Source organism: Dasypus novemcinctus, chromosome 24, assembly GCF_030445035.2.
Source record: "Dasypus novemcinctus isolate mDasNov1 chromosome 24, mDasNov1.1.hap2, whole genome shotgun sequence".
In the NCBI taxonomy this organism is placed as follows: Eukaryota; Metazoa; Chordata; class Mammalia; order Cingulata; family Dasypodidae; genus Dasypus; species Dasypus novemcinctus.
In genome coordinates, this window is record NC_080696.1 from 4,317,355 (window position 1) to 4,388,295 (window position 70,941).

The 70,941-nt window shown below is 53.5% G+C and overlaps 1 long non-coding RNA gene and 1 pseudogene across 1 annotated transcript; both read left to right on the forward strand.

Moving 5' to 3' along the window:
* The first annotated feature begins 30,317 nt into the window (after positions 1 to 30,317).
* On the forward strand, positions 30,318 to 37,168 carry LOC101430730 (large ribosomal subunit protein uL4 pseudogene; annotated as a pseudogene).
* A 3,697-nt stretch (positions 37,169 to 40,865) lies between these two features.
* Positions 40,866 to 42,255, forward strand: LOC139437487 (uncharacterized). The gene is made up of 2 exons (XR_011647272.1): positions 40,866 to 41,662; positions 42,128 to 42,255. It is a non-coding gene; the product is annotated as an uncharacterized lncRNA (long non-coding RNA).
* Positions 42,256 to 70,941: the final 28,686 nt, after the last annotated feature.

Below are 70,941 nucleotides of genomic sequence, written 5' to 3' on the forward strand. Positions count from 1 at the left end.
GCGCCGGAATAGGGGCGAAGGGGGCTCTGAAGGGGAGGGGGGAGACTGTGCTTCAAGGGGAGAGGAGAGGGGAGGGGAGGGGAGGGGAGAGGAGGGGAGGGTGGGGGAGGGTGGAGGCCAGGCCAACCAGGCGGTCAGTCACCCTCAATGCGTAGGGGTTTCCTGCCCTGCCGTCCCTGATCCTCTGGAATGAGGCCCCTCCAAGAGGCTCTCTGGCTTCCCCACCTTCCCTGCCTCTGGATGTGGGTGTTCAGAGAAACACAACGTGAGCCCCCAATTTTATATTCAGCCAAACCTTCAAACATAAAGGCCACAAACAAACTTTTATACATGTGTAGGAACTAGAAAATGTGGTTCCTGTGGACCCTTTCTGAGAAGTCGACTATAGAAGTGGCTTCATACAACCAAAATGATTAGACAAGTGATGAGCGTTAAACATAATTACCTACTTAACTAAGAGGAAATGACACTTATAAGAGACTGAAGTGTATGTAATGGCTGTCTTCTCTGGCAATATAAATACAATTCAACTATGAAAAATGAGGGGAGCTAGGGGGAGTAGAATAAACACACTGATTTCCTTGTAGTTATTTACTGGGGGTAAATGAAACAAAACAAAACAAACAGAAAAAACACCTCAAATCAAATACTGAGCGAGAGAAAGGGGATGAGGAAAAATGATAGTACTAGGTAATTTCAGTATTGCTCATAGTGAAAAACCAATAATGCCTCCAAGGCATATGAATATGTTCAAGTGTTCCTGGGCTTTGTCTTGGTGGGTGGAGACCCACACAATAACCAAAAGAATATTGAATTCCCATCCTGGGGAGTCTTGCTACTTTCTCTGATAGAATGGTAAGAATCCCCCTAGCACATAAGCAGTGCCTAGTGAAGGAAGACAGACCATCATGACAGGCCCTTGATATTGTTGATTGTACTTATGAACCTTTTCTCGTGAAATTGAAACTTAGACTGTATTACATATTGCCTAAGAGTTACCTCCTGAAAGCCTCCTTGTTGCTCAAGTGTGGCCTCTCTCTAAGCCAAACTCAGTATATAAATGTACTATCTTCCCCTTGGCATGGGACATGACTCCCAAGGATGAGCCTCCCTGGCTCTGAGGAATTATTACCAAGTGCCAATAAACAATGCATCTGGAAAAAGACCTTGACCAAAAGGGGGAAATAGTAAATACAAATTAATTTTTATGGCTAAGAGATTTCAAAGTGAGTTGGGAGGTCATTCTAGAGGTTGTGCTAATGTACATCTCAGCAGGATCTCATTGACTGCCACAGTAAACAATGCCTCAAACAATGGAGCTCCTAAGGGCTCTAGAGATATCTAGACACTATAAGCAGGGCAGACAAGCTCAGGCATTTAGCACCCTGTCAGTGGGCCTCACTTTGGAATTTATTGCTTCCCAGCGTAACAGAGTTTGGCTCATTTATAGTTTCCCTACCGATGACTCTTCTGCCCCTTTTATTTGAACCCATGATTAGCATTATACTTGTTAAATATATATCCCAGATACTTAAACCTTTGATCCGTTATGTGCCTGTTGAGCCCTGAATCTCAACAGAATTGTAACACCTACTCTCCAGCTCATTAGACTCACCTAGGATAACTAGCCAGGGGATGATGATGGACAATGCCCATCCCAAGGAACAGATAGTGTCTGCAACTGCAAGCAAGATAGTTCCAGCCATCTTCCCCATGGGATCTAAGCCCTCTCTCAATTAGAAACAAAGTGGGCATCACCATCCCAAGATTGGGGAGTGAACAATGGACTAAAGTTGACATTATTATTCTATTTCAGACTTATTATCATTCTAGCAATGGAAAAACTTGTACCACTGATATAAAGGCAGTGGCTACCAGAGGCCCTGAGCAGAGAGAGAGGGAAGAATAGGTGTAATATGGGGGCATTTTCGGGTCATTGGAATTTTCCTGCAGGACATTGCAATGACAGCTACAGGCCATTACATTTTGTCATAACCTATAAAACTGTGTGGGGCAGAGTGTAAATTAAAATATAAACTATACTCCATGGTTAGTAGCAATGCTTCAACATGTGCTCATCAATTGTAACAAATGTACCACACCAATGAAAGATGCTGTTAATGTGGGAATATGGGAGGAGGAAGAGACAGGACATATGGGAATCCTCTATATTTTTTATGTAACAATTATGTGATCTAAAGCTTCTTTAAAAAGAAAAAAAGAAAAAGAAAACCCTTAGACAATATTCAAAAGAGAAGAAGCTAAGGGTATTCTATAAAGGGACTGGTATAAAAGTAAACATTAGAACAATAATACAAAACTTTCTAAATAGCAAAATTTGCACCCCTCAAAAAAGAGAGAGCAGATAAAATAGGTTATATATAAACAATATTTAAATATATATAACAAAACATTATGTAAAAATTGAGATCAACATATTGATCATATCAATAATTATAATAAAAATATTTTCAGATTGATAACAAAGAATATTAACAATATGTGTAAACAAGGAAGGTGAGAATGTTCAACCACCACACCAGGGAACCGAGAGTCTGCAACTGCAAGCAGGAGAATCCCATCTATAGCAGTTTAATATTATTGATGGGGAACTGGACTTGGCCCAGTGGATAGGGCGTCTGCCTACCACATGGGAGGTCTGCGGTTCAAACCCCGGGCCTCCTTGACCCATGTGGAGCTGGCCTATGTGCAATGCTGATGCACACAAGGAGTGCTGTGCCATACAGGGTTGTCCCCCATGTAGGGGAGCCTCACACGCAAGGAGTGTGCCCCGTAAGGAGAGCCACCCAGCATGAAAGAAAGTGCAGCCTGTCAAAGAATGGCACCGCACACATGGAGAGCTGACACAACATGATGATGCAACAAAAAGAAACACAGATTCCCAGTGCCGCTGATAAGGATAGAAGCAGTCACAGAAGAGTGCAGGGAATGGACACAAAGAGCAGACAACTGGGGGTGGGGGGGAAGGGGAGAGAAGTAAGTAAGTAAATAAATCTTTAAAAATATATATTTGTTATTGATGAATTCCAAAAAGAAATATTGGATTATGCTTGTAATCTGATCTGTACCTGGTCATGATTGAGTTATGATTAGGGTGTTGAGTCTCCACCCCTTGGTGGGTGGGGACTCACAGATAAAAGGCACAGCCAAGGACAGAGTTAAGGGTTTCTGATGTAGGAGTTTTGATGTTGGAGTCTGATGCTGAAGACTTAAGCTGGAGCCCCAGGAAGTAAGCTCACAAAGGAAAGAGAAACCAGTCCCGGGAAGAGAGGAATCTTGGACCCAGAGAACAGCAAGCCCCAGGAACATAGGAACCCAGGAACCCTGAACCCTCCATCCACAAGAGTTGGAGCCATCTTGCTCCAAATAGACTTTGGGAAAGGAAGTAACTTAGGCTTTATGGCCTGATATCTATAAGTGCCTACTCCAAATAAATACCCTTTATAAAAACCAACCAGTTTCTGGTATTTTGCATCAGCATTCGTTTGGTTAATACACCATCCAACAGCCATGTGGGATCTAAGCCCCGTCTCGATTTAGAGGTGGAGTGGACATCGCCATCCCAGGCTCCGCAGGATGGAGGAGTAAAATATGAATTAGAGTGGATTTACTGGTATTCCGCTGTGAAATTACTGTGACTCTAGCAATGGAAGAAACTGTATCATTGATGTGGAGACAATGGCTATGGGAATGACTAAGGGCAGGGAGAAGAAAGAAGAGGTGTGATAAGGGGGCATTTTTGGGACTTGGAGTTGTCCTGAATGATATTGCAGGGACAGATGCAGGACATTATATATCCTGCCATAACCCACTATAGACTGGGAAAGAGTGTAAACTCCAATGTAAACTATAATCCATGCAGTATAGCGGTGCTCAAAATGTATTCTTCAAATGCAATGAATGTACCACACTAATGAAAGAAGTTGTTGATGTGGGAGGAGTGGGGGTGTGGGGAGTGGGATATATGGGAACCTCCTATATTTTTTAATGTAATATTTTGTGTGATTTATGTATCTTTTTAAAAAAAGGTAATAATAATAAGGATGGGCAAAGCCCTATCAGGCTTATGCAAATAAAAAGAAAGCAGAGGTCCCAATCTTTATATTTGCCAAGATAGATTTAAGACCAAAAAGCATTAAAACAGACAAGAAAAGACCCTTTATAAGGCTAAAGTCTATAGTTTCAAAGAAATAACTGTTCTTGATATTTATGCACTCAAAAAACACTTTAACAAGTGCATAAAGCAAAAACTAAAAGAAATATAGGATGAAAGGCAAAAATCCTCTAAGAATAAAATCCGTACACCTTGCTCAATTCTAAGCAGATCATATGGAACAAAATAATCAGTAAGAAGTACAAAGACCTAAGAAGTACAAAGATCTAGGATATAGAATCATCAAGTGGAGCTTCCAAATCCCCAACCCTTAACCCCAGTAGTAGAGAGAATACATTTTCCATTGTCTATGGAACAATCATGAAAATTGATCATGTCTTATTTAGTCCTTAGAGAAAACTTCAATAAACTCTAAAGAATTGCATTCTGACCAAAATGTAATAAATTAATTACAAAATCAGAAAACACAAAGGGCCCTCTATTTGGAATTTTTTTTAAAACCTCACTATTAAAAGAACTTTTGTGTCAAAGGAGAAATGCTAAATAAAATTGTAGAATTTCTTGAAGAAAAAATAATCAGTAAACAGAGGAAAAATTATATCTATACATATAGGTATACCTATAACAATGAAAATGAAAAATAAAATTGAATAACCAGGAAAAGAATGACAAAATAAGCTCAAGAACAGAAGGAAGAAATTTATAAAAGAATACAGGAAGGCAGCTGACTTGCCCCAGTGGTTAGGGCGTCATCTACCACATGGGAGGTCCATGGTTCAAACCCTGGGCCTCCTTGACCCGTGTGGAGCTGGCCCATGCACAGTGCTGATGCACGCAAGGAGTGCCCTGCCACGCAGGGGTGTCCCCCGCATAGGGGAGCCCCACGAGCAAGGAGTGTACCCCGTAAGGAGAGACACTCAGCGCAAAAGAAAGTGCAGCCTGTCCAGGAATGGCACTGCCCACACAGAGAGCTGGCACAACAAGATGCAACAAAAAAGAAAAAACACAGATTCCTGTGCTGCTGACAACAACAGAAGTGGACAAAGACGACGCAGCAAATGGACACAGAGAACAGATAACAGGGGTGGGGAGGAAGGGGAGAGAAATAAATAAATAACTAGATCTTTAAAAAAAAAAAGAATACAGGTAAAGGCATACATTTAATAAGAAAAACTGGTTCTTTGAAAAAATCTCAATAAAATAGACAAACCACTAGCCAAACTAATAAAAAAGGAAGCAAATGAAATTAGAATGACAAGGGGAAAACTATCAAAACAGGAAAATTTTTCTAAAAAGTCATAGGAGACTACTTTGCACAACTCTATGTAAAGGGTTTGAAAACTTGATGAAATGCATACATTTCTAGAAAAACACAGTTAGCAAATTAACCCCATTGGAGAGAGAAAAATCATGCAATCTTCCATGATAGATACGGAGAAAGAGTGATTGCAATAAATTGCAATGCTGTCCCTGTATGCCTTGAGAGAAAAACATCCCTAAGATGATTTCTGCCAGGACTGAGAAATGCTATCACAGCAAATTTAAAAAGAAAAGCTGATGCTATTGTATTTATAATCCAAGAAACAGTTTCGTTGGGACGGGTGAGCTCAGCCTGGAATGCGGACCACCCAAGCAGGTGAGGGTCGTGGCAGCGCGCAGGCAAAGCTCAGAGAATGTGAACAATGACCAGATGAGGCCCGTTGGCGAGCATGTCCGAAACAAACACTGGCCAACCCCCCAGATGGCTCACACCTCCCTTTCCCGGCTACCACAAGTGCTTACGGCTCTTCACCAATGACGGCCCGAGCCCTGCTGGAACCCTCCCATTACCAAGAGGCCCAGTCACTAAATTGCCCCTGCTTCCTCCAGCATCTGATCCGGATGCTGGTTATAATCCCCCAGCACAAATCCCCCAGCACAAATCCCATAAGCTCCTGCCGACCCCCTGCTCCGGAGACGCCCCGGATGCCGGATGTTCTCCCTTGCTGCTCAGCAAAGCTGCCGTCCTCTCCGCCGCCTGGCTGGTGGGCACCGCCTGCTGTATCATAGTCATAATTCCTTACAGCTCAGGACTCCTGTGCTCCCATCTCTGGGCAACCTCCCATTCTAGGAACTAAGGTTCAGGAGCCTAAAAGTCCTTGCAAAGCAGCAGCCTGCCGGGGCGGCACCCCTCCAGCCGTCTTTCTCCTCTCTCTCCTCCTGCCCGTTCCTTTGGAGCATCCCCTGCTGCCCCGGCTCTCACCCGCCCCCCCTCCCTCTCCAGTCTGCTCTTCCCGCCCTTCATTTTGTACATCAGTTCAGCTTCTCTCCCAGCCAGAACGACCCTTCCGGGGAGAAGGAGGGGAGCCCGGTGCTGACTGCTGTGCTAGGGAAGGGGTACTCCTCGGAAACGGCCGCATTAGTAGCTTTGGACCTGCCACTGTTCCCTGATAGCGCTTTACAGCTCGGGAGCAGGTTCCCTCTCATCAGCTCACCTGGCCAGGCAGGTGGCAGGTGTGACTCACCCTCCTGTACTGCTGAGGAGAAAGCACAGAAGGGCTAGGGCCCAGCTAATAAGTTGGGGTGCTGTCCTTCCAGTGCACCTTGAGCTCAGCCTGCCTTAGCGCCTGTCTGTGCCCCAGCCCCCACCCCCCATGAGCTCCACCGTGTGCCACCCGATGCCAGGCCCTCTGTCCCAGCGCTTCTCAGACTGGCGAGCACGCCAGCCACCTGGGGGCTGTTACGATGCAGACTCGTCCAGACAGCCCGGGGGGAGCCCGAGCCCCGCGTTTCTAACGAGTACGGTTCCGGGTCTGCAGACTGTCCGGTCTCGCTCTGATTCGGCCTCACCCAGAGCCCGAGCTCGACGCTGGCTGCTCCGGGGGTCCAGCCTCCCCACAGCCCGTGTCAGTGACGTCAGAATCCCCGGAAGCGAGCGACTACGAAGCTGAGGTTAGGGGCTCCTGCCCCCGGCTAGACAGCAGCACCCCATCTTACAGCTGAAGAGCGGAAGCACCGAGGTGAATTACCTTGCCCCACACTCTGCACGTAGTCAGCAGGGGAGGCAGGTTTATGTTTTTTAACTTTTTATTGTGGTAACATAGAGACACCTCAAAATTTCCCAATTTAACCACTTTCAGACATAAAATGTTGTGGTATTAATTACATTCAGATGTTGTTTTACCATCACCACCACCCATTACCAAAATTTTTCGTCCCCTCGCTCTGGTCCCTGGTTAGCTCTAAGCCGCTCTCTGCCTCTATGAATCAGGCATTTCGCATGAGGAGAACCGGCAGTATCCGTGCGTCTGTGCCCGGCTTATGGCACTCAACGTGACGTCTCCAAGAGTCGCCCATGTCCCTTCCTTTCCACGGCCGAGTGCTATTCCGCCGTGCAGATACACCACACTGGTTTATCCGTCCGTCAGTCCAGGGCTCTTAGGTGCCTGCCACTTCTTGGCTGTTGGGAACACTGAGGCTCGGTGAACAGACACCTGTCCGACTCTTGGGGACCCACACCTAGACGTGGGGTTCCGGTCAGGTGTGGAGCCCCCAGGTGTCTGGCCCAGAGCCTCCGCTCTGTTCTCCAGCAACCCCTGGAGGCAACGGTGCGGACCCCACGTTGTTATTAGACCCGCACCCAGCAGCCCGGGCCGCAGAGGGGCCTCCCGGAGACCTCCAGTGTCATCTGCGGCACTGTGGCTGCCCCTGCGCCCGGTGGGGGGGGCTGCACCCCCAGAACAGCGCCGCTGGCTCCCCGCCCCCAGCAGACTCTGGGCACTTCCCCTCCCCTGGGGGGCCCCCGCGGCGGGGAAGCGCAGGTGCACACACGCCCGTGATGAGCCCGGAAAGCTGGTGATCGAGGACGCAGGCTCCCAGGGGGGACTCACGGCCTCATCAAGCTGGACCGCGGCGCCCTGGGCCGGGTGGTGGCCAGACGTCTGCCGGCTTCCGATGGCAGCGAAGGGTCCCCTGAGGGCCGCGCCTGCTGGCGGCCACTGGCTGATTCTCCCAGCGGGGAGTCCCCTAACGAGGGCTCAGCGCCGGGGCAGCTAACGAGCTGGCTCTAGGGCCGGCGCCGCCGCAGGATGCCCGGTGAGGCCTGCGGGAGCGGGGGGTGCACAGGGCGGGGGTCCAGGAGTCCAGTGCTGGCTGGCCTAGGCTCTCACAGCCCCCCCCCCCACCACCGGCTTCTTTGCCCCCATCACCATCTCCTCATTCTGCAGGCAGGGACCAGGGGCCCTGGGCCAGGCCGGCTGCTGAGCCGCAGGGGACAAGGACCCCACGCCCCGCACAAGACGCAGCAGGAGGGCGGTGCTTGCACTCAAGAGTTAATGCTTGCTTTCTCCTTTAAAAGAGGTGTTGGGGAAACTAGAAAACCGACTTTTGTCCTTTGGGTCGGCTCCTGAGCGCTGTGCTGGGGAGGAAACAACAAACGTTGTGCTTTGGCCCCATGTGAAATCGGGCTGCTCTGCCACCCGGGCGCTGCCGTAGACCGTGACGGTGCAGGACATCTCGAGGCTGATGCCCCCGAGGTCACTCGGGGGTCTTCTCTGCTTGCGCTGGTCCCACGGTGGAGAGTGTGGGATCAATCTGAGAATCCCGTCAAGTTGACCATCCACACGGTCCCCCCAGGAGGCCAGCAGGGAGGGACGCCCTTGTCCCTGGAGAATAATTCCTCTTTACCACCCTTCCCTCTTCCACTCCTTCCCCCAAATTCAAACTCTCCCCTCCCTCCACTAAGTTCCCGTTGTCTTGGGGTCTTGCCAGTTGTGCAACCTCCGATGGCCTTTGAGGTAACTGGAGGCACCTGACCTCTGCCAGGTAGGGGAACTCAGAGTTCCCAGGTGGAGAAAAAGGACGTGGGGGTGGCTCCTCTACTGCGGCTGGAAACCTGTCCCCCTCTCCCAAGGTCCGAACACTCAGATGTAGCTCACGTTGCTAGAGGCAGTTTCTTCCTGGAAACCTTCGGCAGATCTAATGACAAATTTATCTACCCTCCTTTCCGGTTACAGAGTCCTCTCTTGGTCTCCTGAGAAGGAAAAGCTGTGTGCCCAACCACTCCTTCCTAGTGTGGATGTTTTCTCATGGCTGGGGAGGAAAGGGGAAAATGGTTTTCACTTAGTGTGGCCACGGCAATGCCCTCCCACCTCTAAGCCAGTGGCTCCCAACCTGGCCGCAAGATGAAATCACCTGGGAAGACTATGGGACTCCCGTGCCAGGCTGCCCCAGCCCTTTTGCACCTGAGCTTTCGTGATGGGACCTCGGGGTCAGTAGATTTTCAATAGTCTCTCCTCTTCAAATGTGGCTACACGTTTAAAAGCTGCTAATGCCTGGTTCCATCCTCAGAGATTGTGATGAATGGTTCTTGGGTACAGTCTGGGCATTGGAGATTTTAAAACCACTGCGTGAAATTCTAATGCACAGTCAAGTTTGAAAACCAATGCTCCAACCATTCACTTATTCTAAGTCCAGCCTGGGAGCCAGAGAAAACCTTTTGTTGGTTGAAGGAAAACAACACCAGTTATTGGCTGGCGGGTCTGTTCATGATTCTTTACACGATACATGGGGTCTGGGGACATAAAGTCTGCAGTTGTGACCAATTCTCCCAGGCTCCTCGCCTTGAGTTGCAGCGCCCTGCCTGGCCATAACAAAACCCTGAACTTGTCTGAGCAAGGTGGGCTACCTGAGCCACACCTACCAACTTGTAGTTAAGCTCTAATAATTAACTAGGTTGCTAGAGGAGCTCAGCTAATGCAAGCCAGCTGGACTTGTACAGGAGAACGTTGTGACACTTGAAAACACTTATTTAAAATCTGCGTTGTACGTGGGGTCACAGAGGCTGGAGACAGGAAGGTAACCTGAAGAAAAAGAATTAGAGTACAAAAGCTCAGCCTATTGACTCACTTTACCCTTTCTGCATCCAGAGAAAGATGAAAGTGTGTTAAAAACCATAGGGGCTATTAAAAAATCATCTCAGAATTTTTAGAGAACTAGGTGACAATGAAAGTGGAGAGTGAAGCTAGAGGTTGCTTCTAGAACTAGGATTTTCTGATTCCACACAATAGTTTGTCACAGTCAAATCCACGGTGAGAGAAAATATGTTGAAGGAAAACATTAGCTCTGGAAAGGTCATGGACAAAGAAAAATAAACCAGATTCAACGCTATGAGATGCACACGTATGTAATACAGTACAACTCAGGGGTGCGTGTGTCTGCAGGAGGCACAGAAATGGGGACTGGCTTTATCTCATCTCCGACTACAGGTTTTACAGGCCAAGTCAAAAAGCAAAGACCTTTCACCTTTGAAATGCTGGATTAGGTCTCAGACTCTGGATTCCCGAATTCTGCAGTTTGCTCAGCCATGACTGTGGCTTTTCTACCTTTTCATCATTATCAACAGTTACCGTATGAAACAAGACACTGGTGCTGGCTTAGCCGTGAATTACAAGGCGTGCTCCCCGCCTTAACATCATCCTCAACTAAAGATCGTTTCAAGAAACTGCAGCCAACAGGTCTGCCTGTGCGCAGCGAGGGAAGATTAGGGGGTGGGGCTACGGGCTTTGTGGAAAGGGATCTCGGGACTTCCTGCCCTTCCCTTTTCTTGAGCGAGTTTGCTAATTAAGGGGCTGAAAGCAGGTGGTGGGAAATGGGACTGAGGTACAAGGACGTGGAGAATCCTGAGGGGTCAATTATGACTCTGCAGAATCGCCGGTTGACCCTGGCACTAAAAGGAGGACGCAGGAGCCCAGCCTTCCTTACACAGGACATGGGCGCACTTGGGGCAGGGATCTATTTAGATAGCTACTCCGTGGGTCGGGCCAGTTGGGGGGGGCACTCGAGCCCTCCCCTGGGCAGGTCTGTCCATACTGGCTTACTGCAAAGAGCAAAACAGCTACCAGCAGTGTGACGGCCCCACATCCCAGCACCCCATGATGGAGGACACCCATGCCAGCCTTTGCCAAGTCCACCACTGCACAGAACAACAATTAGGGCAGAGGTAGCTGAAGTCTAAACTAAACCCCACGAAGCCGGGTTCGTGGCTCCCTTGTTCACAGATGTATCCAAGCACTTAGCACTATAGACGCTCGAGAAATATTTTTCTAAGTGTTCAGCAGTCCCTGTTTCTTGCCCTCTTAGTCTTCCTTCACTCTCCAGGCAGGCTCAGGTGCTTGGGAAGCTTGGAGTCAATTCTGCCCCCGCAGGGAAGAGGAGACCCACACGATGGTATTGGCTTTCCTCCCAAATGACTAAGTGGCCTGAGTCAAGTCAGCAGACCTCTCCGTGCTCAGCTCCTCCTGTGGACACTTGGACATAATCTCCTCACCTCTGCCCACCTTCAGAAGTATATTAAAGAAATATGAAAGCACTCAGTGGCACTCATCTTTGCAACCACGGAGTCTTGTTAATTGCATAAAGTCTTCATGTAGCAATGTAACAATGAACAATGATCTCAGAACCCCTGTCTTCAGACCTTACATTACTCTAAGATTTCTTTCCTAGAGTCAGATTTAAGGTGAGAGGAGACAAAGGCCTCGGACATGTTCAACTTTTGACTCCTAGAGTGATCACAGCTACTTCATGATCTAACTGTAGGTGCCTACTTACTGGCACTCCTACCTTCCCAAACCTCCTACCCATATGGCACCCCTAATTCTACGATTTTGCCCAGGTGCTTCCCCTCATCTGAAGTGTCCTTCCATCTCTCTCCAACACAATTAATTCTATATGTTTTGAAGCCTTTCCCAACAGCAGAAAGCTAATGTTGCTTTGCATAATTATAATCTGGTAGCTTGCGCAGTGAGAATTACACGTTCACATGTCTGGATATTGTAAAATCCCCACTTCACAATGGAGCTAAGTTTGCAGGCCTACCTGAATAACTGCAGGACATCCAAGATAATTTGCATAGATAAAAGGAGAGATACACAATCCCCAAAGTGAATCCCAAGGTGGGGGAACCAGTTAGCTTGTACAAGGAGCCAAGGAATAGTGTGGTTGAATAACCATGTTTCTTTTTTTTTTTTTTTTTAAGATTTATTTATTTATTTATTTCTCTCCCCTTCCCCCCCCCACCCCGGCTGTCTATTCTCTGCATCCACCCGCTGTGTCTTCTTTGTCCGCCTCCACTGCCGCCAGCAGCACTGTGCTTCTCCCTGTTGCGCCATCTGGCTGTGTCAGCTCTCCGCGTGCGCGCGACCACTCCCGGGCAGGCTGCACCTTCTTTCACGCTGGGCGGCTCTCCCCACGGGGCGCACTCCCTGTGCGTGGGGCTCCCCCACGCGGGGGACACCCCTGCGTGGCACGGCACTCCTTGCACGCATCAGCACTGCGCATGGGCCAGCTCCACATGGTCAAGGAGGCCCGGGGCTTGAACCGCGGCCCTCCCATGTGGTAGACGGACGCCCTAACCACTGGGCCAAGTCTGCTGCCGAATAACCATGTTTCTTAATGTGCCCCAGGTATGGATATGGCCATCCAAAGAGGTGTCAAGCACCTTGACGGTGGCTGGGAGACATAGTGAGAGCACTGCCTGGAGCTGTCCTCAAATGTGATGCTGAAATGTAAACTGAGCTTCAGCTAGCGACAGGTTCTGGAGACACTGATGAGCCTAAAGAATGAACAAGAACAGCTGTTGGGAGGCTCATTTTGGGGTTGTCCTTCAGATTTCTCAAGCCCATCAGTCCAAAACAAATCTTCTTTTCTCACACCTCCTACTCTCTCTTTTACATTCCCAAAGTTCTGGTGTCCCTGCTTCCTAAATAGCTTTCAAAACCATCTTCTCCTCTCCATTCCCATTGTCATTGCAATGATTTCCCAAGTGGTTTCTCTCAAATATCTTATTACTTAATGGCTGACATTAACAACTCCATCCCCACATCCATTCCCAATGTCAAGAGAATTTAATTCAAGGTCATTAAGTGGGTAGCCAATGGCAGCAAGGCGGTCCACAAACCCTGGCAGTTAAACTATAAATATCAGCTCAAAATGGATGAAATGATATATATGAAAAGTTCTTTAGAGATAAAATAGTTCCATAAGCAGCAAGAGTGAACGAAGGCTGTCTGTGTCAGCTAGACAAGCTCAGACAGAGTGAAGGTCATTCCCATGTTTAAAAAATTCCATGAAGGAAGTGTATTGGCCACAAGAGGGAGGATCACTGGCATATGACAGGAAAATGAGTTTGCGATGAGGAAGACCCAGCAGTGGATGGCTCCCCCTTGCCCCAGGTGCATCTCTGTTGGGTAACTAGATGTGCTGGTGATTCTCTGTTGTTCCCACCCCCTGCTCGGCCTTGGAGGCTGACCTGGATGGTCTGCATCTATGGTTTCCCTTGCCCGCTGGCTTCACACTGGGTTTGGTTCATGGAGAACACAGGCAGGAAACCGAAGGAAGAGCGAGGCGGGCTCACTGATTGCTCCGGCTCTGTGCTGTGCTGCTGAAGCCTCAGCTCCCGCCCTGCGGTTCTCCTACAGCCTCCTCCCCCTGACCACCAGTCACCAATCCTTTCTCCCATTCCTCTGGCCAATGGGCAGTAACGTGGTCCTGCCCTGTCCCCCAAGTTGCCCAATTTGAGTGTGCCATCTCTTCCTGCTGGGAACCTCTTCAGGACCTGATATCGCTAAGCCGTCAAACCCCAGCTTCCTGCTCCAGTCGCGTTGTTCTGTTCATAAATTGGCTTCTTATGAATCCATCTACAGGGAGAGAGTGTACTGGTATATTGACACATTCTGTTCTGCCCGGCAATTAGACTCCTCGTTGTTCATTAAGAAGTTGGCATTCTGACTGGCACTCTTACATTCCTTGTTGGATTTGCTTTATCGTGTAAGTCAGCCTGCCTGGACTGGATTAAGGAATGATATGCTGCCAAAGCAAGGTCTGGGCTGAATTCCCCCAGATGACATTCCCATCAGAGGCCCTCGAGACCAGCCCCACACCCCTCGGCTCCCACCCCCCAAGCCCAGCACGGATCTTAGAGCCCAGAGCAGATGGACACCTCAGCGAGGTGGTGCTCCCGGTGCCTCTGGCTGGGACCCGCCTTCTGCCTCCCCAGTCACCCCATTCATCCTTCAGGGCTCTGACCAGGCACCACTTCCTTTGTGGGGCTTTCTCTATCTTTTCCAGAAATAATCCTGGGCACCTTTTTCTTAAAACTAAGAACTCTGAGGTATCCTGGGGACGTGGGAGTGACTCAGCTCATACTCTACGCTCTCATAAGTAAGATGAAATGGTGTAAAGATCCGTCTAAATGTCACGGTAAGAGGCAGGCAGGGAGGGTGTGGGGAGAAGACCTGCTGCAGGAGGCAGCACCAGGCTTGAATCGTGCATGAACGAAGAGACAAGGATAATAAGGAAAGGGGTCCCTGGCCCCTCATGGCAAGTGGTCTGGGTGGGTGTGTGCAGCTGCTCTGCACGGCGGCCACACCCAGTACAAGCAGCAGCCAGCTGCAGCAGGACAGGGCACCCGGTCCGAGGGCAGACAACCTACAGCTGGGAGGCCAGGAGGGCGCTCTGGGTGCTGTCTGCCTGCATCCATCAGGGACCCCCTTTGGGGAGTTTTTACCTGAGGGACATGGATAATGACCAGTGGGCAGCAGGCAGCACACACTGAATGGCAGCAGGGAAGAGGGGCAGACAGCACTTGGTGGCCGCCGAAGGACAGAGCGACAAACTGGGCAGGAGTCGCCATAATGGGGAAACTCTGGCTGCGCACAAACCCACCAGGCAGGGAAGTGCAAATTAGCTCCGGGGGAACCCAACTAGACCTCAGTGCCGGAACCCGCTCTGGTCTGCACGAGGCCAGGCTGATTTACAGCAACCCCCTTCTCGAGGTAACCCTTGTACGTGTCTTGTCTGTGCATCCAGCACCCACCCAGGCCAAAACGAAGGGCACGGGCAAGGGCTGGCATGGGGAACTGTGTGGTATCTGGGGGAATCATGAGCAATTTGGTATTTCTAGCTAAAAAAGTGCAAGTTGGAGAGTTGGTGGAAATGAGAGTGGAACAGTGAGCAGGCCGTCATGGGTCCCTGGTGCTCTGCTGAGCCACTGGGCTTCGGCCGGCCGGGAGCCTGTGGGTTGCAAAGGAGCCTTACTGGGTCAGATTCTCACTTTCATTTGTTCACTCTGGCAACAGCACAGGAGGAGTTCAAGCCAGGGCCACCGCAGCTGTGTCAACTGGGCAGGAAATGAGCAGATTCAGAGCAGGAAAGGAGAGGAGGGGACGTAGTCAGCAAACATTTAAGAGGCAAAGGCAACGAGTGTTGGTAATGTTACCTGGTGAGGGGAGGGAGAGCCAGCTAAGTCTACAGTGAACGATTCCTATTTCTCAGACTTTGACACTGGGCAGTGGGAGTGCCATTGACTGGGCTGGAAGAGCAAACTGGAGTTGGGAAGGGAAGAGATGAGTTTGAGGGACACAGAGGACATTTGGGTGGGAAGTTGGCCCCATGCATCTGGGCTTCTGTGTACTAAATCATATCTCTGCCACGTCCATCATCACTCATTCTCATACACCCCCTAATCTAGAACAATTTTTCAAGCTTCCTCTCCATTCTAAAGTCTTTCTCTGGTCTTCTGGAATGCCAGCAAAGTTTCCTAGGTCATTCATGCCTTCTCCAAACTAGGCTTCTTCCTCCTGGCCTTAAAGGGGCTCCCCCTTAAGGACCCTCTTTCCCTCGCAGCTCTCTCCAGTGGAGGCTGGTTTTTATTTATTTTTCCCTAACAGCCCAAGTTCCTCGGGGCTAGGAAGTGGGCTGAGCTCTTCTTATCCACAGTCTAACCATTTCCTCTGGAAGCCCATGTCCCTTGGAGGATCACCCCGTTTGCCTCCTCTTCGCTTCCCTTCTCCTCGCTCTTGTGCTTCCCCATCATCCTCATCAGTTTCTCTCATTCACCAAAGAAGACGGCGCCTGTTGCACGGAGCTCCTCTCTCCCTCACCTCCTGCTTCGTTCCGGGTGATTACAGCTTCCCTGTGGAAGAACCACCTACCGCTCTGGGTCCTCATCTCCCCGACTCATCCATCGCCATTCTCCATTCCAGCTTGGACATCCGTTCCTAGGGTGAAGCTCTACCTCACACTTCTGAAATGGCGGCTTCAAACATCCCACTCTCCAACCACCACCTCCCATCAAGCGCTCCTCTGCGGTTATCTTCGACCTTGTTGCAACCTTTTGATCTTTTGGATTCACCCTTTATCCCCATCGTGGCTAGCACATAGATGATAGGCTCCGGCACTAGAATGCCAGGTTTTATTTGTGAAGAAGGCTAGCAAGATGAGGATACATCATTTACAAAAATGAACCCAGGTTCTGTCTTGGTGGTGGAGAGGCAAGTGTGGGCGTTGCGGGGAGACGGGCATCATCACTGGGTGGCTTCCGTCCTAGTCAAGGAAGGAAGGCAGGAGAAGTGCTGGAGCCGTTCTTGCCACTTATTGTCTTCCTGCAATGTTTTTTGGCTCAAGCACTTGGCGCTTAATTACACACTCTTTAATTTTTCACATCTGTCTGGAGGCTGGAATGTGGTCGTGGAAAGCACCCCCAGGTCTGTCTTTGAAAACGACAGATTCTACCAACTTACTTCTGGCAAGGTCTTGAGCAAGTCATTTAACCTCACCTGAAAATGTAGCAAGGAGAACTGACCTCCACGAGCAGTCTTAAGGAATAACGAGATAATAGACATAAAAGTCTTTGGTAAGCGTTGGGATGTTTTAGGATCATGAGGTTTACTACTTCCCAATTAAATTAGAGAATAGGGATTGTGTGATTCACCAAGCATGAGGCTCACACAATATTTGTTGAATGAGTGATTGCATTAATGAATGAGTGAGTAGATCAATATAAATGTCTAAATGCAAGCTGAGCCTCAGGCACTTCGATCCCCTTCCCACAAGAGGGAATTGGCTGCCTGATCACGTTAACTCTTAATACTGTTCATTCACTCCTTCCCTCAGTTGATAAAGTCATTGTCTACCAGGTGCTACTTGTTTGTGGCTGCTGTCTGCTCACAATTCGCCCTGTCTATAGGATGAGCCTCTTTTGCACTCCGCCCTACAGATGAGGACTGGGAAGCCCTGTGCAATTAAACCACTTGCCCAAGGTCACACAGGTAGGATGTCCTTGGCTTGTACCAGGCGCCAACGTGGCGGGGTGTCCCCCGGGTGTAGCGGGGAGGGAGAGATGATTTCCAGCTGAAAGCTTAACTGTGAAGTGCACACGTGCTGGCCAAGAGCAGGACGGAGAAGTCAGCTTCAGGGCTTTGAGCTTGGTGTTAGAGTCTTGGGTGGGGTTTTCCAGTAAACAGACCCTGCGGTGGGGATCTGCCAGCTGGGCACCCACACCTGTGAGGGAGTGGCGGCGGCAGGAGGGAGAAGGTGAGTTATAACACGGCGACAAAGGCCTCGCCGACCTCCCGGGGAGCTCCCAGGCGGCGCAGCCAGGCTCCAAACTTGGAGCCGCCCCGCCCGGGGATGTCAGATGTCCCTGGAGAGGGTGCAACCTTGGGCGGGGCAGCTGCAGGGGCGGCGCGGCAGCTGGGGTTAGAGCGGGGCCTTTGGGCAGCGCCCACAATTTATTGTTTTTTGGGTTTTTTTTAAGATTTATTTTATTTCTTTCCCACCCGCCCCCCGCCCCATTGTCTGCTCTCTGTGTCCACTTGCTTTGTGCTCTTCCGTGTCTGCTTGTTCCCCTGATGGCATCAGGAATCTGTGTCTCTTTTCGTTATGTCATCTTGCTGTGTCAGCTCTCCATATGTGTGGCGCCACTCCTGGATGGGCTGCACTTCTTACGCGCTGGGCGGCTCTCCTTAGGGGGTGCACTCCTTGTGCGTGGGGCTCCCCTACGCGGGGGACACCCCTGCGTCACGGCACTCCTTGCGTGCATCAGCACTGCGCATGGGCCAGCTCCACATGGGTGAGGAGGCCCTGGGTTTGAGCCCTGGACCTTCCTTGTGGTAGTTGGATGCTCTATCCATTCAGCCACATCCGCTTCCCCACAATTGGTTGCTGACGTGAAGTGTGCTGACCGGCTTGGGGTCAAGGGACTGGCACAGAGGTGGGAGCGTGGAGGAAGCCAGTTCCAGAGGCGAGGGCCGGCAGCTCCAGGGCAGGCCGGGCAGCCTCCTCCGGGGACAGCTGAGGGGCCGCCGCCTGGGGCCGGGCAGCTTCCCACTGTCCAGACCTGGCTCCGGGCATGGCCCAGCTTCCCCAGGGGGCATCTGGGCTCCCCGTGCAGTGTGGCCTCAGGGACCAGGATGTCACGACCACCCAGTTGCGAGACGTTCAAGCCAAGGGCCCCGTTAACGGAGCGGTCAGTCTTTCTGGTCATTGCCAAGTCCCACCACCTCTGGGACAGGGAGAAGATCAAACTTCTGCGCGGGCGGCTGGAGGGTCTCGCCAAGGAAGTGGCCACTGTGTGGAGTGAGAGGCCAGCAGGCTTCTCCCAGGGCTTTACCGCAAACGTGGTCAGGCTTAGAGCACGTGGACTCTGCAGGGTGGCGGCGGAGCCAACCAGGCAGGCGGCAGGGATTATCGAGAATTCATGGGCAGGAAGCATCTAGAAAGAAATCAGGAACCGTGGAATCCCCGAGCAAGCAAGTGACCGGGGATCTAGGTCGGCGTGGAAGCTGTGAGCGGATGGGTGTGACGGGAGCATAAAAAGGGGGTTTGATCCTTTGCTGGGCAGGACCAGATCAAGGAAGTGTGAGTACATTTGTTCTGGAAGGTTTAATGAGCTCCCTCTGTCTTAGGGATGGTTTGGTACAAGAAACCAAAACCCAGCAAGAACGGGGACGTTGCTGTAAGGTGCCTGGGGGAGCTCACGAGGCCCAGCAGCGGGGAGACGGCCTGTAAGTACGAAGAGGGGGATGTGGGGCGGAGCCCGGCGATGGCGCTGGGGGGGGAGGAGACCCCGAGCACAAGCGAAGCCAGGGCTCTGTAAGTGATTTGAGCTCCGTGCTCTTTGCAAGACTTGTGCCGAGCATGACAATGTAAGAGCAGGATTAACTTGCTGGCATGCAGTGACTCAATTCTATACCAATTTTTAAAAAAGCAATTTTATTGATACATATTAATAAAGCATACAATTCATCCAAACTGCGCAATCAATGGTATTTGCTATAATCACATAGTTGTGCGTTCGTCACTTCAATCATTATTAGAGCATTTTCATTATTTCAACAACATGCTCACTTTTTAAAGAGTTGTAAGCATTTTTTGCAGACCTCTGAAGAGCAGATTTGGATATCAAAATGTAACAGAAAGCAGACAAAAGTTTAAATGAAAGTTGACAAACTTTAGATGCATTAGTGCGATGGCAACCGTCCACATCACTCTAATTGTGCCCCTAATTGGGTCCATAAATAATTTATCACCCACCATTTGTGTCTGGGGCAAAGAATTTCTAACAGCAAATGGGTGAGTAGCTCTTAGAGGTTCCTAATGATTTCCAATTCCAAATTCATCTGCATCCCGCAGGCTGCGGTTCTAGGGAGCTTCTAGAAGGAATTCGGTGGGGATTACTCGTGTGGAGAGAAATTGCCTTCAATGCTAGACAACCCATGAGCTCACCTCTCTTTGCCACCAGCTTTCCATTAAGGTCAAAGCCAGAACCCTGAAGGTCAGAAACAGAAGCGCAGGCCAAGCTGGCAGAGGCCGCACGGCCACACGCCGCCGCCGCTCGCTGCCCTTCGGAGGCTGCAGGTGTCTGTCCCTCTGCTGCCCTATGTGCCTTGTGTCCAGGCCCTGGCACGCTCCCTGCTGTGTCACAGCTTCCCAGGTCCTCTTCTCCTTCTTTTCATTTTCAGGGGAGGTCCAGAACCTGATGTAGGGCAGGGGGTGGGGCGCACACACCCTGAGTCAAGGGCTCAGGGAGGCTCCCTGCAGCCGGTCCACTCACGGAAGCATGCCCCACGAGCAAGGGAACACTCCAGCTCCCCCAGCGCTCTGCAGGTGCTTTGCCCCTCGGTGGAGACAACCGGGGAATGAAGCGAAGGCTGCGAGACGCCTACGAGGGAGAACCCGGGCAGGAGGAGCCTCGTCTCAGCAGCCGCCTTGAAGCTTACGCTCCGCAGAGGACGGGAGAGGAGCGGGGGCCGGGCCGCAGGGGAGCGTCTTGCTTGCGTCCTGCCAAAGCCCCCACTGGAGGCTCCGGCCTCCCCGTCCGTGGACCAGGTGAATGTTCTACCATCCCCGGAAGCCCCTTGCACGGCCGCATAGGACGAGGGGTGTCTGACTTGGCCTCGGGACACCTGGAGGCCACCTTCCAGCGGTCACTTCTGAAGAAGACGAGGCTGGGGCCCTGCTTTGCCAACACCTATGCTCAGCTCTTGCTCCCCGGGAGGCGAGCACCCACCCAGGGGGAGGCCCAGCGGCCTTCCCTTTTATACACAGCCTTGCACCCCCAGGGAACCGTAGCTAAGAGCTGACGCTGTGCGTTTATTAAGGGCCAGGCACCCGGGCGACCGTGCGCCGTAGATGAGCTTGCCCATCTGTGCCCACGTCGACCAATACCTCCGTTTTAGAAATACCGAAGCAGGGGGAAGCACGGCCTCAAACACGGTCTTGCTCCAGGGCCTCGAGCTCCGGGGGGGCCCCTCCTGCTCGGCACCCCGGAGTGACCGGCTCTCAGGAGAAGCAGTGCGATTCACCCCGACGTGATTTAATTAGATTCCTGAACCGCAGCTGCACATCAGCCTTCAAGAACGAACCCTTATTTCCTAGGCACTCACAGTTGTGAATTGGAGTTTTGTTCCTGGGAATCTATTTTATTTCACAAAATATAAAAACAAATATGAAAATAAAGCAAAACACAAAGCACCTATATATGTAATAATGATTTACTAAGTAAAAAATAACAACAAACAATATAGAAACTCATGTTCTAAGTGTGCACTTGGGGCCTGAACTGGTGCTCCTAAGAGAGGAGTTAAGTGAAATTTAGAGTGGGGCGCCTGCCACCGTGCTGGGTACAATAGGCTTTCTCATCCACGCGCAGGCTACTGCACGCAAGGAACGCCATGCCACGCAGGGGAGCCCCACGCGCTAGGAGTGCGCCCCGTAAGGAGAGCCGCCCTGCACGAAAAAAGCGCAGCCTGCCCAGGCATGGTGCTGCACTCACGGAGAGCTGGCACAGCAAGATGACGCAACAAAAAGAAACACGGATTCCCGGTGCCGCAGACAAGAATGCGAGCAGACACAGAAGAACATACAGCGAATGGACACAGAGAGCAGACAACTGGGGGCGGGGGGGGGAGGGAGAGATAAATAAATACAATAAATATATTTTTTAAAAATCAGCCTTCTCCATTGTTCCAAGGACTCGTGAGGGGAGTCAAAGACCTGGGGCGTTTTCCTCACAACCGTCCATGACCCCCCGCCGCTGCTCGGCCTTTGCTTCCACTTTGCCAGCCGCTGCCAGGCGGTGGTAACTGCGTTTGGTCACACAGCGAGGGTCTCGGGGCAGGAAAGACGGTCAGATCTCGGTGACCCTGGCTCGTCGGTTGTGTGACACACGCACCAAAGCCTCCCACCCTGTCCCGCCCCCTCGGGGGTCCCAGGGGCCCGGGATATGGGGGAGTGGGCTTGGAGGGGGGGCAGGGACACACCGCTGCGGGGACATGGAAGGTTCGCCTTCCAGCGGGGGGCCGGCTCGTTTCTCCTGGTCTGCCCGAAGCACTTAGCCTGAGAGCCGGGCATCCTGAGGGCCCCCGGCCGCGCCCTCCGGGCTTAACGCGCCTAACGCAGACCCCGGCTCGGTGGGGCCGGGCTGGGCCCGAGACTCTGCATTCCTGACCAGCCACTCGGGTGCTGGGGCTGCGGCTGTGGGCCACTGGCCGGGTGCCAGGGTTTAGAAGGTGGCCCCGGAGCAGTTGTCCATGTCCTTAGAGGACTGACAGGGATGGAGCAGTGATCTAAAGCCAGCGGGGAGAGGGTCACGCGGGAAGGGGCGCCCCCAAACTCCACCCCCGCCTTCGCCCTGTGCAGCCTCCGTCCAGGCGAGGCCTCTGGGGGGTTCCTGTCCAGAAACCTTCAACTGGGGTCATCAGGGCCTTCACAGGGTCGTTGTGTATTGGGTCATATTAATTCCTAAATCCTGCATTTTAAGAAAGCCTCCCATGAGTCAGAACAGAAGGCGGCTTTTAAAGGGAACTCCTTGTAACATTTAAAAGAAAACGAAGAAGGGAAAAAAAGGGAACCTCCTGAAGAACTCAGTCTCCTTTTTCCAGACGCCCCCACCCCCTTATCCCCAGAAGTCTCCTTCTAATCATTTTCATTTTTGTTCTTTGACTCCCAGGTTCCTTGTGACTGGTAAATCCTTGCCTCAAAGTGCCTCTTCTCCCACTGTTAATACAAGAGGGACCCATTTGGGCGATTTTAATGTCATTTTGAATGGGCAGGAAATTTGAAATAAATGAACGAGGTCCACAGTGTACTTCAGATGAAATTCTCCGATTGGAAAAAAACATGCTTATGAAAATAGATGAGTAAATATGATTCTGGCTGGGCAGGGCACCAGAAGATTAATCAAGCCGGCAGCTGGCTGAAATGCCAGACCTGAAATGCCCACTGCCTCGGGAGATGCCTCTTGTGATTTCTTATCACAGAAACCTGAGGGCACGGCCTCGTGGGCACTGCCCTGCCCTTGCCTGCCCCTGGTAGCCCCTGACATTTGTCACTTGTGGGACTTGGGGAAAGACTCCCGATGGAGGCCCTCATGCCATGTGTCTAAGGAAAGCTGTGAATCAAGCAACTGTTGAGTAAAATGCCGTGTCCTCTACCAGGCCACCGCTATCTCTAGAGTCACCTGGAAGGCCGGGATCAAGGTCAGAGTTCTTGGATCCCTTGGTTTTCCAAGACAGACCGTCCTGCTCCTAAAACAGCTGACCCCTTGCCTGTGGCCCACACCTGGTCCTCTTCTCTCACCCCCAGTCACACACATACCAAGAGGGACCCTGCCCTTGGCTCCAGCCACCCCAGCCTCTGCCCAAGCCCTTCCTCACCTCTCCAAGCAGCAGCCCTTGGCTCTTCCTCGTGGGATGTGGCCTGCCCCTTGGGCGATGGCCCGGGGGGGGCCCTCAGGACCCACCCCCTGGAGGGGCAGGTCGTGCTGGCAGTGAGCAAGGAAGGATTCGCCTGGGGCTAAAGGAAGGGCAGCCCCTGCCAGGCTGCTGGGCCGGGACGTTGAGCCTCCTGGGACACCCACGGGCCCCGCTCTGTGAGCCATGCCCTGCCTGCTGGGTACAACCCACACGTGGGCTTTTGAATTTACTCTGTTAAAATTGGCAATTAGCTCTTTAGAGAAATCGCTGCCGTATTTCCGTGGCATGAATAGCCGCGCAAAGAGGGACAGGAGCCTTCCCTGTAATTTGATTCATTTTCTGTTGCATGGAGCACGACCCAAGCGCAGGCTTCCGCGGAGCTGATGGCTTAATTGCCACGTACGTCCAGGGGGGAGTACTTCCTCGGCGTCCTGCGCCTGGCTCCCTGGCACCGGGAAGCAGCTGACACCTGGAACGAGGAGAGGGAGCTGAAAGGGCTGGTGGCTGCCATCCAACAGCGAAGAAGGAGCTGGAGCCACGGCTCCCTCGCTCTGCTTGAAACACCCCTCTATTTTTAAGGACCTTGTGGGCTCGCAAGTTTTAGCCTCAGGCCTGCGGGTTCAGTGTCCGGGGATTCTCTCCTCCGCGCCCAGTTCAGTTCCTGACACGAGGCAGGGGCCCAGCAGCGGCTCCGAGGATGGGCACGTAGCTCCAGGCTGGCGCTCTTCGAACGGCTGCGGGACACTCCTCGCCCACAGCCGCTCCACCTCCTTGTCCTGGAAGGCTGCTGCTGGTCAGTGAGCACTCCCCTCCCCTCCTCCTGCGGTAGAGTGCACTGCCCACCTCCTGGACGCTGGCTATGGCCGTGCCTGTGGACAAAGACACTGAGCAGAGGTGATGCCAGCAGGGCTCCAAATGTGCTCGTGTGGTCTCGCTGGGCCTCTTTGAGCCTGTCCTCTGGCCTGAAAAGAGCATGTCCCAGGCAGCTGCTGGCCCCCAAATTAGGAGACTCGGGGTGCAGACTTGAACCCAGCCCACAGCCTGGAGACAAGCCCAGCTGAACCCAGCCAAGCTCCATCAAATCCAACACAGGGGTAGCCAACCCTCAGATCTGTGAGTGAGAATTAAATGTGACTCATTACAAGTCACTGAGATTTGAGTCGTTTGTTAGGCAGCACTATGAAAGCAATAGCTGACTAATACACCCTCCCACACTGGACAATAACACCTGATTTAGAGCAGCAGCTAAAATGATTTTGAAAATCAAGGAGACCAGAAAGAGAAAAGAACTGAGCAGAACTGGTTAGATCTCACACCTTTTCCAGGATCACCATTCTCTGGTCGTCTTACAGCTACTGAATATCAGGATCCCTGTGTTTGCTATCAGCACTCCATCACTGAACATTCCCAGGCCATCCCACTATTTTACCCTAACTTGCTCAACTAGGTTTCTTAAAATCTACCTGGATTTCAAATTCCAACCACACTCTCATCTTCTCTCTTCTACCCTTCCTGGTGACGCCACCTTCTTCTCCGCCAAACTCCCACGACATGGTTTGAACCACAGAATGGATCCCAGGGTGTAGTGCACTCACGCTGAGGATTACTCGTTCTGGATGACCCCTCTTCCACATACCTCTCTCCTTTCTTAGTTTCTGTGTTTTGGCTCTTCTGGGTTTCCTCCCAACACATTCCCCCCAATGAAACAAAAGCACGTGTCTGTTAGGAGCTTCAGGGCAAACTTTTGCTTTTCTGAGGCATCACCTCTCTCCCTTCCTCCTGCCTTAAACGAGATGATGAAGCTTGGAGCTGTGGCAGCCATCTTGTGACCACGAAGCTGCAGGTATCAGAACAAACAGCCCAAATCTCCAACCAGTCCTGGGCTTCCTACCTCCAGACCTTGATATGTGAGATACTAAAGCCACTGTTAACTGAGAATTCTCCTTGCAGCTGAAAACATTCCTAATATATCCATAAGGTAAAAGAAAACAGGGTGCCCATGGAAAGCTTAATTACTCCTGGTGTAGTTCTCTCTACACCAGCTTATAAATGCAACTATTGTCTAGGACTCAGCAAATAAAGATCCACTGCTTCAATAAGTTGTTCTCCATCAGTCCCTACAGCCATGTGACTCTGTCTCAAAACCTCTTCAGTGATAGCCCAGGGCTCGGTGGCAATCCCATGGAACAAGGGATTATCAGAATTATGACATTCTGGTTGATTTCAATGTAGTACAAAGAAGGGATTTGGCTCCTTGGAGCAATAAGACCGTAGCAGAACAGATGGGAAGCAAATGTGGCTCAATTGATAGAGAATCCATCTGCCATATAGGAGGTCCAAGGGTTTTTGTTTGTTTGTTTGTTTTTTCTTCTTTATTTTCTTTTAAATATTACATTAAAAAAATATGAGGTTCCCATATACCTCCCACCCTACCCAAGCCACCCCTCTCACATCAACAACCTCTTCCACCCGTGTGGGAGGTCCAGGGTTCGGTACCCAGGGCCTCCTGACCCGTGTGGTGAGCTGGCCCATGCACAGAGCTGCCACGTCAAGGAGTGCCGTGCCACACAGGGGTGTGCAAAGCGTGTGTCCTGCAAGGAAGTCGCCCCGTGTGAGAAAAGCACAGCCCGCCCAGGAGTGGCGCCACACACCTGGAGAGCTGATGCAGCAAGATGATGCAACAAAAAAGAGACTTAGTTTCCCAGTGCCGCTGGATGATACACAGCAAATGGATATAGAGAGCAGACAATGGGGGAAAGGGGAGAGAAATAAATAAAATAAATCTTCCAAAAAAAAAGAGACTGTAGCAGAGCTAGGGAGCTGGCTCGTCAGCGGGTGCGAAGCTGGAAAACCAGTGCGTAACGCTTGCTCTAGACGTCTCGCTTCCACAGGGGCTTAGTGTCTTCAAAGAGTCTCCCCAAGGCTGCTCAGTCCAGCCTACAACATCCCATAGCTCAGTCACCACTTATAAAATGACTGTTTAGTGAGGCTTCAGATATTAAAAAGAATGACGGCATGAAGAGTCGTTAGGCACGTGCAGCTCCATGAGGAGTAAGTTAGCGGAAGGCATTTGTTTGCGTTACCAGGAGTTTCGGCTTCTGAGATTGAGCTAGAGACTCGAGCTGGTTCCTTCCCCTTCCACCAGGCAGGGTTCTCTCAGCCCCCAAATTCCCCTCCGCCCCAGAGGAGCCAACGGAGCCGAGCTGGCTTCGTGTCGGTTTTGTTTTGAAAGGGAAAACCTCGCTGTCAATAAGCGTCTTGCCAACTTCAAGATCACTGCTCAGAGGCTTGCCGGCCCTAGAAAGGAGCAAAGTCCAGTCGCCCTCCTCCCTCCCCCTCTCCTCACCATGAGCGCCTGCCCGCAGGTGCACTTTGTTTTTTTTTTGTTTTGTTTTTTTATTTATTATTATTATTTTTTAATTACATTAAAAAAAATATATGAGGTCCCATTCAACCCCACCGCCCCCGCCCCCCACTCCCCCCACAGCAACACTCTCTCCCATCATCGTGATACATCCATTGCATTTGGTAAGTTCATCTCTGAGCATCACTGCACCCCATAGTCAATGGTCCACATCATAGCCCAGACTCTCTCACGTTCCATCCAGTGGGCCCTGGGGGGATCTACAGTGTCCCGTAATTGTCCGTGAAGCACTATCCAGGGCAACTCCACGTCCCGAAAACGCCTCCACATCTCCTCTCTTCCTCCCGTTCCCCACACCCAGCAGCCCCCATGGCTACCGTTCCCACACCCATTCCACATTTTCTCTGTGGACATTGGATTGGTTGTGTCCATTGCACACCTATGTCAAGTGAGGGCTTAGATTCCACATGGGTACTGGATGCACTCTTCCCGCTTCTAGTTGTAGACACTCTAGGCTCCATGTTGTGGTGGTTGACCTTCTTCAACTCCATGTTAGCTGAGTGGAGTAAGTCCAATAAGTCAAAGTGTAGGAGCTGAAGTCTGTTGAGGCTCTGGGCCTGGGTGTCATATTATCAGTCGCAGGTGCACTTTGAGGGCCACGTGTGCTCAGTGCCCGGAACCTGAGTCTGGCTCAATGACAGTGAGACCAGCCCCGTCCCGGCCACTGCTTGGCTGTCCAGCCACGCCAAGCCCCAAGCAGGGGGCGACGGCTCCCGCTCCCCGCGGTTCTTGGTTTAGAATCTCAAAGCAGTGGGATCACCAAGACCCAGGCAGTTGCCTCCCCTGTCCTCATAGAAGGTCCCACCCCCAGCTCTGCCACCCCCGGCAGAACTGCCTTAGACGGCAGGCCGGTCCCTGAGCTGCCTCCTGAGACCCAGCGCCAACGCTTCCGTCAGGCCCACTGCGCAGCACGACGCGCTCCTCGGCGCCACATTCGGACTCGCAGGGGGCCTGCGGACTTTTGCCTCATGGGTCCCTTCCTCAATAAAAAATAGATAAAATAGATTTTTATGGCATTGGCCTAAAGGCAAATATAACTCAGGCTGGGTTCATTGCCCTATTCATTGCTATTACATTCATTTTTTAAGTCTTTTTTTATTTAAAACAATGTAAATGTAAAACATTCCATGGCCCCTAGGAGTATTGTGGGCCTTAGGTATGGTGCATAATGGATAAACTGACCCTAAAAAAAAAATCTCTAAATGGTGTAAAGTGCTGGCAAGGCAGATAGTGGACTTTTACAGGGAATAGACAAAATATTAGCTGAACATCAGAAGGCCTTCGGAAGAAGTTAACGTACAAATTTGGAGGCCCATCATGAGCTACTGAATTAAGATGTGTGGGAGTCATGGTACACGGAATTGTTGGTCTCATTTCTTCCCTGTTCTGTATCCATCAACTGATTGGATAAAGCATCACTCCTTGCTGAAGGCAGTCTCCCTGGTTGATGTAGCTGTAATCAGCCATCTATGCAGTAAACTCACGGATAACTAAAGCCCATAAATGCCCTTGTATTACAGTTAGCCCAGTGCTTCTTGACCCAACAACTGGGTACAATGACCTGGCTGCGTTAACATATTAGCCTGACCATCATAACGGTGTTAAAGTTAGAATTTTTTTTTTTTAAGATTTATTTTATTTCTTTCTCTCCCCTTCCCCCTCCCCCTCCGCCCCGGTTGTCTGTTCTCTGTGTCTATTTGCTGCGTCTTTGTCCCCTTCTGTTGTTGTCAGCAGCACTGGAATCTGTGTTTCTTTTTGCTGCGTCATCTTGCTGCATCAGCTCTCCGTGTGGGCAGCGCCATTCCTGGGCAGGCTGCACTTTCTTTCGCGCTGGGCGGCTCTCCTTATGGGGTGCACTCCTTGCGCGTGGGGCTCCCCAACGTGGGGGACACCCCTGCGTGGCAGGGCACTCCTTGCGTTCATCAGCACTGCGTGTGGGCCAGCTCCACACGGGTCAAGGAGGCCCCGGGTTTGAACCATGGACCTCCCATGTGGTAGGCAGACGCCCTAACCACTGGGCCAAGTCTGCTTCCCTAAAATTTTTTTTAATCATTAATGAAGGACCACATCATCAGTCAGATACTTTGGATAGCCTGGGGGAGCCTCTTTGGAGATATTCTGAAGTTAACTTTTATTTTACTTAAATCAGGACTTTTCTAGAAAAGGTTCATCCCAAGCCCATTTTATTCAGTGCTCAGATGATGGAGAAACATCTAGAAAAGTCGATTGCTTTTTGGACCCAGGTCTTGAAAAGTTCATCTGCGTAGGCTGCCTCTCTCGCTGTAGAGCCTCTTCTACTTTCCTGGAAGCTCATTTTGACTGATTCCACGCATCAGAGCTCCATTGTTCTCGGAATCTTCGGAAGGCATTTAAGAAATAAAGTGAGCGACTTGTAGGATACTTTGCCTTTTCAAACCAAAATGTTTGTGTTCGGTAGATAAAGTGGGGTCTTTCAAAACTGCAAATAATGATCCCTCATTGGCAGTATTTGAGTGTGATCAGCTTTTCCTGGGGTTGAAGGGTTCGCGCTGTCCCCGCTCCCCCTGGCATGTGTTAGGGGCAGTGGACTGCTTGGCATCAAGAGAGTTGGGTGCTGGTCTTGCACTGCCCTAAACTGCTGGGTGGGCAGTTGCTCGGAGACTGGCCTGCACCCTTAGTCACTTTCTTTTGCTCATAGCACTGGAGTCGGGTGGACCAGTACCAAGGGCTCCACTCTTCGTTGTCCAGGGGCAGACTCTGATCCTGCACTGGGACCCTCACATGCTGCCTCCCTGAAATTACCATCTTCAGAGGAAAGAAAATGCCAGGGTGCATCACCCATTGTGGGGGTGCTGTGAGACTACTGGAGGCCTCGTTCTGCCTCCTTAGTTCTGCGTCACCCTCATCAATTCTTTGGGATTAAACCAGCCAGACCCAGTTTCTGTTGCTTGCAACCAAAGGCCAGGTCCTGGGTCACTTGCTATCTAGGAACCTGAGCAGTTAAATGGCCAAGTTGGTCAAAGGCCATTTTACGAGGAAAAGTGCAGTGTGGAGCAGGGATGACCTGGTCAGGGTCACATGGTGAGGGAATGTGGACCCAGATTTTTTTTTTTTTAAGATTTATTTTTTACTTATTTCTCTCCCCTACCCCCCTCCAATTGTCTGCTCTCTGTGTCTATTCGCTGTGTGTTCTTCTGTGTCCACTTGTATTCTTGTCAGCAGCACCAGGAATCTGTGTTTCTTTTTGTTGTGTCAGCTCTCCGTGTGGGCAGCGCCATTCCTGGGCAGGCTGCGCTTTTTTCGCGCTGGGCAGCTCTCCTTATGGGCGCACTCCTTGTGCATGGCGCTCCCCTACGCGGGGACACCCCTGCGTGGCAGGGCACTCCTTGCACACATCAGCACTGCGCATGGGCAGCTCCACACGGGTCAAGGAGGCCTGGGGTTTGAACCGGGGACCTCCCATGTAGTAGACGGACGCCCTAACCACCGGGCCAAGTCTGCCGCCCTGGACCTGGATTTTAGGGTTTCCAGAGAGCTACCAAAGAGAAGCCCTGCAAAGCCAGTTCCCAGAGTCTGACGACCTGTCCAGCTGCCTCCCAGAGGTCCCTCCAGAATAACTACTGATGAGGAAAACAAATCCAAACCTGTTAGCCTGTCAGTGAGAGCCAAACGCTTCGAAAATAGAAAGTACTCCTTGTGATCTGTTTATTAAAAAAATTAAAAAAAAAAAAAAGAAAATAGAAACTAAGGAACCCTGACTGTAGCGATGAGGTCACCGGGGCCCCCTGGGATGGTGGCCTGGGCCTCTGGAACCCCCAGCCTGGGTGCAGTGCCCCAGCCCTCGCCCAGCACTAGGAGGAGCGGCTCTGCACCCAGCAAGGGTGACCTCGTGGGCAGCCGGGAGCCAGTTCTCACAAGTAAGGAGGACGCAGTGTTTACTTGCAGGTAACTTTGCCACAGGCAAGAGGACTTACAGCTGGGGCTGGCGATGTGGGTTCTCAGACAATAAAGAAAAAAGCACGGATTGGTCCAGTTATTCTCGGAGCAGGGATGGCACCTCCTGGGGGGCAGCCCCCCGGGAAGCCAGCAAGGTCTTTGTGGGATGCCAACCTGATAGGCAGGACACCCTCTTAGGATGTCCCCAAATTCCTAAGCACAGGCATGAAGGAGTGACGGCAGCTGTGGAAAATTCAACTGCTGGCCTGACGAGCCTGGGGACACACCGAAGCGAGAGCCACACCTCACGGTTGGGGCTAAGGTGACAGTTTGGGTCCAGCGTGAGTGCCTTATCTCCTTTCACCACTAATCCTGGCCTTGGAGGGACCAACAGGTAAAGACACAGATGCACTGGAAGCGCCCAGGCCCTCACGATTTAAATACTTTACTCTCTGAGCAGCTGCCCTATCTCCATTTGGGTCATTTCAATGAAAAGGGAAATGACTGCCTAGAAATTGCAAGAAAGCTTACCTCGCTGGCTTCCATTACCAACCCCATTTTGTTGATTTTTACTGAGTTTCTACAGAACGTTTTAAAACCTGATGGTGAAATTACTTGTTACAATGGGAGATAGTAATACTATTTTTAAACTTAGTTTAAAAAACCGCTTTCCATCCTGATTTTTCATTTCTCATAATGATACACTCATGAAACTGCTTGTAAGTTCACACTTAAAAGCACAACTTCACTGTGCCAAAACAGGTGCCTTCCATCCTCACAGACGCATTAACTTTCGGAGACTTATTGTTACTTTTTCTTACCCTGTCCTCATAAAACTATTCCACCTAAAATGCAGGGATGACAAATGCAGTTCATGGTCTGTAAGCGCCTCTCCTTCAAGGGCAAAGAGCTTGAAAGAGACAGTGGAAAGAGCGTCCGTTTAGCAGCCACATGTGCCGAAGCAGAACACGTCCCAAGAGCAGTGCCGTGGAATTTCCACGTCGAGCCACGGGGCCCTGCTGCCGAGGAGGCAGGCCACGCGTGACGCTCACTGTTCCCAGAAGCGGAGAAGAGGGCGGCGGCGGGAGCCCCGGGAGGGCCAGGGCAGGGCCCCTTCTTCCTTCTGCCCCCGTGCCTCCCGCCCTCCGCCCCCTCTGGGTCCTCCAGCGGGCCGCTGCCAGAACCCCCGGCCTTAGGTTCACTTCCGGCATCTTTAGAACATAATCGTGCAAAGCCCGTCAGGACACACGGGGGGGCCTCCGCCAACCAGCAGGGAGGATGCAGCCCCGGAGAAGAGTCCACCCCCCTGCGAAGCAGCCCCCCGTGTCTTCCCTGGGGGCAGGGACGGTGGCCCGCGCAGCGCTGCTCCTTATTCTGCCCATGAGCGGGCAGAGCAGCCCAGGACCCTCCTCGGCGCCCCTGGCCCTCGGGTTGATCCTGGGGCCAACGTGGGCACCCGTCCCCCGTTCCAGCCCCTCCTGCAGCCAGGCCGCTGTGGAACGAGGGCCAGCCTGCTTCCAGCGTGTTCAGGGGCGGCCCTTACCCATCTGCTCTCGAGGCTCCAGCAGGACCTAGGACTGGCGGCCGTGCTGACCCGGAGGTGGCGGCAGGCGGGCAGGTGGGGCGGGGGGAGGCTGGGGGCTTGGACCTCGCTCAGGGGGCCCCGCAAGCTCAGGGCTCCAGCCCTTCTCAGGTTAACCTGTGACGCTGTTGAGAAATGAAAGGCATAACCTTACAAAAATACTTGACAAGTCACGCCTGCCCCCTCTTCTGTAAATCAGCCTCTGAAAACACAGCCGAGCAGGAGGCTCTAACAGGTAATTCCTGCCCCCACGCCTGTACATCAGCCTGCAAAAGCACAGCCTTGCACCTGCATTCTGCCTCTGTAACCCCGCTTGCAAAATATCACCTTGGAACACGTTAGCCAATGAGCAAAAGGTGTGCTGATCCCACCTGAAATTCTATATAAGTCTATGAAAACTGAACAACGGGGCTCAGAACTTGGAGACTGACTCTCCTCTGGGCCCGCGCGTAATAAAACCGTTCCTGCATCTCTCGGGAGCGCCAGTTGCGCGTTGCTTCTACGGTTCAATACTCCTGGCTTTGCTGCAACAATGTGGTGCCGAAGCGAGAGGCCTCGACCGGGGCCGGTTCTCTGCTTTGACCCTGGATGCTGAGGCCGAGGCCGGCCCTGCAGGGAGCTGGTCACTGGAGTGCGACCGCCTGGCCGAGGCTGCTCTGGAAGTGACCGGAAGCCAGGGGCCCCCCAACACCCCCTGTTCACCTGCCCGCTCTGCTGTCCATCAGAGGCGTTGCCAGCCCAGAAGCAGCTCGCCCACGCCTCCGCCAGCGCAGAGCCGACCGCGGTGGGCTGGCATTGCGCCCCCGTCGCCAAGCTGGAGCTAGTTCCCCAGAGCCCCCGGGGGGGCGTGGGCCTGGGCCCCAGGAGATGAGCAGCAGCCGCCCGGCCTGCCTCGGAGGGGGTCCGCCCGGGCGCGGGGGCTGCTCCCGCCGTCACTCAACTGTGGCTCACCTGTGGCCAGGTGCGGCAGCCAGCACAGCTCCTGCGGCTGCCGCTGGGCCCGCCCTCCGCTCTCTGACACCCAAACCCGCTGAGTGTGCAGCTCTACGTGGGCCCCAGCTTCCCCGGCAGGACACCCCCACGTCGAAGGTGGGGCCCGAGAGAGCAGCGCGGGCGCCGGTTCCCCCGGGAGGCTCCGGCCTGTCCTCGCTGCCCCCCTTTACGCCCATCTTCTCCTCCGACAGCCTGCCCGGGAAGTCAGGGCCTCTCGCCAGGCCGCCCGAGAGACAAGGGGTGGCCAGTGCACGCCCGCGTGAGGCCCTGCAGTGACCCCCGTGCGAGTGTGAGAGTGTGTGTGGGAGTGAGTGTGAGTGCATATGAAGGAGAGTGCATGCGAGTGTGCGAATGAGTGTGAGTGTGTGAGAGTGTGTGTCAGTGTGTATGTGTGAGTGTGTGAGTGCATGAGTATATGTGAGTGGGTGTGTGGGTGTGTGTGTGAAAGTGTGTGAGCGTGTGTGTGAGCTTGTAAGCATGTGTGTGTGAGTGTGAGTGTGTATGAATGTGTGTGAGTGCACGAAGTGTGAGAGAGTGTGTAGGTGAGTCTGAGAGTATGTGAGTGTGAGTGAGTGAATGCATGAATGTGTATGTGAGCATTGTGAGCGAGTGTGAGTGCATATGTGTGAGTGTATATGGATGTGAGTGTGTGAATGAGTGTGATTGAGGTGTGAGTGTGTGTGTGAGTGTGTGAGTGTGACTGTGTGTCTGTGTGTCTCCTGGTGGGTCTGCTTCTGATAGAACCCTGGCTGACACGGGATAATGCACAGTGGAGTCCACAAATAGAATTTCTTTTCTGTATCGCTTGCCCTGGAGCAGGGTTATTTACAAGGCTGCTCCAGTGCCAAAAAACAACCACAACGCTTCCAGCCCTAGGCGCAGAATGGCACGGAACGGAGCTTTCCAGCCTGGAGACAAGCGTCGTACGTGGCCCTCCAGATACCCGGGTGCTGCGCCTGGGCACGTCCTGCAGTCCCATTCTGAGCCTGTGCTACCCCAGAACCAGCCCTCGGCCCCGGAAGCTTCCGGCAGCGGGCTGGACGGTCGCGCTGTCACCTGCGCCCCCGCGCTGCGCCCCGCAGACGCCGTGTGGACGGCCTCTGAGGAACCTCACAGGGCTCGCAGTGGCACCACAGCCCCTCGCAGCTCCTCCACGGCTCCAACTCCAGCTCACGCGGCTTCCGCAGTCGCCCCCTCTGCAGCTTGGGCACTTGATCTCTGAGCACGGGTCAGGGAGGCCACGCTGGACACTGCGTCATTTTCATTCTAAAGGGCGTAGGAGGACTCCACTGTCAAGCCCACTGACTAGAACGCAGCAGCTGGAGAGCATCATTTTGTTTTTTAAAGATTTATTTTTTATTTATTTTCTCCCACCCTCTCGTTGTTTGTGCTTGCTGTGTCTGTTCATCTTCCTTGTTTCTTTAGGAGGCACCAGGAACCGAATCCAGGACCTCCAATATGGGAGGGAGGTGCCTAATTGCTTGAGCCATCTCCACTCCCTGCTTCATTGTATCTCTCATTATGTTTTCCTTCTTGTGTCTCTGGTTGCATCAGCTCACCACACCTGCCCATCGTGCCAGCTTGCTGTCTACTTTAGGAGGCACCGGGAACCAAACCAGGGACTTCCCACGTGGAAGGCAGGAGCCCAATCCGCTTCCTTGAGTGAGCATCTGACTTAAGACTGAGCAACTTGGGCGCATTCAACTGATTGGGTTAAGCGTCACTCATTGCTGATGACAATCTCCCTGACTGATGTAATTATAACCAGCTATCTAGGATTTACCACTGCAGTAAAGTCGCTGGTGACTAAAGTTCACAAATGCCCCTGTATTACAGCTAGCCCAGTGCTTGCTTGACCACACAGCTGGGCACCGTTACCTGGCCGAGCTGGCACAATAGCCTGACTGTCACAGTATTGTTCATGAATCCCAAAAATAGATACCAGGTTATGTTTGTAATCTGGTCTGTACCTGGGCATGATTAAATCATGATTAGAGCTTTGATTTGGGCCACGTCAGTAGGGTGTCGAGTCCCCACCCCTTGGTCAAGGATAAAGGACATGGCGAAGGACAGAGCTGGAGTTTTGCTGTTGGAGTTCTGATGCTGGAGTCTTGAGCTGGAGCCCCGGGAAGTGAACACACAGAGGAGCTTGGCTGTGAGGAAGAAGGCCCCGGGAGGAGAAACCAGCCGTTCGCCTGTTAGTCTACAGCTGGCCTGGTGGAGAGAGGCAAAGCCTAGAGAGCCTCACTGTCTACCACTGGCCTGGTGGTGAGAGCAGAGCAGCTGAGCCAGCGGCGGGCACCCACCGCACCGCACAGAGGCATCAGCCCGCCCCCCCCGAGCTCTGCCTCGGACACGGCGACCTCGGCATCTGTGACCGGTCAGCTACGGCGCCGCGGCTGGCCTCTGGGTGCCGGACGAGCTGGGGGCCTTCTCAGAGGAGGCGGCATCTGTCCCAGGGTCCTGCTGGCAAGACAGGGCCCTCGTGAAGGAACGACTGCAGCCGCTGAGGCGAAGAGGGGAGTTCTTCCAGGGCACACGGACGGTTCTGCGTGAACCGTGTTTAAAAAGTCACAATAACACAAATGGTGACGTGTGACTTAACATTGATGCAACTACCTTGAAAGGAACAGATGAGGGCTTTATAAAGCGAACCCCTCCTCTAGTGTAACAGGAAACTGATAATTCATGCAACTGTGGTCTAAGCATATTATTTAGAAAAATGCAATAATCAACTAGATGAAGAGAGTCAAAAGTACATGTTTCTGGAGAGAGGTTGGTGGCAGGAGACTTTTTTTGTTTTGTTTTTTATCATCCTTTTGGGTTTTTTGATTTAAAACCAGACCTTAACAAAGCAATCCAGGTCTATTCTTGGTATAGAACTGAGGAAATATGATGACTAGAAACTGGACAGATCAATCAAGAGTACAGTTCAAACAGGCAGCCCTATGCTGTCAGTGAGCTTGCAGGTCATCAAACCAGTGCTGAATCCTGGGGCACTGGCAGAGCTGTGGCACGAATTCCCAGAGTTCGAGGCGGTGGGACACACCAATCTGGCCAGGGTGCTTTTGGAAATATGTGTCGTGGCGGCCGCATGTTTGCACCAACCAAAACATGGCGTCGGTGGCACCGGAGGGTGAACACAACACAGAAGCGATATGCCATTTGCTCTGCCCTGGCTGCTTCCGCCTTACTGGCACTGGTCATGTCTAAAGGTCATCGTATTGAGGAAGTTCCCGAACTTCCTTTGGTGGTTGAAGATAAAGTTGAAGGCTATAAGAAGACCAAGGAGGCTGTTCTGCTACTTAAGAAACTTAAGGCCTGGAATGATATCAAAAAGGTCTATGCCTCTCAGCGAATGAAAGCGGGCAAGGGCAAAATGAGAAACCATCGTCGCATTCAGCGCAGGGGACCGTGCATCATCTGTAATGAAGACAATGGTATCATCAAGGCTTTCAGAAACATCCCTGGAATCACTCTGCTTAATGTAAGCAAGCTGAACATTTTGAAGCTCCTGGTGGGCGTGTGGGACGTTTCTGCATTTGGACTGAAAGTGCTTTCCGCAAGTTAGATGAACTATATGGCACTTGGCGTAAAGCTGCCTCCCTCAAGAGTAACTACAATCTTCCCATGCACAAGATGATGAATACAGATCTTAGCAGAATTTTGAAAAGCCCAGAGATCCAGAGAGCCCTCCGTGCACCACGCAAGAAGATTCATCGCCGAGTCCTAAAGAAGAACCCACTGAAAAACCTGAGAATCATGTTGAAACTAAACCCATATGCAAAGACCATGTGCAGAAACACTATTCTTCTCCAGGCCAGGAATCACAAACTCAGGGTGGATAAAGCAGCAGCCGCACTAGAGGCCAGATCAGATGAGAAGGGCGTTGCAGGCAAGAAGCCTATAGTGGGGAAGAAAGGCAAGAAGCCTATTGGTGTTAAGAAGCCACAGAAGCCTTTGGGAAAGAAAGCTGCAGCTACCAAGAAACCAGCGGAAAAGAAATCTACCACAGAAGAAAAGAAGCCTGCTGCTTAAATTGCTTATTACATAAGTCAAATCATTTTGGACAGCTTATTTTGAATAAAGGCCAGATCAAAGAGGCAGTGAGAAAAAAAAAAAAAAGAGTACAGTTCAACAGGCACAAGTTCATCTTGTTTGCAAGAAGGGAAGGGGAAAAACACAAAAGCCTTTTGCAATAATAGATAGAGACTAAAATCACATGTAGATGAATTTCCGTCGTTATTTCCCCTGCAATCCAAACTCAACACAATTAAACAATTAAGGACAATTTCAAAGGCATTGTGTATGGGGAGGGAGACAAAATCATACTGTTCTGTTATGCTTCCACCAGCATTTGAATCCATCTTTCTGGAGACAGAATTTGTTAGGGAAAAAACATGTTACTCTTTCTGTCGTAGGTGTATATTCCCAGAGCAGCTGCACACGCACCACACATCCTGGCCCCTGACAGGGAGAACCAAGCTGGAAGCAACTGTTCAGTGTTGGGGACTCAGCCCACGGGTTGGGGGCACTGTGCCCTGCTCATCAGCATCATCTCCCTGTTCTTAACTGGCTCGTAGTCAGCCTGGCTTCCCTGAGTTTCCAGCCAAACAGGATGCCCAAAGTGATAGTGGGCTCTTCCTCAAAAGCCATCTGAGAACATATACCCGGGCAAAACCTTCTGGGCTCCAGAACACCAAAAGCCATCTTAGTCCCATCCCATTGAGTGGTCTTCTCACTACTCAAGATTCCTGCCTGGGCAGAGGCTTTATGTTGCCTTCTAAGACTCCTAACGAGTTCCCAGAACACCCTTTGACTACCTTGATGCTTTCTTGCATGGCAAAAGCGAGAAAAGGGCCACATTGTAGCACGACCCCTCTGATGGGCTCAGACACCCGTTATCTGTGCCCCTTCCCTTTCACCTCTGGGGACCAGCCCACAGCTAACAGGGCGGCTCCCTTTTACTTCTTTATGGACATGCAGCTTGACCTTGGACACAGACTGGCTTCTTTGCAAGGGACCTGGAGTAAATCATTCTAACCATATTCTAGAATCTACCTTAAATTTCTTTCATTTACCAAAGGGGAGAGAAACAACCCCAAACGTTTGTAGACCAAAATAACAGAGCTGGGAGAAAAAAGGTTTAGTGAAAATTAGCAACGAAGTGAGGAAATGGCTTAAAAGAGATGAGCCCTGCGCAGCAGCTGCCACGCGAGGCAGAGCCTGCTGCCAAGGACGACCTGCCGGAGGCGCCCGCGGGAACAGGGCCACGGTGGGCAGGCTGGCTCGCTCGGCAGGGGGCAGGCCCCCGGGCGCTCCGCGTCGCTGTAATGAACACGGCATGGAAACGTGTCTCCAGCTTCTACGAAGAAGGTGGGTGAACATCTGGCCAGGGCCGCACTGGCTCGTCAGTGGGTCTGCGGGTTTCGTAGGGTCTGCGAGGACTTCGGAGATAAATAAGCGTCCACCAAGGGCACGAGGAGCGCGCCACGACGGACGGCCCTCCTCCCGGCAACCCCCGCCGCACCCCACCACCGGGTCACAGCAGCCGGTGCCGCCCGGGATGGCCACGCCTGGCGGTCAGGCCCGTGCCCACCCCTGTCCCTGCCCCCGCCCCAGGGCCTGGGGACCCTGTCCTCGATGGCTGAGCTCTCCCGCCGCCTTCCCAGGTCGCGGACCCCCCCCCACAGCCGGGGGACAGCGCGCCACCAGCCCCTGAGAGGGTCTGGGCCCCCCCGCGCGGCCATCGCACAGCACGGCCTCCTCGTCACGCACCTTTGGGCCCTCCCCCTTCGCCCCGGCTCCCCTCCCTGTGAAGAGCCACCCACCATGACGTCCCCCTCATCTCATGGACGGACATGCATGCTGGCCGCGCAGGGCTGCAGCTCAGCTGCTTCAGCGGAGCGCACACAACCCTGCGCCAGGACCCACGGGGCACCCTCCTCTTACGGATAGAGAAGTCGAGGCAGCGTCGCGGGGACAGCCCCGGGAAGGCCATCCGAAAGCGCGTCTCCTGGGCAGCGCAGGCTGCTCTCGACGGCACCATTCCTTCTGACTCGCTTTTCTTGGGTCTTTATCGTCCGTGGTATTTTTGGCTGATTGCTTCATGCCACAGAAGAGCCTATTTTTGAGACCACCTGGAGCTTTAGCACAGGCGTGGGCGCTGTGGTGAGGTGGGCTGCGGCGCAGTGCGCTCGTGAAGCTCGTTCCCGCAGCAGGAGCCAGGACTGGGAGTGGACGCAAGGAGGAGGCCAGAGCTAGAGGTGGACAGCGAGGAGGAGCCCAGGGTGGACAGCGAGGGGGAGGCCCAGAGCCGACTGCCGCCCACCAGGGCTCTGGGACAAGGGGGCCCAAGGGGGGTTCTCAGGCGCCTCAAATGCCTTTTCAGACACCAAGGGCGCCTCCTGAGGGTGCCAGCACCCGCCGCTAGAGATGGGGTGGGTGCAGGAGAGGGGAAGCATGGCTCTGGTCAGGGCAGCTCTGTGGTGGACACCGGCCCGTTTTATGGGTGGGGTGAGGCTCGGGGACGATAGGGGCCAGCTGGCTACAGAGCCACAGGGCCAGGGCGGGGCCCCGGCCGCCTTCCCCAGCCCACTCTCCCCCGTGCTGCCCCTCTGCCCACGCCTGAGACCCGGGGGACAGAGCCCCTCTCCACGGTCCCACCCAGGCTGGCCTCCGGCGCTGCCTGTGGCCACGGGCCCAGATCGGGGCTAGCACAGCAGAACCCAAGTTTGGCCCCATCCCCTGAGCCACAAGCGTGGCCCGAACCAGGCCCTGCCTGCGCTCTGCCCAGAGCGCTCCCCTTCCCAGGTGGCCTGGGGGCCGAGGCTTGGCGGAGGCAAAGGAGACTGCGCACGCCACCCCCCGAGGAGCGCGTCTCCAGGGTCTTGGGGGCGGAACTGTACCAGGGATTCCTGTCATCCTGCAATTATCCTATATCCACAACTCTGACTCGAGACACAAACAGACGCTTCTGTCTGCCACGTCGGCCCTTGGCTGGGACGCACGGAGCCGAGCCACCTGCTGGGCGCTGTGCCTGGCCTTCTCTCGCGGGTGGCAGCCTGTGTTTATCTTCAAGGGGCCTCTCTGAAAGCAGCCAGCCTTCGCCTGGGGGCTGGGGAATCGGGCCTTGGCCTCCCTCCCCCGTTTTCCAGAACCCCCAGCCCCCTGGCGCCGGCTGGCTGCCGAGGCACCTCCCTGTCCAGCTGCACTGAAAGCCACCAGGTGAAGGCAGGGCAAGGTGGGCGCTTGGGAAGGGCCCCCGCCAGCTGGGTGGCCTGGACGGTGTGTTGTGCCAGGCTCATGGGCCAGGCAGTGCCAGGCTGTTCTTCCCACGTGTCGGAAGGTCTTGCTGGAGGTCAAAGAAGCCGAGGCTGAGCGTGAACTGCCGTGGACGCCTGCGCTCGCACGGCCGAGCTACTGGCCTGGGACCAAACGGGCCAGCGCTACGGAAATGAAGGGCTGGGGACAGGGCCCGAGACCCCGCCCTCTCTCTGGGCCTTGCCCCTCACAACACTGCTCCCGCCAGCCCTCCCGCTCCCGGCGGCGCACCCACCTGGGAACGATCCAGAAAAGGGGGAGAAGAGCCCCTGGCGCTCCTGCTGTGGGCAGAGGCCATGGCGCCCACTGTCTCCGTGGTCGTGCCAGGGCCGTGAAGGGCTGGACCAGGGCTCCGCGACCGCTGCTGGCCACGCCCACTCCCCAGAGAGAGAGAGAGAGAGAGACAGCGAGAGAGAGGGAGGGAGGGAGGGAGGGAGGGAGAGGGGAAGAGAGAGAGAGAGCACATTCGCCACAGCTGCCACATCCACAGGAAGTGAAAATGAGCACGGAACGAGCCTTCCCTCGGGCACCTCCTGACAATCTCTGAACAAAGTCCAGGAGGAGCGACGGCCAAAGGACGGGCCCCGGGGGAGGCGGAGGTACGGTGAGATCCAATTTTCCAGCTGCGATGACAAATGCCACAGAAGGGTTGGCTTGAACTACAGGACTTAGGGGCTCACGGCTGTGAAGCCACGAGGAATCCAGACGGAGGTCGCGAGGCGATGCTTCCTCCTGAGCCCGGGGCGTCCTGGGCCGGCTGCCGCCACCCTGGGGTCCTTGGCTTCTGTCCCGTGACAATTCCCACGGCGACGCCGCCTTTCTTTGGTGAGTTCCGTGGGCTTCCAGCTTCTGCTCCTCCACGTGGCCTCTGTGTTACTGAGATGTTTCTGCTCAGGTGGGACTCCAAAAGTCCAGATGAGCTGGCCACACGCAACTAAAAAACCTCTCCAGAAGGTCCTCTTGGTAACGGGTTCACCCGCACAGGAACGGATGAAGATTAAGAGCACGCTTTCCTGGGGTGCACGATGCCACCTACCACACTTGGTCAAGTGAGACCCGAGGAAATCCAGCCCAGCCACGTGAAGCTTCTCGAACTCGACACTGAGGCATGGAAACATGTGTCCCAGAGCCGGAAGCTTGGAATTCCTTCCAAAATCCTACAGGCACGACCGTGTGCTGCCCTGGGGACTGGGTCACGTGTCATCTAGAATCCTGGAGCTTGACCCACGGTTCATTTATGCTTTCGTCTTCCTCAGGTCTTGCTGTGCTCTATTAAGGTTAGAAATTATTGATGGCTTTACTTAAAAGGGGTCTGTTTAGAACTTGTGATTAAGTCCTTAAATTCCTGATGGGAAAAAAGTTGAGGGCACCATCTTGCTCTGAAGTGACTTTCACATTGTGGCAAAGGCCACTTGCTTCCATTGGAGGTTGTAGCTCCTTGTGTGTGTACTAAGATAAATGTTCCTTTGAAATCTTATCTTAACCTGAATATCATTCAAAGAAGACAAAGATGAGAAATCTGGAAGTTGTCATCATGGAGGGAAAGCATTTTTCTCCAAATCTTTTTTGAGAAAGTCAGTGCTGTGTACAAAATGTTCATTTCCACTGAAGAACATCTCTTGATAAGTAAAAATAAATTTTCAGGCAAGAACCTGCTGTTCTAAGTTCAATAACCTGTTTCAACATCATGTCAAATTCTAGTATGGAGAGAATTTTTACTAACATGGTAATTTTTCTTGCAGGTCTTGTGATTTTATTATCAGAAACTCACAGGAGAGCCACGAGTCAACAGTCTTCCTCTTTCAAATTTCTGCCAGAAAAAGGGGTCTACAAACCTACTTGCCTAAAATAAACATCATTATTTGTGAAAGCTGCCACCAATTTTTGACTAATATGCTGCTCCTGAGAGCATATAGCTAATCAACCAAGTATGTCACCATTGGGAATGGTGGACAGCTGTTAATGCTGGTGTGTCCAGGAGAGGGTCAAGACTGGGGCTGGAGGATTCATACCTTCTACAAATGCTGCAGAAACGTCCACAGCTTCTGGCACCAAGTGCAAACACTACCGTAATTCAATTCCCTTCAATTCTGCCTCTACCCGCCGTTGGGCCAGGCCCCCAGGTGAAGGGCCATCTGCTCCAAGATTGCCCCGGGCACCAGTCACGGGTTTGGGCTCAGGCCACCTGCTCTTCTGACCAACCGGCTATGAATCTGGGGGTTCCCACTGCCCCTTGTGTTTGGGAATTCACTAGAACGACTCAGAATTCACTGGAAGTATTATGCTTACACTTGTAGTTTTAGTATCATAAAAGGACACAAATAGAAGTCTAAAGAAGAGATGTGTAGGGTAAGGTCTGGAAGCGTCGCAAACACTAAACTATTTTTTAAGGACTGTTTTAGGTTTACAGAAAAATTGAGAAGATAGAACAGAGAATTCCCACATACCCTTCCGAGCTTCCCTTATCATTAACATCTTGCATTTATAGGGTACATTTGTCACAATTCAAGCACCAATAACGATACATTGTAATTAACTGAAGTCTATACTTTTTTCATTTTTCCCTTAGTTTTTGCACTCTCCTGTTCCAGGACCCATCCAGGATACCACATTACTGCTGTCTATCACGTCTCCTCTTGGCTGTGACAGTTTTTCAGACTTTCCTTGTTTGTGATGACCTTGACAGTTTTGAGGACTGTTCAGGTATTTCATAGGATGCCTTCTACTGGAGTTTGTCTTATATTTGCCTTATGGTTAGACCGAGGTTATAGGATTTGAGGAGAAAGAGCATAAAGGTAAAGTGCCATCTTCTTCTCTTCACCTCCAGGGAGCATCCTCTCTAGGGGACCTCTCACTAACGTTGACCGTGGTCACGGAGCTGAGGCAGCGTTTGTCTTGCCTCTGCACTAAGCTGCTCTCCCCCTTCTCCATACTGTACTCTGCAGGGAGTCACTAAGTGCAGCCCACACTCGAGGCTTGAGTTCCTGCTCCTCCTGGAAGGCAGAGGTCCACGTAAATCATTTGGAATTCTTCTGCAAAGGAGATTGATCCTCTCTCATGTATTTTTTTACTCAGTCATTTTTATTGGTATAGACTCATGGATATTTATTTCACACCTTCAGTTATGATCCAATATTTGATTTTGTTGCTCAAATTTTTCCAGCTTTGGCCATTGGGAGCCCTTTCCGTGGGCGGCCATGTGCCTTTGACTCACCATCATTAACGTGGGTTTTTCCGAGAGCTTCTTTACTTTCTCCAGGCTCATCTTATACATTTCCTGCCGCCATTTCTCCAAGGAGCTCTCAGTCCTTTTATCGGAGAATGGTAGTAAGAGATGGGCACAGGATTGCTACCTGGGTATCATTTCTTTCAGGCCATTTCAGCTGATAGAACAAGGAGATATACATGTGTATACTAACTTTGTGTATACACTAATCTATAAATATTTCCACAGGTAACCTGTATCTATATTACGCTAGACACAAGCTCATAACTGACATCTCCAACTCCAATTCTTCCATTATTCCGTTCTCCTTCCTTGCTTATCTATCCATTGCTCTCCCAGACTGGGAAATCTGGCTCCCATCGTTGGCCTCCCATTTGCTTAATTGTTCAATTCCAGGACACAAGTGTAATAGTCTCAGAATTGTTAACCAATACTGCCAGGGGAAGGACTGTACCAGCTAGAGCACGGAGCTCACATGCAGTTCACTGTGCTGTTAGTCATAGACTCCCTTTCATTTTCCAAAAGATCAACACCTTTTCCCCCAACCCACTTCAATGAGATTGAACATTGTAGCTTTTTAACCAAAAACAAACATCTGGATGCTGAATCAAGCCTAAAGGGACTTCATATAATTATACACATGCATTTTACTTGCTTAGAAAAAAGTGTTATAGAAAAAGGCAGGGGAGCAGATGTAGCTTAAGTGGTTGAGCGCCTGCTTCCCATGTACAAAGTCCCAGGTTTGATCCCCGGTACCTCCTAATAACAAAACAAGGGAAACAGATGTGGCTCAACCAACTAGGCTCCCGTCTACCGTGTGGGAGGTCCAGGGTTCGATGCCCAGGGCCTCCTGGTAAGGGCAAGCTGGCCCACACGGAGTGCCAGCCCACATGGGAATGTGTCCCTGTGCAGGAAAGCTGTCCCGTGCAGGAGTGCTAGCCGATGCAGAGAGCTGGCACAGCAAGATGATGCAACAAGAGACACAGAGGAGACGTAACAGAACAGGGAGCTGAAGTGGCACAAGAGAGTAATTGCCTCTCTCCCACTCCGGAAGGTCCCAGGATCAGTTCCCAGAGCTGCCTAATGGGAATATAAGCAGATGCAGAAGAACACACAGAGAATGGACACAGCAGAAACGGAGGAATGGGGGGGGGGAGCGAGGAGAAATAAATTTTAAAAATCTTTAAAACAAAAAAAAAAAACACAACTCTCACAGGGAAATGGATATAGTTCAGTGGCTGAGCACCTGCTTCCCATGTACGAGCTCCTGGGTTCAATCCCCAGTACCTCCTAAAAAGAAAAAGAAAAAGATAAACATTTTCTAAAAACGTAAGACGTAATGTAAATTGCCATCAATAAAAAACTTTACATATCCCACATATATTTTTCAACATAATTTTATAAGCTCTTCCAATAAGATACAATCTAGCAAATGTAATTCACCTTGGTTTCTGCCATCTAGGAAATGTTTCTCCTTTCTGACTGCTGTTTTTGAGTTTCCACATCATTTTCTCCTGGGAAACAAACTTCAGGCACTTGAACCACACTAAGCCTTGACCACAACCTGGAATCAACCACACTAATTTGTTGAACTCTAAGCTGAATCTTCTCTCAATGCATGTGCATATGTATTGTTTTCTTATTTTGAAATTAAACTAAGTTTCCCTATCTTGCTATCTACACCTGTATCTAGCTTTTATCTATATTTATATCTACATACTTACACACATCCTGTTGGACCCCAAATATTAAGAGACTACTGTACCGTCAAAACTGAAAATTATGTTGAGGGCGTAAGACATATATCAAATCAATGAGAAGGTCAAACGTCAGGAATTTTTAGCTTAAACATTTAAGTCCAAGTATTCCTGAAAATTACATCTGAATTTCTAAACTAATAAGCACGCAGGACAGGCATGGACCAACTACTATCTCCATCATTTAGACAGGTATTTCTGAGGCAGGTTTAATGGATGTGGCAATTTTTCAAACAACGTAAGATTTAAAAACACTAAGAAGAGGTTAGGCAGGAACATGCCAGGCACATAAAGCAGCATCTGGCAGTTTCTCCACTGAGGCTCCCTATGCCAGCAATTTCGCTTAAATGAGAAAAAGAATCTTGTTGTCGGTTTTTTTGTGCGTTTTTTTCCCCAGCAATCTTCTTAAATGCTTTAATTTGACACTATCTGAAAGTGATACTTAAGTTGCAGTAAATCACATTTAATTGCCGCAGTCTGCTCTCTATTATCTTACTGTAGCTTCTAGTTCTCTCAGAGCTCTCAAATACCCCATGGAAAAGAAAATATTCCTTAACTCAAGTACTCCCCTCCTTAGTGACTTTTCACCCAGCTAGGCCAACGGTTTGGATACATTCTAAAACAGCAGCCGTCTTATGAAAAGGCCAAGGAAAGCTAGAAAGCACAGCTCGGCGGGGAGAAGGCACGCTTGCGCACCTCTGTCCTCTCGCCGCTGGGATGTCACTGCCCCCACGGCACCTGCTTGCCCGCTGTTGGCGCAGAGAAGGCGATGGCCCCGCACCCAGGCGTTCTCAGGAAAGGGGGCACGTGCGCCAGCGCTCACAGGCCGGGCAGCCGGGCACAGAGGCCTGCGTCCTCGAGGAGCTGGGGGCTGGTGCGGGGCCGCGGGCTGTCCCGTCCTCCCAGCCACCCCCCCCCCCCGATGCGGGGAACGGTGAAGAAAGGGAGGCTCGAGGGGCCAGAGCCTTGCCCAGGGTCCCCAGCTCGCTTTGCCCGAACTTCCCCTTGCCCCTGCCCCTCTCTCCCCCATAACCTGTACTCTACTTCCTGTCTCTTCGAGTCTATTTTCTTTGTGGTTACCAAGGGACTGAAATTCCCCATCCTAAATCTATAACAGTTTCCTTTGCTTTAATACCAACTTAATATCACTAGCACCCATAAACCATGTTCCTATACCTGTCCCCCACCTTTATGACATGCTTGTCACAAACTTCCTACTCATACATGATGAGTCCCAAACCACTGATTTATGATGACACCTTACGCACCTGCCTTTTCAAGCATGTGGGAGGTAAAAGTGGAGTTACAAATCAAAAGTTCAGTAGTGCTATTGTTTACATTTACCCATGTGGTTGCCTTTACAAGATCTTACTTCTCAGGTGGCCTCGATTGTCTGGCAGCCTGTCCTTCCAACCTGAGGACTCCCTTTGGCATTTCTTGCAGGGCCGGCCCAGTGTGACAAGCTTCCTCAGCATTGCTTACCTCACATTGTCTCCGTCCCTCCCTCGTTTTGAAAGACTGTTTTGCTGATAGAGAATTCTTGGTTTTCAATTTTTAAATGCTCTCAGCACTTAAATGCTGTCTCCTCGCTACCTACTGGCCTCCGTGGTTTCTGACGAGAAGTCAGCACTAAGTCTTACTGAGGCACCCTTGTGCGGGACATGTTGCTTCTCTCTTGTGGCTTTAGAATTCTCTATCTTTGGCATTTGATGGTTTGATCATAACGTGGTGCATGTGGGCCTAGGTGGGTTTATCCTGTTTGGAGTTCAGTGAGCATCTCAGACACGTGTATTCATGTCTTCCATGAAACTTGGGAGGTTTTCAGACATTACTCCTTTGAACACTCTCTCTGCCCCTTTCTTTCTTCCTTTCTAGGACACTGTATTAGTCACCAAAGAGGTGCCAATGCAAAGTACCAGAAATCTGTTGGGTTTTACAAAGGGTATTTACTTGGGGTAGGAGCTTACAGTTAGCAGGCCCTAAAGAGTCCCACTCAAGGCTGCTTGCTCCCCAAAGCCAGCTGCCAGGTTTTGAAGCAAGATGGCGGGCGGTCTCCGCAAGCGTCCAGCCTCCCCTCGGGCCTTCCTCTCTCAGCTGCAGCTGGCACAGGGCTCATCCCTCAGGGTTTCCTCTCTCTGCTGGCACAGGGCTTGTTCCTTTCTGGGCCTTCTATACAAGACTATACAAGACTATACAAGACTCAGCTGTCCTGTTCCCAAAGTCAGCTGCAAACTATCAGGCCAAGTCCTCATATCTCCCCCGGGCCCCAGGATCAAAAACTGGCAGAGCTCTCTCTTTCGGCATGCGTCTTCCTAAGTGAGTGTCCATTTGTATCAGTCCACCAAGGGGGCAGGGACTCAACTGAGGTCATTTAATCAAGGGCCCCTCAACTGAATCCAATATAAGCAAAGGGTATCACACCCAGAAGAATAGATAATCTTTCTCTTTTTGGGATTCGTAAATAATCTCAAATGGTCCCAGACACGCACAGTGCGTATGATGGTCTGCTTGATAGTTCCTCAGGCTCTCTTCTCTTTCTTCATCCTTTTTTCCTTCTCCTCAGACGAATTGATTTCAATGGCTTCTCTTCAAGTTCACTGATTATAGCAGTTTGATATTATTGATTGAATTCCAAAAAGAAATACTGGATTATATTTATAAAGCAATCTTTTCCTCTTGGCATATTAGATTATATTGGATTGTTCCAGGAGAGTTCCAGTCCCACCAAGGGGCGGGGACTCACAGATAAAAGACATGGCAAAGGACAGAGTTGGAAGGTTTTTGATGCTGGAGTTTGATGCTGAATCTTAAGCAGGAGCAAGCCCTAAGAGGTAAGCTCACAGAGGAAAGAGAAGCAAGTCCCCAGAAGAGAGAAACTCTGAGCCTGAAAAGAAGCAAGCCCCAGGAAGAGAGGAACCCAGGAAGCCTGAGCCCTCACAGACGTCGGCAGCCATCTTGCTCCAACATGTGGCAACAGACTTTGGTGGGGGAAGTAACTTATGCTTTATGACCTGGTATCTGTAAGCTCGTACCCCAAATAAATACCAGCCAGTTTCTGGTATTTTGCATCAGCACCCCTTTGCCTAGCTAATACACTGATTCTTTCTTCTGTGAGGCCCAATCAGCTATTGAACCTCTCTGGGGAATTTTTTATTTCTGTTACTGTGGTCTTCAGCTCTGCTTGGTTCCTTTTCATACTTTCTCCCCATTGATATTCTCATTGTGTTCATCTCTCATCATGCTAATTTGCTATAGTTCTTTGTCCATATTTTCCCTTAGCTCTTTGAATATATTTAGGGCCATTTTTTAAAAGTCTTTATCTAAAATGTCCCAGGTCTGATCTTCCTCACTGATGGCATCTAATGCTTTCAATGTCATTTCCTGTTTCTTTGTATGGTTTGTAATCTTTTGTTGAAACCTGGGCATTTTGATGTTTTAATATGTTATCACCGGAATTTAGACTCTGAGGCAGCTCTTCTTTCAATTGGTATGCAGCTAGTGTTATGACAGACCTTTCCTTGAATGGGAGGAGCTAAGAAAAGAAAAAGGAGGGAAAAAAGAAGATGCCTGCCCAGTCTTTGCAGATTGACCTGTGTGGGGCTCTCCTTCAGGGCTTATCTGTACAATGAGTCTAGAGAATAGCTCCAGGCTAAAGCATAGGGCCTCCCCAGTCCTTTCAGCACAGGCATGCTCATATGGCCCTGGGAATTCCCCATTTACACAGACAAATGTCCCCTCTTTCCTAGGGAGCTGTTTTCTCATGGCCCCAGGCACTGCACTGTGTCCTCCAGCCAGCCATCCCAGCAGCCACTGACCGCTGGCTCACAGCTTTCCTTACAAGAGCTCTGTGAGCCTTCTTCTTGACCACAAGGCAAGTCCTGGGGCAGCGAGTCCTCAGGCCACCTCTAGCCAGGCTGGGGCAGACACATAAGCTCCCAGTGTGTGCACAAGGGTTATTGTGCTGCCTCTGGAGCTGGGCTCCATGCCCAGAGGTGAGGGATGGGGGACAGGCCAGCCAGGGCGCCCGAGATCCTACTGCCTCTAAGTGGACCTCTGTTGATGTGGCCCACCCCGTTGCTGCCATCCTTTACCTGGAGTCTGGAGCTCGGAGAAGATGTTTCTGCCAGTCCTTGTGTTTGTTCCAAGCTTCTGGGGCGGACAGAGCCCTGAAGGTCTCACTCAACCGTCTCGATCAGGCTCCATCCCTGTTATTTTTTAAATTCTTAAGTTATTTTATTTTCTTTTTGATTAAAAGAATGTGTCAACATAGAGGGGATTACAGAAAATAATCGAAGAACCCACCAAATTTATTGGAGTTGACATTTTGCCATACATGCTTGAAGGCTGTCCATTTGTCTCGCTCATGAACTACGATGTTACAGAAACGTCCTGCCTCTGCCCCTGCTCTTTCCTTGCCTGCCTCCCAGGCCTCCGGACCCTGCCGGCCTCCTAGCTCCACCAGGACCGAGCCACGGCCACCGGCCCTAGAGTGGACGCTTCTCGAGCGTGTGCTCCAGGAGCACCTTCTGGACACTCCCGTTGCGGGCGACGCCCGGGCGCCCCGTGCCCAGGGTTCCCAGTCCCCTGGCTGCGCCCGGTGGTCTGGGGGGAGGACACAGGAAACATCCAGGGTGTCCACGGCCCCTCGGGTGGCATGTGCCGGCTTCCAAGACGACGGCCCTCAGCGGCAGAAGAGCAGGGCACGCAGGTCCCTCGTGGACCAACCTGCACGGGCGCGCCCCGTGGGCTAAGGGCTGCCGATGTTCCCGGACGGCCGGAGGGCTCATGCGAGGGCCGGGCACTCGGTGTCACCGCTCCGGGGGCCAGCCTTGCCTGACGACGCGCCTTTGTTCAGGCTTGTTCTCCATCCCGCCAGCAGCCGGGTGGTTTCATGGTCTCTTGCCTCTGCTCAAGGGGAAAAGCCAGAAAACTGTCACCAGCGGTGACCTGAGACTGACGGGCTGCAGCCGGCCGTGCAGCCTGACGATTCCAGCGTGCGGGAACACCAGCTGGAGGGCCGAGGCAGGGCGGGAGCTTTGCCTGGAGCGCCCTCTGGTGGCCGGCGTGACAGTGGCCGTTCCAACGCTAGCGCCGGGTGGCGGGGGCTGGAGGCTGTCCCGTTCTCCCTCTCCTCCTGGACTCACGCCTCCCTCACTAGTGCATGCCTGGGCCTACTGTGCACAAGCCACACCAACCCCACCTGCGGCCCTGAGGTCCCTGGGCCTACTGTGTGCATAACACACCGACCCCTCCTGTAGCCCTGAAGTCCCCGGGCCTACTGTGTGCACGCCACACTGACCCCTCCTGCAGCCCTGAGTCCCCTGGGCCTACTGTGCGCAGGCCACACCGACCCCTCCTGTGGCCCTGAAGTCCCTGGGCCTACTGTGTGCACGCCACACCGACCCCTCCTGCAGCCCTGAAGTCCCTGGGCCTACTGTGTGCACACCACACCAACCCCTCCTGCAGCCCTGATGTCCCTGGGCCTACTGTACGCAGGCCACACTGACCCCTCCTGCGGCCCTGAAGTCCCCGGGCCTACTGTGCGCACCCCACACTTATCCTTCCTGCAGCCCTGACGTCCCTGGCTTCCAGCTAATGCTGGTTTCTGTGTGTCTGTCCCAATGACTGGGGCTCTGGGAGCCAAACACTAACAAGAAGGCACTGCTCGGAGGAATGTAAAGCTTCTTGGGTGAGAGACACACAAGCAGCCGCCCAGGCCCGGAGTCAGCCCGGCCAAGACTGAGCAAAACGAGCAGCAAGCGGGGGACGCAGAGGACAGAGGCAGGGGCGGTGGGGGCCTCGCTGGGGGGCAGGCGGCAGCTCCTCCCTCCCCTTGCCCACTCTGCACCCATGGCTCTCCAAAGGAGGCCACCCCAAGTGTCCACCTCCCAGGAGCGCGCCCCTCGCACAGCCGCCTGCTCCCGCCGCTCAGCCCCCCGCCTCCCCCCCGAGACTGCGCAGGTGGATTCGTGAAACCCGCATCGGCCGCGTGGTCTGGGGCAAGGTGAGGCCGGCGTTTCACCAGCAGATGCAGGGGGTAAGAAAACCCAAGGCCGCCCGCCGGAAAGTCCCCTGAGGGGAGCAGACCGGGGCTGCGGACCCCAGGGGAGGCCAGGGGACGCGGGGAGGGTCCCCGGAGGCAGGCGGGCGCGGGAGGAAGGCGGGCCTGTGCTCAGCCCCCACGGCCGTAGGACCTGGAGGCGCAGAACGGTGGCAAGGGGCGGGCAGGTGGGCGCGTGGACACTGCGTGGCCTTGGACCTGGGCGGAGGATTTGGCTGCATTCAGCTATTGTGAGGCCTAATGACGGTTTCTCTTAATGCGCAGGGGAGCCACTGAGGGCTACAGAGCAGGAGAGCGACGTGGGAAAGCTCTTCATATAGATTCTGTGACTCGTGGCTTCTGTGACAAGGCCCCGGCCCTCACGGCAGGTGGCGGGGAGGGAGCCCCGGAGCGCAGGCCCCTGCGGGCACCCCACCTGCCCCACCGGGGGCCACCTCCTCTGCTCAGGTTCTCTGCTCCCCTGGGGCGAGAAGCCCGCCGTGAGGCTCCCTCTGTGATGGCTTGAGCCGCGCCCCCCATCTCAACTCCTAACCCTGTCCTGTGGACGCGAGTGTATTTGTTAAGAGAGTCTTTTTTTTTTAAGGTTTATTTATTTATTCCACCCCCCCGGCCGCTTGTGCTCGCTGTCTGCTCTGTGTCCTTTCACTGTGCGGTCTGTGTCCACTTGTCTTCTCTCCTGTCTTCTCTTTGGGAGGCACGGGGAGCCCATCCCGGGGTCTTCCGACATGGGAGAGAGGCACTCAGTCGCTTGCGCCACCCAGCTCCCTGGTTTGTTGTGTCTCTTTTTTGTTGCGTCGTCTTATTGCACCAGCTCTCTGCGCAGGCCAGCTCGCCTTCACCAGGAGGCCCCGGGAACCGAACCCGGGACCTCCCCTTGGTAGACGGGGGCCGTCGCTGCAGCCTCGTCCGCTTCCCACGAGGGTCTTTGGAGATGCGACTAGTTACGCTGATGCCACCTGACCCAGGGTGGGCTCCGGTCCCATTTCGCCAGCGTCCTCGTAAGGCGGGGAGATTTGGACAGAGACCACGGCTACTGCAGGGTCAGGGGCCGGCGGGCGACGTGGCTCAGGTCCTGTTGCTATGCCAACCAGCTGGCGGGCTTGTGTCCCAGCGGCCCTGGACAGGGAAGACGCTCGAGAGAGTGGCCTTGAGGCCAGCGGGGACTCAGGAGAGACCTGCCCCGGAACACAGGTGAGCCCCCGCCCCCGGGGTGAGGCCTGAATCGGCCACTGGCCAGCCGGGGTCGTTAAACCCGTGTCCTCCCAATGTCAGAGCCCTTCTGCAGCAGCCCCACCTCCTGGCCTGCAGCTTCCCAAGGCCAGGGCTGGGGCCACAGGGATGTGCTGCCCTCGAAGCCCTCCCGCGCTGTGCGCTCGACGTCCAGGGGCTCCGCTCTCACCATTAAAAACAAGTACAGGGAAGCGGCTGTGGCTCCATCAGTTGGGCTCCCGCCTACCGTATGGGAGGCCCTGGGTTCGCATCCCAGGGCCTCCTTGTGAAGGCAGGCTGGCCCGCGCCTGTGGAGAGCTGAAGGCCCATGCACCGTGGAGCGCCGCCCAGCCCACAGGTGCTGCGGAGAGACAACTCAGCAAGGTGATGCAACAAAAAGGGAGACAAAGCAAAAAAAACACAGAAGAGTGCACACCAAGTGAACACAGAGAGCAGACAGCAAGCAAAACACAAGGGGGGAGGGGAAATAAATAAATACAGAAGAACATACTGCGAATGGACACAGAGAGCAGACAGCAGGCAGAAAGCCACAGAGGGTGGGAGGGGGGATAAAAATAAATTTTAAAAATTAAAAAATAAAAAAGTAGTTTAAAAACAAAAAACTGTTACAGAAAAGTAGAGATGGCTCAAGCAATTGGGCTCCCGCCGACCTCGTGGGGGGTCCCAGGTTTAGTTCCCAGGGCCGTCTGGAGAAGATGAGAAAGACAGCAAGGTGACGCAACAAGGAGACACAAAGAGGAAAGACAGTGAGAGACACAACAAAGCAGGGAGCTGAGGTGGCTTAAACGACTGAGTGCCTCTCTCCCACATTGGATTTGGGTCCTGGGTTTGGTTTCTGGTGCTTCCTAAAGATAAAACAAGCAGAGACAGAGAGCAGACAGCAAGCGGACACAGAGAGCACGCAGCGACCGCAAAACAATGAAGGGGGGATAAATAAATAAATCTTTAAAAAAATACAATTACAACCTGGGGAGCAGATGCGGTTCACACAGTTGAGTGCCCACCTCCCACATGGAGGTCCTGGGTTCAGTTCCTGGTGCCTCCCAAATTAAAAAGCAAACAGCAAGTCAACAAACGAAAAACCCGACTCAAAGGAGCTGATGAGGCTCAGTGGTTGAGCACCAGCTTCCCACATACTAGGTCCCAGGTTCAATTCCCCCCGGGCCCCCGGTACCGCAAACAAACAAATAAATAAATAAAATAAAAACTAATAATGCCAACTACTGAGCGCCTACTGTCTACAAGCCCCTAACACACCAGTTTATGCTAACCTTCTGATGTCGGTATGTTGCACCCATTTTGCAGAAGAGGAAGCTGGGACAAACGGAGGTTAAGTGGCCTGTCGAAGGAAGTCCCAGAATTGGGCTGTGAGTCCTGGCTCCAGGCCCACCGCCACGCCCCCCGACAGTGACTCCCAAGGGCGCCCCCCCCCCCCCCCCCCCCCGGCCGCCGGTGGAGAACCCCGCCCTGGAAGCTGCGTTCCAGGCACATCTCCAGACCAGACGAGTCCAGCCGACCAGGGGTGGGGCCTGGGACCCTGCACTTAATTTAAGCCCACCACACACCCGCGGGCATCTTCTAGAATATTCCAGAAACGGCCACCGCTGTACATGTGTCCCACGCCGCAGGCTCGTCTTGGGATGACTGATCCGCCTCCCCGCTGAGAGGTGGGGTCTCGCGTCCCCTCCCTTAAATCTGGGTGGAGCCCGTGTCTGCCCCGAGCTGGAGAGTGTGTGGAAGCGACGCGACGCGCCTCCCAAAGTCAGACCGCGCAGGCCACGGGATGTCCTGGTGGGGTTGGCCTCGGACGCCCGCCGCCATGTCGTGGGGAAGCCCGGGCCCCCGGGGAGGCCACACGAGGGTGCCAAGCGGCAGCCCGGCTCGGGTCCCAGCGCACGGCCTGCGCCTCCCACCACGTGCGTGAGCTCGCAGGCCTGCGGTGACCTTACGGAGGCCCCCGGCATGGGGGCAGAGGCAGCTGTCCCTCCCCGTGTCTGGGTCCGCTCTAGTCCCCTGTCAGCTGGGCGGGACGCGTGAGGACCAAAGGGGCCGACCCGCTAAGCCCTTGGCACGGGGCCCGTAAACGAGCCCGTCTTCAGCAAATCCTGGCGCCCACCCACCTCCACCTCTCTCCAGGGGCCTTGGATTCTGCCACCAAGTCTTCAGACAGCGGGAGTGTGTCGTCTCCTAGACCTGGACGCCGGGTGTCTCAGGTGCACCTGTCGGTGGCGCCGCTTGCGCCGGCGTCTCTACGGGAGGAGCTGTCCCTGCTCCCCAGCTCCTGGGGTGGCTGGTGGCCCTCCACGGGCGTCTCTGCCTCCCTGCTGCCAGGTGTCCTCTCCGATAATGACACCACCCGTGAGGACACAGTGCTCCTACTCCAGGGGACCGCTCTCTGGCTCGCCTGATTCCACCTGTAATGCCGCCATCTCCACGGAAGGCCAAGATCCAAGACGCCGCGGCTGGAGCAGCGGCAGCTCCTGGGGGACACGGGCCTGTCCCTGCACTGGGCTCCTTGGCCTGCGGGCTTGTTTGCTCCTCAGATAAAGCCCTTTCCCTCCTCCTTGTAAGTGAATTTCCTAAGGGGCAGAACCTGTTTTAGATTTTTCTTAATTCCTATCACAGACGTTCAAGAAATACGTCCTGATCTCGGTCTGCTGCCAAGTGGCTGAATCTTAAAGCTTCACCACGTTGTGTCTTCTGTTCATTGAACATTAAGGCCTTCTATTTTATTTCCTTCTGCTCTCCCTCCACCACCCCATCGTTTTTGCTGTCTGTGTGCATTCACTGTGTGCTCCTCTGTATCTCTTTCTCTTTTTGTCTTCTCCTCTCATCTTTCTCCTCTAGGATTCACTGGCATCGATCCTGGGGACCTCTGATGGGGAGAGAATTTCCCTGTCAGTTGCGCCACCTCAGTTCCTGGTCTCTGCTGCGCTTCACCTGGACTCTGCCCTTGTCTCTTTTGATGTGTCATCATCTTGCTGCGTGACTCACTTGTGGGGCACTTGGCTCACCGCACGGGCCCTCGGCTTTGGGGGCACGGCACTGGCTCACCATGCAGGGCAGGCACTCACACGGACACTCAGCTCACCATGCAGGCACTTGGCCCTCTGGGCAGTGGTGCAGGAGAAGGAAGTGGTCACCCCACTTCCTGCCATCAAGCCAAGCGCGTAGCCCTGGACCGGGCTCTGGGTGGTCGACACCTGCTGGGCTGCAGCCACGATCCCCGTTGAGCGGGACCTGCAGGGGCGACACAGCCTGCAAGGGCCGGGGAGCTGCCTGGGGTCCCTCCCCTGCTGGCCCACTGGCCCGCCCCCAGGCTCCCAACCCTGCTGCTTTGAAAAGCCGGGGGCCAACCGTGGGCCACGGGGGTCTCCTGGCCAGTGCCCAGCTGGCCACCCCCGCAGTGACGGAGAGCTCCGCTGCTCGCCCCGCTGCTGCGCCCATTCGCCCAAGTCCACTGTGGTCAAGAGCAGCAGCCCAGATGAGGCCAGAGCAGGAACGTGGGAACGGCCGGCACAGGTGAGCGGCCGCTGGGGCCGCGGCTGTCCCAGGTGCACCCGTGACCGTCTGGGCCACTGCGACGGTGCTTGGGTCACCAGATCCTCGGAGATGCCGACACCGGGACCAGTGAAGCCCATGAGGTCCCTCTTGCACCTGGGAAGTGCCTGTGTCAGAAGAAAATGAGGAGCTAGGAAAGGGCGGGGCTGGGGGGTTGCCCTGGGAGCACCTGCGGGTGTCCTCGCTGGCAGCTCAGCCAAGAGAGCTCCACAGCCGCGGGGGTCCCACACCCCCCCACGCCCTCCGCCCCAGGGAAACCGCCTGGGGGCGTGGTTCTAGGCTCTGCATTGGGAGTGGGCCAGCGGGCCCTGTGTCCCCGGGAGCCAAAGCTAGGACCCGAGAGGGAACACGCTGCGAGAACTAGGGGCCTCTTGGGTTCTAGAAAGGGGCAGGAGGCTGCAGAGGCCACCCAGACCCCGGCTGGAAGCAGAAGTCCCAGGGTCCTGCAAGCCACACCTGCGGGGTGGCCCTTTTCATGGTTTATCTTTTTAAAATCTAAGTTATAGCTCACGTGGGCTGAACAGTCAAATAACACTCAAGAGGCTCTACCTCTGCCCCTAGCCGTGTCCTCTGTGAGCCGAGTCGCAAGCGCTCCATCATCCCCCTGCCGGGACAGTCCAGTCCACGAGTGATCGCTCCTGGGCCATGGGTTTCAGAAACTTAGTGGTCACAATTTGAGCGGGACCCAGGTTTCTATGTGTGGCAACTCATAGCAGATTAAATGAGATTAATTTTCACTTATCTATTGCAGATTTTCTTAAAATTAATATTCCTAAGGCGAAAAGCCTGATAAAACATAATACATCCGGGCCTTTTGGACTGGCTTAACTACTTGGTTGAAAAGTATGAAACTCTCCTTCTTGCAGGGGTAAAGGGGGGCGGGGTGGACTGCGGTGTCGTTTTTCTGCTCCCCACAAGTCTGCCCCGCAGGGACCACACCCCCGCTCCACCGAGCAGGCTGGCCCTGAGCACCTGCAACCATTCCTCACTTACTCCTGAAAAAGTTTTCATTCAGTTCCTGGCATTTCATTTGCTAAAAATGGAGAAAATACATCCTTTTGATAAATTAAGAAAAGCCACTTTAACAACATTCCACCTAAGTAAACTGAGGTTTGCTTTAACTATACTTTATAACATGGAATTTAGTAAAAGAGGTTGCTGTACACTGAAGCCATATGTTTCTACTCTTAAGCTGTGTAAGAAAATTGCTAAAAGGCTCTCTCGTTTGTGAATAATTCACATAGCAAAGCAGTGCTAAGAAGCATCTCCAAGTTTTGCTGTTGACTTGCGTCTGCGCGGCTCCCGCGAGGGGCAGCTTCCCTGTCCAGCTCTCCTTGCAGTGTGGAGCACACACCTGGTCAGGATTTGCTGAGTGACTTCAGAGACAGATGAGAGTTGCGTCATATTTTTCATGAAACTGTGTATTCCCTTTGTGACACCATCAGTCTTTTCTAGTCTCAAAATAGCTTCTTGGCTTTGGTTTTTCATTACCTGTGACTGTTGAGAAATTGTCCTCTTTTTCTGGTAACACATTCCATCTCTTTCCCTCTCAGGGTGGTCCTGAGTGCTGAACGGCAAGAATGGATGACGTTGCCCTCTTTTCCCCTCACCAGCAGCCACCGAGTTCTGCACAAGGTAAGTCCCAAGGTAAGCCGATGGGGAAACGGTGGTTTATTCTCGGTGCAGGCGTGTATTTTTCAAGTAAAAGAAGCCCGTGGTGTTAAAAGAGGGGAAATGTCTTTGTTGGTCCTAGAAAGCACGGGGAAGGCCATGTCTACCTGAGCTCTTGCTGGAAACTTAACTCCTAACACCACACCTTACAGGCGACGGGTACTCAAACGGTTACTCTCTGAACTCATAGCTAAATGAAAACTAGTGTTTTAAATAATCCACAGTAAAAGCCAATAGATGATTGCATAAATAAATCCTAAATGAAGACATCCTGTTGCAGTTAATAAAATATTTGAATGTCATTTTCTCTGCAAAATCACGGAGAAGCTCTAATTGGGCCAGAGTCCGGTGGGTCCGCCGAAGCCCCACAGGCTGGGCGGAGGACGCGGCTCGGGCCTCTGCCGGTCCTGTGATCTTGAGGTCACAGCTGTGCCTCGCCTGGCCTCTGCGGTCCTCAGCTGCGTCCTCAGCGCCGCCTGGCTCCCCCATGGCACCCCGTTGCGTCGATCGAAGGGACTTGGGCTCTCTCCTGATGCTCCCAGCTCATTCCTGGGCACCTGGCAGCTTGGCTCAGGTGCTGAGTCGTGGCGGAGGGTGGTAATGTGAAGACGACCATACCCATCGCCTTCCCCTGGAATCTGAAAAGCTACGCCAGAAAGCGAATTGTCACGGAGCGTGGTGCCGCAGGTGCGCTGACTGCCCCTTTCCTCCTTCCCTCTGCAGCGCCTGCTCTGACACGGCGAACAGGGTTCCTTGAAGCCAGTCCCCTTGACGGGCTCACAGGGTCAAGTTCGGGGGTAGGGGTCCCGGGGGAGGGGCTTTTCCCAGCAAGATTATCCTCACTCAGCTGGAGGTACACTCCCGCGTGTATAGACTTGTCCCGATGGCACCACCACGAGGGGCCGTGCGGGTCCCCCCCGGGGATGAGGACACCGGGCCGGGCCAGAAACGCTGGGGGTCCGAGGGGGGTCGGGGCCAGAGGCGGAACTCCAGGGGCCCTGGGGCCGACGGTGCAAGGCCAAGGACCCCAAGTCCCCACAGGAAGCCGCTGTCCGCCGGGCCGCGCCGGGAGCAGCCGGGACAGGGCCGAGCAAGCCCCGCCTCACAGGCCTGGGGCTGCGGTCAAGGTGGTGCATCTTCCGGAAAGGACTCGGATACGTCGATACGAATGTGCAAAGCTGAGCTTGATGCCCGGGGCGAGCGGGGAGCGGGACGTGGAGAGGGGCTGGTGTTGCCTCGTTCCAGGCAGGAGAGGGGGAGGCCGGGTCCCCCGACCTGCACTGGGCAGCACGCGCCCGCGCCGCGCTCGGCTCAGCCCGTGGGTGGAGAACCACGACAGGTGCATGGTAGCAGAGAGGAGTCGGGGTACGCGGTACCGAGGGCCAGGACGCGGCAGCCCTGAGAAGGAAGATTTATTTCCACTGACCGGACTCGGCGGACTCTTGTCCTGATAAAAACCGAGCCCCAAATAAAATTTTTGGGTCTCTTTTATAGAGAGGATAGAAGAGTGAGGAGTCAAACGGTGTTTGTATGCAAAAGGACTTTTTGTTAGTTTCTTCACGTGTTTTATCTGAGTATTAGATAGGTTATTTCCTCCTGGTGAACTTGAATTAACACATACCCCCCCATTCCAGGTAAGCTTTTAACAGGCAGAAGAAGGTCAAGGCCAGAAGGACTCTTGACAAACGGAGATTAGGAATCACGATCTGATCGATGGAAACCCTGACTTCAAGCCTTCTCTGTGTCAACAGGAGAACTTTAGAGCTGGTTTACACACGGGCAGGCACGGGGGCCACGGGTGGTGTCAGCGCGGGGAGGGCAGGCTGGGGCAGGCCGGGTGGGGGGAAGGCTGCACCCCCAGGGCAGGCTGGGGCAGGCCGGGTGGGGGGGACACTGCACCACCCCCACCCCCGCCCCGGGCAGGCCCTGGGCTCCCAGCCCGGGAGTTTCGATGGCGCTTTACAAATGTTTGCGGGAAAGAACAGGAGGCAGGATGGGGTGGAAGCCAGCTGAACATTCAAGAAGGACTTTTCAAATGACTCGGGGCAGGTGGAGGAGCCCGGGGCTGGGGTGGGGGCGATAGTGTGTCGGGAGTGGCAGGAAGCGAATCAAAACCCTCTTCCACCCCCTACTCCCCCCAGAACAGCCAGCCCCCACGTGCAGCCTCTGTCACCCCAGATGGCAGCGAGGGCTCTGACCCGCCAGCCCGCCTTCCAATAATCTAGAATAAAAGGTGAAGACGCCGGCACTGCAGCACAGCACAGGGGCTGTCGAGGCGGCAGGCGGCAGAGGCACCCCGGGGCGCCCTCCTCCGAGAAGCCCTCCTGAGTTACAAAGCCAGACCCCTCCGTCAAGTCAGGCCTGGGGGCTGGTGGGAGCGCCCGGGCCTGCGTCCAGCCTCAGCGTGGGAGGGGGCTGGGTCCCCGTGAGGCTCCGGGCAGCTGCGTGTGCAGGAAGCACCTAGTTAGAGGCAGGGCACAGGGGGGCCCCCTGCGCAGGCCCGTGGCCACCTCCCCAGTCTTCACCCTGGAACTGGAGGGTGCTTGTGGCTCGTTCCCTCTGGACGCGGCTCGATCTTGGGGAGTAAAGCCAAGCACAGGACTCCCCTGGGAACCAGCACCCCACTTCCCAAAGTGCTAAAACAACTTCATTCTCATATAAACTCAGGACACGCTTATGTCGGATTTTCACCTAACTCACAAATGCAGGAAACAGCACACTGACAAAATTCCTTGAGGACATGAGAAACTAGCATTTGTGTAATCTGTGGGAAAAAGAAATGCTAAAATAAAATTGCTAAATTTGAAGCAGAACGGGTTACTTCTCCACAGGACTATACTACCGTGACTGGGTGTTATCTGCCTTCAATGGGTAATTTCTTTTTTAAAAATCACAGCCAGTTTTCTAACAAGTTAACCTTTATCTGAGTGAGATGACCCTCAAGTAGACATAATAAAAAAATACCCATAGAATGACATTTAAATGTCACACAGTCACCTTTCTGCTTTAACTCAACATTTTGGATAATTGTGCTACAGAGTTACATCATCTACAGCAATTCTTATATACTGCCCCAGGACACTTTTGCAAGATTATTCAAAGCCGTTTTGTTTTCATTACCAAAATCCAGAAACCATTCACATGTTTCAATTAAGAGAATGATGGAAAAATAAATTGTAGGGTGGTCTTTACAATGAAATACTGTACATGGGTGAAAACAAGTAAACTCTGGCTACGTATTTCAACGCAGAACAATTCCACATTATAATCTTGTGACATTGTAACTGATTGAGTTAACTCCATTTTTACTCCTCTGTGATGACAGTATTTTACAGCCACATCCTTGTCAAGGCCTTGTGGTGGGCAAAGGTGAAGTTTCTGCAATTTGACTTCTGGCTGGGAAGCGTGACTCGCATTGACAGACGGGGACGCTGGTGGACATGATGCAGCAAAGGCTAACGTGCGCTTGCACGTCCCGTCTTGTTCTTCTGTGCTGCTGCCTTTTGCCAAAGAGCTTGCTTTTGCTTGTGGTGCAGGGTTTAAGAGAGGATGGGGGAAGCAGATGTGGCTCAAGTGATAAGGCCTCTGCCTATCATATGGGAGGACCTGGGTTTGATCCCTGGGGCCTCCTGGTGAAAAAATAAGAGAAAGTGGCGAGCCAATGCCTGCGTGGCGAGCCGAGTGGCCACACAGTAGCTGAGTGCCCACGTGGTGAGCTGAGTGCCCATGAGAATGCCCGTGGGGCGAGCTGAGTGCCCACGTGGTGAGCCATGTACCACGTGATGAGTCGAGTGCCCACACAGTGAGCCAGTGCCTGCAAAGTGAGTCACATAGCAAGATGATGATGCAGCAAAAGAGAGGTGAAGAGGAGAGTCAAGGTGAAGCACAGCAGAGACCAGGAAGTGAGGTGGCGCAACTGACAGGGAACCTCTCTCCACATCAGAGTTCCCCAGGATTGAATCCCGGTGGATCCTAGAAGAGAAAAAATGAGAAGACAAAAAGAAAAATAGATACAGAGGAGCACACAGTGAATGGACACAGACAGCAAAAACAGCAGGGCAGGGGAGGGAGGGAGGAGGGGAAGGGGGAATGATAAATAAATCTTTAAAACAAAAGAGAGAGGAAACGGACTTTGGCCCAGTGGTTAGGGCATCCGTCTACCATATGGGAGGTCCGCGGTTCAAACCCCGGGCCTCCTTGACCCGTGTGGAGCTGGCCATGCGCAGTGCTGATGCGCGCAAGGAGTGCCGTGCCACGCAAGGGTGTCCCCCGCGTGGGGGGAGCCCCACGTGCAAGGAGTGCGCCCGTGAGGAAAGCCGCCCAGCGTGAAAAGAAAGTGCAGCCTGCCCAGGAATGGCGCCGCCCACACTTCCCGTGCCGCTGACGACAACAGAAGCGGACAAAGAAACAAGACGCAGCAAATAGACACCAAGAACAGACAACCAGGGGAGGGAGGGAAATTAAATAAATAAATAAATCTTTAAAAAAAATAAAAAAATTAAAAAAAATTAAAAAAAAGAGAGAGGAAGTGCTTCAACTGATTGAGCTCCCGCCTACCACATGAGTGGTCCATGGTTCGGCTCCCGGTGCCTCCTAAAGAAGACAGCAAGCTGGCATGATAGGCAGGTGCAGCAAGGTGATGCAACAAGGTGATGCAACAAAGAGATGCAAGAAGAAACACATAATGAGAGACACAACAAAGCAGGGAACGGAGGTGGCTCAAGGGATTAGTCACCTCCCTCCCACATTAGAGGTCCCAGGTTCAGTTTCCCATGCCTCCTAAAGAAACAAGGAAGATGAACAGACACAGCAAGTGCAAACAACGAGGGGGTGGGGAGAGATAAATAAAATCTTAAAAAAAAAAAAAAGGATGGAGACCCCGGGGGGCCTGGTGTGGACCCAGCCTATATCCGCATCCAGTGTAGCTCAGTCAAACCAGCCGACCCCAGGCGCAGAGCCGTGAAGTAAACGCTCACCGTGGCATCCCACGGGGTGGCTTGCTAGGCAGCTTTCCTGAGCGGTGCCTGCAGAGGGTGGACATGCAGAATAAATCGTTTCTATTTAACGTTCAAGGACCTGCAAATGTAGTAATGAATTCTGTGAACAAACAAAAGGCATAGTAAAGTTATAAAGAAAAGCAAGTGATTGATAAGCAAACAATTCTCGACAGAGAATGGGAGGGAGAGGGAGGGAGGGAGAGGTGGATATCCACATGTACACAGAGGACCACAGGGTAATGGCCAGGTTTTATTTCTTAAGTTTACTCCTCTTTACTAGTACTCGCTGTTGCTCACATATGCATTTTGTGAAACCTCTCAAATATACCACATATTTCTTTTTTTTTAGATGGGTCAAAGCAACCACACACAAAAACCTGAATCTCCTAAAGAAGACAGCCAGTTGGTGTGACAGGAAGGTGCAGCAAGCTGACACAAGAGACACAAGAAGAAAAACATAATGATGGGAAGTGGATGTGGCTCAACTGATAGAGTGTCCCCCTACCACATGGGAGCTCCATGGTTCAAACCTCGGGCCTCCTTGACCCGTGTGGAGCTGGCCCATGCGCAGTGCTGATCCTCGCAAGGAGTGCCGTGCCACGCAGGGGTGTCCCCCACGTAGGGGAGCCCCACGCGCAAGAAGTGCACCCCTCAAGGAGAGCCACTCCATGTGAGAAAAGCGCAGCCTGCCCAGGAGTGGCGCCGCACACATGGACAGCTGACGCAGCAAGATGACGCAACAAAGAGAGACACAGATTCCCAGTGCTGCTGGCAAGAATGCAAGCGGACACAGAAGAACATGCAGAGAATGGACACAGAGAGCAGACAACAGGAGAGGGGGAAGAAGAGAGAAAGAAATAAAAAAATAAATCTTAAAAAAAAAACCAACGTAACGAAAAACACAACAAAGCAGGGAACAGACATGGCTCAAGCGAGAAAGTGCCTCTCTCCCACATGGGAGGTCCTGGGTTCAGTTCTCAGTGCCGCTCAAAGAAACAAGGAAGACAAAAAGACACAGCAAGTGTGAACAATGACGGAGTGGGGAGAAATAAATAAAATTTTTAAAGTCTTAAAAAAAAACAGTGAGGGGAGCAGATGTAGCTCAGTGGTTGAGTACCTGCCTCCCATGTACGTGGTCCTGGGTCTGATCCCCGGTACCTCTTAAAAAAAAAAAAGACACGAACTAACCACAGCACCACCTGAAAACTAGGGACAGGAAGGAAAAGCCGATGGCCCGCCAAGAGCAGTCACCAAAAAAATGAAAAGTGGGAAGTGGTCGTGGCTCAACCAATGGGGCTCCCGTCTACCATATGGGAGGTCCTGTGTTCGCGTCCCAGGGCCTCCCTGGGAAGGCAGGTTGGCCTGTGCCCGTGGAAAGCTGGTGCAGCAAGATGACGCAACAAAGGGAGACAAGCAGGCATATAAGAATGCAATGCGAATGGACGCAGGGAGCAGACAGCCGAAAAGCTGCAAGGGGGGGGGGGCGGGGATAAATAAATAATTTTTTAAAAATGAAAAGTTATGGCCCAAAATTTCCAGTCATGTCACGAAAGTTGTTGAAGCAATCACCTCCAAAAGCAGGAGGCAGCTGTGGAACCACAGGGCCTAAGGAAGAGATGCCGGCATCAAGGGGAAGGAAGGCGTGCTTGAGGAAGTTGAGAAAGGAGCACGTCGAGGTACCAGCCCGGCCCGTCAGCGGCGGAGGAGGAAGAGCCTCTGTGAGCGCGCAGCGCCCCTTCCTCTCACGGCATGCGAGTGCGTAGCCTGGATTTTGAAAAATGGTGAGAAGCACCTTTATCCACCCTACCCCGTGTCCGAGCCCCCGTGACACTGGTCCCCGCTGCTCAGACGTGCCTGGGAGACAACTTGCCCAGGCTCTGCTCCCGTCCTGACAACCTCCAGCGCCCAGGCTCCCCCCAGCTGCCCCCGGCGCCCCTGGACGCCCGCAGCCAGGCCGGGGCCCCCCAAAGCCCTCTTCCCTCTGCTCCCCGAGGCTGCAGGCCCCACAAAGCCTCAGAGCCCCTGGTCTTTCCCGGTCCCCGGGCCACGCCGCCCTGAGCCTGCCCCTCCCCGGGGCTCCAGGCCCCCTGCTCTTTCCACGGTGTAGACATTTCGCAGGAACGGGACGGGCGAGGGCTGGGGGAGCAGCAGAGGCAGGTGGGAGCCCTCAGGCCTTGTGCAGGGCCGGGCAGGGCGCCCCATGTACCCCGGCTCCCTGCTGGAATCAGGACTCCCCGGGGGGCGGCACGCGGCGGCCGAGCCCCAGCGCCGAGGGCGTGCCACCCCACCGACTCCGCGGAACGCCGGGGCGGCCACCCTCGCGGAGCCCCGTGCCTTCAGCCTCTCCCGTGGGGGACGCTGCCGACCCCACAGGGAGGTGGCATGGAGTGAGCGACAGGCGGCAAGGACCTTGGGACGGAGCTGGAGAACAGCAGGCCCTGGAGCGCACGGGTGGCACGGCGCAGGGAGCCTGCAGAGGCGTCCTCGAAGGCTCGGGGCCCGCCGGGGGCCACCACGCGCGCGCCTCTGCAGCTGGCTCCACCGGGCGGCCTGGGTGAGCGGTGGCAGCGGCCGCGCCGGGTCGCTGAGGGGCGGTGGGCTGCGCAGCGGGCAGGCCAGCGCCTCGGGACGCCCAGCCGGTCGGGTGCCAGCCCTCGTGGGGTGCTCGGGCCCACCGGCCTCTCCTCGGCCCTCGGGGGGCGGCTGCTTCACGACGCCCCGTGGACAACACAGGCTGAGAGGAAGGCACTGAGGCGTCCGCAAGGCCGGGGCGGGCTCTACGTGACCAGGAGGCCTGAGCGGCCGCGGAGAGCAGCAGGTCTTCACACGACGTGCCCAGAGAGCCTGCAACACGTTCGGACACTGCAGCCAAGAGCCACAAAGCTTCCCGGAGCTCGGGCGACCTCCCCCGCCTTAAAGCTGTACAAGAGTGGATGAGATGGTCACACCGCCTGAAGATGCAAAGCCTTGGCCACATGGCTGCAAGTCGGAGGGACCTCCAGTCACTACTATCCACACTGGCACACTCTGTAATTGGACAATACCAAAGGGTTAAAAAGTGGAACGGGAGTGATTGTATGCTTTGTTAATATGTATTAATAAGATTGATTTCCTTCAAAATTTTAGATATATATACACAAAAACTCAAGAATGGGTTAAAATGGTATCCGACTATGAAAAGAAAACAAAACCAGTGATTTTCTTAAAAAGATTTATTTGTTTATTTGCCCCCTTCCCCTCCTCCTGCCCTGCTGTTTTTGCTGTCTGTGTTGTCTTCTCCTTCTGTCTCCTCTAGGATTCACTAGGATTCGATCCTGGGGCCCCATGATGTGGAGATAGGTTCCCTGTCAATTGTACCACCTCAGTTCCTGGTCTCTGCTGTGCTTCACCTTGACTCTCCCCTTGTCTCTCTCTTTTTTTTTTAAAGATTTATTTATTTCTCTCCCCTCCCCCTCCCACCCCAGTTGTCTGTTCTCTGTGTCTATTTTGCTGTATCTTCTTTGTCCGCTTCTGTTGTTGTCAGCGGCATGGGAATCTGTGTTTCTTTTTGTTGTGTCATCTTGCTGTGTCAGCTCTCCGTGTGTGCAGTGCCATTCCTGGGCAGGCTGCACTTTCTTTTGCACTGGGCGCTCTCCTTACAGGGCGTACTCCTTGCGTGTGGAGCTCCCCTATGCGGGAACACCCCTGCGTGGCAGGGCACTCCTTGTGCGCATCAGCACTGCGCATGGACCAGCTGCACATGGGTCAAGGAGGCCCGGGGTTTGAACTGCGGACCTCCCATATGGTAGACGGACGCCCTAACCACTGGGCCAGGTCCACTTCCCTCCCCTTGTCTCTTTTGATGCTTCAACACCTTGCCGCGTGACTCACTTGCATGGGCACTGGCTCACCACGCAGGCACCGGCTTGCCTCATGGGCGTGCTTTCTCTTCTTCTTTTTCACCAGGAGGCCCCAGGGATCGAACCTGGGTCCTCCCACATGGTAAGTAGAAGCTCTGTCACTTGGGCCACAGCTGCTTCCCTGATTTTTTTTTTTTAATCAGCATGAGAAGAAGCTGGGGAATAAGTAATTAGCCCCCATTTACCATAGAGAGGACTCAGGTTCAATCCCCGGGACTTCCTGGTGAAAAGAGGAAAAGGGTGTCCCAGAGCTGTGCGGAGAGGTTGCACGCCCCCACGCAGTGAAGCACTGCACCAAAAGGATGATGACACAACCAGATTTTTTTAAAAATCAGCATGGCTCCTCCAGAGAAGCAGATTCCAGGAAAGAAAGAAGGGGCGGGCGTGCTAGAGGCACGCAGGGACGGGGCCTGTGGAAGGAAGTGGCGCTTTAAGGCCCTTTCAACGACAGGCAGTGGAGCCCAAAGGACACCTGGAATTGAAGGGCCAGAGAATAGAGGAGATAAAGGTCACAGCCGGCAAAAGCAAGACCCCAGAGCCCATCTCCAGGACGTCTGGTGGTGGAACCCGCCCGAGAGAGGTCGCACCCCTCACTCCTCGGTCAGACGCTGAACTGGGCTGAGCCCCCTGCACCCCCAAGGAAGCTCCTACCTGCAAACGCTCTCCCTTTTCAGGGGTAGAGAGGGCTTAGAATCCAACTCCTCCCGACGAGTCTAAGGCGATTACAAGGTCAGGGTAAATGCAAGACTTTTGTTGTGTGCCGTAAAACCAACGCCAGTAACCACCCCAAGTGCGTCTCAGCTGGGGCTTAAAAGCCGTGGCCAGATCAAACGGCCACTGAGCTGTGGAGTCTGGAGAGCACTGAGACAGGCCCACAGGGCAGCAGGTGTGGCTCAAGGGTTTGAGCGCCCGCCTCCCACGTGGGAGGTCCCGGGTTTGGTTCCTGGTGCCTCCTAAAGAAAAAACAAGCAGACAACGAACAGGATAGCCCAGCTGCGGCTCTGGAAGAAGGTACTGGACCTTTACGTGCTCTGACACTCAAGACAGAGCCGGGAGGGGAGGAGATCGCCAAGGCCCTGCGAGGTTACCTCGCTCAGCCTCTACTTGAGGGCAATTGTGGAGGTGAGTATCCCTCATCCAGCACAAACTGCCTGCCCTCGGGTCCCTGCACAAAGAAACTAATTAGAGACCCCTGTCTGTGGAGCGGTTCTCTATCAGCATTTTTAAAAGGAGAACAGAGGGACAAAGGTTGATTCAGCTTGCCCAGGGGCGCACACCCAGCCAGGGGCTCAGCAGCCTCTGGATTCCAGCAGCTGGCTCAACTCTCCAGGAATCCTGGGTCCTTTGGATTTTTCCCTCCCCAGCTGCCTTCCCGGCTCACAGGCTTGTCCTCTGCTGAGACTCTTGGAGTCCCCGGAGCAGCGAGCAGCAGAGGAGCAGAGGCAGGGCAGGTGCAGGGACACCCGCAGGACCCGAGCTGGGAGCTGCCTTCCTGGGGACCCGAGCGTGACCCTGAGGCCCCGCGGCCGCCCGGAGCCCTCCCTGCAGGTGCGGGGCTGTTCCCGCTTCCCCGCGATGCAGGTCCCTGGCTGCGGTGGAGCTGGGGCTCCCCAGATGGCCACGTAAGCCGGGCGATGGCCGCTCCTGAGCAGGTGGCCCTGGGGGCCGGAGGTGGCGGCGAGGCAGCTGACTGCTGAGGAGGAGCTCAGCGCGGCCCTGCCTCAGTCCCACCTGGCCGGGCAGGTGAGGCCCGCGGCAGGGGGTGGCCTGCGCTTCCTGTGGACCCCTGCTGCGCCCCCGCGGAGGGGTGTGCGCCCGCGTTCAAATGCAGGCCCTTCTCTCTCCTGCCCGCCTCGCCGTGGAGCCCTGACTGCGGGCAGGTGACTCCCCTAAACCTCCCCGGGGTGCACTGGGGGGCGGGCGGCGGGGGCGCTGCAGCCTGCGGGAGCTCGCACCTGGGGCCGTGCTCCAGCCTCACCTGGCGGGGCTCCCCCTTCACCTGCGCAGCCAGGAGGCGGGGCGACACCCAGCTGGGGGCGGAGCGGGGACAGGCTCACCGTCCAGGGGGCGGGCGGCCCCGGGCAGCCCCATCCCCGAGCCCAGACCACCCCTGTCCCAGAGCCTCTGCGCCCCCCGGGCGCCTCCGCCTCCACCAGAGCCCCTCCACCCCCCACCAGGGCGCCTCCCCGCCCCCCCCAGGGCTCCTCCAATGCCCCCAGGGCTCCTCCACCCCGCAGGGCACCTCCACCCCCTTCAGGGCTCCTCCAATCCGCCCCCCGCCTCTGTTCCCCCCCCCCAGCCTGCCCTCTGGTCAGCAGCCACGTCCTGCCCGGTTGAAAGAGGCCAGAGGCCTCCAGCTGCGGGCCCTGCCCTCCCGGTGGAGGCACCGGGGCTGGAAGAGGCGGGAGCCGGCGCCCGTTCCCGGGGCTGCCCCAGCCGGGGCTGAGATGGAGCTAGTGTCGTTTCAGCGAGGTGCCCTGGGCCTGGTACATGCTCCCTGTCTTCAGTCTTGCAGGAACTTCCTGATCTCCTCTTACCCACACGCAGCCACGCTGCTGTTTTCCAGTCCTTTGTTAACTTTTAAAGGCAACTAGGAGGAGTGGACGTGGCTCCAGTGGGTTGAGCGCCGGCTTCCCACAGGGAGGTCCCCGGTTCCACCCCGGCCCCCGGAACGAAAGAAAAAGTAAGTAGAGACAAATATCTGAAACTTTCCTTTGAACCTACATACTATATTCTATTTTTATAACTGTGTCGTCCTTAACAGGTAAACCAACCCATGCCTCCGCCAGTTCTTAGTTAATTCTTAACAGGGCCGTTTTGTTTAGTTTAGTCTTGGGAATTTACAAAGGATTTGCTTGCATCCCCTCGTGGCTTAAACTAGTTACAGCCTTACGTGTTGCCCGGCAACATAAGCTCCTAACAGATACCCATTAGGCGAGTTGTGACGGCTTGTACCCTGGAGCCCCGGCTGACCCCGGCCTGGCGCTGTGCGGGCACAATTCCGTGCCCACTGCTCTTTTAGCCCAAGCCCTGGCCCCTTCTCTCGGGAAGGCAGTGGGGGCTGGGCGGGCCTCCTGACCTCACCTGTGTGATCCTCTGTGGGATGGACTCCAGGTCTCTGCACGGGGGAGCCCCCCAGGGGCTTGTTGTCCCCTGCAGGGTCCCCCTGTGACTCCCCTCGCCTGCAGCCCCCCCCCCCCCCGGGCAGCTGAGTTTCCTCTCCTTCCCCGGGACCCAGGAAGGGCAGCACTGGGTGGGCTGACCTGCTGACCCCCGGTCACGAGCATTCCACCTCCCGCCTTCCCCACCGGCTAAGGCAGGTGGGCTGCATCCTGACCCTCCTCGGAGGAACCAACAATGCTGAGGGCCGGGACGCTGGACCGTCCGAGTGAGGCTTCCTCGGTTTACCCTTACCTGCCCTCTCTCTTACCTGCCCAGGAGCACTGCCGAGGATCCTGCTTGGCCCTGCCACGGGAGCAACCGAATGACCAACCAGCTTGTGCCCCGCCGCCTGCCAGGGGCCAGAGCTGAGGGGCTGGAGGGCCTGGGGGACGAGCCACCCACGAGAAGGCAGGAGGGGCAGCTCCGTCCACAGACCAGCCGCTCCTCTCCCTCCTCCTTCCTTTTGTAGCAGCCTCAGCCAGATATAACGCACAAGCCACGCAACTCCCTCACGTAAAATGTACAATCCAGTGGTTTCTAGCATGTCACAGTTGTGCAACTGTCACCTCAATCTAATTTTGGAACATTTTCATAATCCCAAAGGCAAGTTCTCTCTCTACCCATTAGCAGGCACTTCCATTCTCCACCACCCCCTCTAGTCGTGGGCCTGCTATCCTACCTTCCACCTGCGGATTGCCCAGTCTGGACATTCCATGTAAATGGAGTAATGCATGTAGGTGGACAGGTGGTCACTGGTGCCAGCGTCTCTCACATAATGTCCTGTTCTCAAGGTCCACCCATGCCATAACAGGAGCCTTCATTCCTTTTATTGCTAACATCCCCTCGTGTGCATATACCACATTTATCTACTCATCAGTTGATAGACACTTGGGTGGTTTCCACTGAATAAAATTGCATGAGAATTTTATCTGGACATGTGTTTTCATTTCTCTTGTGTGTACACCTAGGAGTGGAATCGCTGGGTCATAGGG